General features: G+C 41.4%; 2 protein-coding genes across 3 annotated transcripts; both read right to left on the bottom strand.

The window, feature by feature from the left end:
- Positions 1 to 14,935: 14,935 nt before the first annotated feature.
- LOC138877487 (uncharacterized) lies at positions 14,936 to 15,607 on the bottom strand. The gene has a single exon (XM_070157098.1). The coding sequence runs from the start codon at positions 15,605 to 15,607 to the stop codon at positions 14,936 to 14,938; it is 672 nt and encodes a 223-aa protein (XP_070013199.1).
- A 12,126-nt stretch (positions 15,608 to 27,733) lies between these two features.
- Positions 27,734 to 37,716, bottom strand: LOC138877032 (uncharacterized). Of its 2 annotated transcripts, none has more exons than XM_070156435.1 (2): positions 37,168 to 37,716; positions 27,734 to 32,336 (listed from the first exon to the last, which is right to left on the bottom strand). In XM_070156435.1, exon 2 carries the CDS (start codon positions 30,394 to 30,396, stop codon positions 29,011 to 29,013), a length of 1,386 nt encoding a protein of 461 aa, XP_070012536.1. In that variant the 5' UTR covers positions 30,397 to 32,336; positions 37,168 to 37,716; the 3' UTR covers positions 27,734 to 29,010. The 2 variants fall into 2 exon arrangements, with proteins under 2 accessions (XP_070012536.1, XP_070012535.1); XM_070156434.1 differs by having other exon boundaries at positions 27,734 to 35,045.
- Between the last annotated feature and the right edge of the window lie 34,373 nt (positions 37,717 to 72,089).

The following is a 72,089-nucleotide window of genomic DNA, read 5'->3' on the forward strand; positions in this document are numbered from 1 at the left end:
CATGAGTGTATAGTATATTTGATGATTTTGCAACTCAAGTGCCTGCATTCAAAGAAAAATCATGAGTTTTGCAAAGAGAGGAGGTTAGTTCGTATTCCCGCTTGCTCTGCTTGACCTGCTCGGCTCCGTTCCGATGATATTGGGCGTATCATTGGGGTAGCGTTGCTAAATAATGCAACTTTGGTAACAGACATGCATGATTTAGTAAAGAAATGTAACAATAAATACATAATTAAGAATAGTTTTCTTTAGATGAACTGACGACTGCGACGTGGCCCAAGATACTGTAACTTCTCTGGCTCCGTAATTTTAAGGGTCTTCCTCAAAATTTTGCCCCAGTTTACTGGGCTACTGCTTCCGACAGCTGCTTGCGTCGAATGGCTAAAATCACTTCGGAATTATGAGGGTCCTCCTCAAAATTCTGCCCTAGTTTCCAATAGCGGGGGGAAATGAAAATTTTATTGAATTATGACTGAACTCATTGGGTTGCCTAAGTATCCCCTCTTAAACGTGAATCAGGTCAGGCGTAGTTCAAATTACATCATATGAGAAAAGCATAAAAGTTACACAAGTATCGCTTCACTGCATCTGAATTGATTGGCTTCGGCCAAACTTCACCGTCCATTTCTGCAAGTATGAGGGCTCCTTCGGTGAGGACCCGGTGAACCATGTATGGCCTCTGCCAGTCGGGAGAGAACTTCCCTTTGGCTTCCTCTTGATGTGGGAAAATCTTCTTTAATACCAGCTGCCCCGGTGTAAACTGTCTCGGCTTGACTCTTTTGTTGAAGGCTCTGGACATTCTATTCTGATAGAGCTGACCGTGGCAAACCGCATTCATTCTCTTTCCGTCTATAAGAGCTAGCTGCTCGTAGCGACTCTCTACCCATTCTGCATCGTCAAGTTCAGCTTCCTGTATGATTCTTAAGGAGGGGATTTCTACCTCGGCGGGAATGACTACTTTTGTACCATAAACCAACATATAGAGAGTTGCCCCGGTTGATTTGCAGACTGTGGTGCGGTATGCCAACAAGGCAAATGATAACTTCTCATGCCACTGCTTATGCTTTTCTATCATCTTCCTTAGTATCTTCTTGATATTCTTATTGGCAGCTTCTACAGCTCCATTCATCTGAGATCTGTAAGCTGTAGAATTTGTGTATTTGATCTTGAAGGTTTCACACATGGCTTTCATCAGGTCGCTATTGAGATTGGAACCATTATTAGTGATTATTGACTCTGGAATTCCGAACCAACAAACAATACGGTCGCGGACGAAATCCGCTACCACTTTCTTAGTCACTACTTTGTACGATGCTGCTTCAACCCATTTGGTGAAATAATCAATTGCCACTAGAATGAACCTGTGCTCGTTTGATGCGGCAGGCTCGATAGGTCCGATAATATCCATTCCCCAAGCGGTGAACAGCCATGGCGAGCTTGTTGCAGTAAGCTCTTTTGAAGGCACCTTTATCATGTCTGCATGTATCTGACAGCGATGGTATTTTCGGACATACTGGATGCAGTCCGTTTCCATAGTCATCCAAAAATAACCAGCTCGGAATATTTTCTTGGCTGAGACAAAGTCATTCATATGCGGACCGTAGGTCCCTGCATGAATTTCCTCTAATAGCCTGGATGCTTCCTTTGCATCGACACACCTTAGTAACCCCAAATCAGGAGTCCTCCTATACAGGATTCCTCCGCTATGAAAGAAGTTGTTAGATAGTCTCCGAAGTGTGTGTTTCTGAGTAGGATTTGCGAGTTCTGGATATTCTCCTTTCGTCAAATATTCTTTGATATCATGAAACCAAGGTTTTCTGTCCGCTTCTTCTTCTACATGGGTGCAGTAAGCTGGCTGATCACAGATCTTTACTGGAATAGGATCAATGAAGTTCTTGTCTGGGTGCTGTATCATGGACGATAGGGTAGCCAATACATCGGCAAACTCATTTTGAACTATGGGAACATGTTGGAACTCTGTCTTTGTGAACCTTTTCCTCAATTGATGTACATGATGCAGATAAGGGAGTATCTTGGAGTTCTTGTTTGCCCATTCTTCTCGGACCTGATGTATAAGCAGGTCTGAATCTCCGATCACTAGCAATTCCTAAATGTTCATGTCAATGGCCATCTTGAGCCCTAAGATGCAGGCTTCGTACTCGGCCATGTTGTTGGTGCACGGGAACCTGAGCTTGGCAGACACCGAATAATGCTGGCCGGTTTTTGATACTAGGACCGCTCCTATGCCAATTCCTTTGAAGTTTGCTGCTCCGTCAAAAAACATTCTCCAACCATCATAGGGTTCTATGATATCTTCCCCTATGAAAGATACCTCTTCATCAGGAAAATATGTCTTTAGAGGCTCGTATTCTGCATCCACGGTATTTTCAGCAAGATGATCGGTCAATGCTTGTCCTTTGATTGCCTTCTGAGTTACGTAAACAATGTCGAATTCACTCAGCAGGATCTTCCACTTGGCTATCTTGCCAGTGGGCATGGGCTTCTGAAAGAGGTACTTCAAAGGATCCATTCTTGATATGAGGTAAGTGGTATAGGCACAGAAATAATGTCTCAACTTCTGCGCTACCCAAGTCAGAGCACAACAGGTGCGTTCCAATAGAGAATATCGGGCCTCGTACGGGGTGAACTTCTTGCTGAGATAATAGATGGCCTGCTCCTTTCTTCCTGTTTTATCATACTTCCCCAGAACACAACCGAAAGCTCCATCCAATACTGCGAGGTAGAGTAATAGAGGTCTACCCAGCTCGGGCAGGACCAAAACTGGAAGCGTTAACATGTATTCCTTGATTCTGTCGAAGGCTTTCTGACAATCATCAGTCCATTTGGTAGCGGCGTCCTTCTTCAACATCTTAAAGATTGGCTCACAAATGATAGTGGATTGAGCTATGAACCGGCTGATGTAGTTAAGTCTTCCCAAGAAACTCATAACCTCTTTCTTGTTCTTCGGTGGTGGCAATTCTTGGATGGCTTTGACCTTTGACGGATCCAGTTCTATTCCTCGATGACTCACAATGAACCCAAGTAGTTTTCCGGCAGGAACCCCGAATGCATATTTGGCGGGATTCAGCTTCAAGTAGTACCTTCTTAGTCTGTTGAAGAACTTTTTCAAATCTTCCATGTGGTTATTGGCTCTCTTGGATTTGATGATGACGTCATCTATATATACCTCGATCTCTTTGTGTATCATGTCATGGAAAATAGCAGACATCGCCCACATGTAGGTGGCCCCAACATTCTTTAACCCGAATGGCATCATCTTGTAACAATACATCCCTCACGGCGTAATGAAAGACGTTTTCTCTTCGTCTTCCTCATCCATCCATATATGATGATACCCAGAAAAACAATCAACGAACTGCAATTTATGCTTAGCGCAGTTGTCAATTAGAATGTGTATGTTCGGCAAAGGGAAGTCATTTTTCGGACTGGCCCGGTTGAGATCCCGGTAGTCGACATAGACTCTAACCTTCCCGTCTTGCTTCGACACTGGCACGATATTGGGTAACCATGTTGGATACTGTACTACCTTGAGAACCTTGTCTTTGACTTGCTTGGTGACTTCTTCCTTGATTTTCAAACTCATGTCAGGTTTGAACTTCCTGAGCTTCTATTTTACTGGTGGACATGGCGGATCGGTTGGCAGTTTGTGAGCTAAAATAGATGTACTGAGACCAGTCATGTCATAATAAGACCAAGCAAATATGTCCTCATATTCTCTTAGAAATTCCGTGTACTCTTTCTTTTCTGATGGTGACAGATGAACGCTGATTTTTGTTTCTTTGACATTTTCTGCGTCTCCCAAGTTGACAATCTCAGTTTTGTCCAGGTTAGATTTAGGTCTGTTCTCAAAATCCTCAACCTCTTTAACAACCTCTTTTGGTATATCTTCTTCTTCTGAGTCTATATTCGTTTGTTGCGTTGTCTCGTTGCATGTCACAATCGTCGGTTCATCAAGATACGCAATAGTAATTCTGTGTAAATAAAGTAAACGATAAAAAGTAATAAGAGCGAGATTTATATGAAACTAAAATGCTTCGGTAACTTTCATAATTGTTTTGAACATTGGAGCTCTTATTTCAATATTAAAAATGCGGAGAGAAAGTCAATTAGCGAAAAATAAAGATAATGCATTGTGCTTTGTCCAGCCTTGCTACCCCGAAGCTTTCCTTGTGGAGTGTAATGACGATGCCAGAGTGCACGAACTAACCTTTGGGGAGGGGAATAAATAAAAGGTAAAACAAAAAGGTAGCAAGTTAGTGCGGATTATGAGAAGAAAACGTTGCAATATTTAAACACATAGTGCGAGAATATAAATCGTGTCCTAATTTGGGAGCCTCGTTGTGCCCGAGGTAGGCCTAGCGACAAGTTGATTTGGAGAACTTATAATGCTAAATGCCTCATTTTATTGATAAAAAATAAGACGAATCCCAAAATGACACTAAAATAGCAGAAAATAAAATGTCAATGGTTGTTGGCCTTATTACATTTTTAAAGAAAAAGAAAGACTCCTAACTACTTGGTCCCAGAAGGACCTTCCCCAGGTTAAAAGCTTGCGTTAATCATATCCTCCAACTCGCGCAGATTTTCTAGTAAAAATGCCTTCGCCAGGGGTTCTCCTTTGCCTTCCTCAGCGTTCTGATAGTCGGCGACTCTTTTCCTCACTTTCCCTTCCAACTCCAGCAGACTGTATTCTAGATATTCCAGCTTCTCACTAGCCCTGGCAATTCTCTCTTTCCATTCGTTGATTTGGTTACTTGATGGGAGGTTCCTCCACCAGGTCAGCAAGAGTGAGGATATGTTGATCATACCAAAGTCGGGAACTTTGTCATTCATTTCTGCAAAACAAAGTGTTAGACCCTTACCCCGCCGGACTCGACTATTAAATATCAATAATTGGCATAAGCAACATTTAGTTCTCCAAATAAATGCACAGAATATTGTAATGTCCATTTGGGTTCCCAGGAAACCTAGTGGACTTTGGATAAGGCTATCTTAAAGAGTAATTATATGGACAACATAACTGGCTCGGCTAGGTTTTGACAGTGATGCATGCACAATTAAACAGAGTAGGGTTTCTATAAGGTATTAGACCGGTACCCTAGAGCGGACAACTCAAGAGGGAAAGGCATGGAACCGTCGACTACACCGTTGATCGACTGATTTTACCGCAAATATGCCTTTGCCAAATTTAGGGGGTAATGATATCGGAAGGGCGCAACCACTCATTATAACCGTTGCTATGGTATTTTGTTTGGCACGAGTAGAATATGATGTTGAATATGCAGTTACAAGTTGTCATGTATTTGCACGTTCATAAAGTAATGATTACAATAATTGCTCATAATTACAATAGTATTGAAGGAAAGTAGTAAAAGAAAGCATTAAAGAAAAGAAACAAGGAGCCAAGTCAGTTTCGTAATAGAAGAGAAATAAAGACAATAAATAAAGGCAATAAAGAAGAAGTAAAGTCACAAATAACATGAGGTGGTAAAAGCCTAAAAGAAATATCCCCAGGAGAGTCGCCACGCTGTCGCGCCCCCTTTTTCTCGTGAAATCGGGCTTGTGACATTTGGGAGGACAACTCGTTCCCTTTTGGGAATTAGGTTTTGGAACTTGAATAGTCGCCACCTAATGATTAAGTACATTAGGACACTAAGAAGGGTTTGAGTTTGAAGAACCAGAGTTTGGGTAAGGGCTAGAAATTATCTCGAGGGGAAGGTGTTAGGCACCCCTCAAGATCCACTAGTGTGGTTCCCGGCCATGTTACAATTGTGACTTCACATAATCAAATAAACAATTAAGGGCTCAAGTAAGAAGGGGTTCACATATTATTGCAAGCAAATTGAAAGTTTGAAGAGAATAAAGAAAGCAGAAATTTTATGGAAATATTTCGGACAATAAAACAAGTTAAAAAGAAAGGGGCTCCTAGGTTTACAAACAATATGGATCACATCAATGCAATACCCGGTAATCACTCCTCAAAAGAGGGGTTACACGTGGTATTAGCGCATCGGTCATCATATCCATATCTACCATTTCCCACCCCGTTAAGGTATTAAGCGCAGAATAGTATCGTTACTTATTGAATGCTAGCACCCGCCCCAATCCTATTAGTCCCGGAGGCATTTGGGACTACTAGTCCTAAAGGGATGGGAGATTTGGCTTTTCAGAGTTTTAAAAGGATAAAATTCTAGGGAGACAATCAAAACATATAAGGCAGGTATGAGGAGAAGACATAACAGTTTAAAGGGCTCAAACGGGCCTCCTCATTTAAAGAAACAAATTATTTTGCATGACTTACAAATACTGGTTATGTTCTGAATTTAAAGCGTTATGGTAGGCTAATTCATCACATATTTCTCAGATGAGGAGTCCGAATTAGCCTTCCCTGGTTGTAATTTATCAAAGACTGATGCAGTTAATCAATTATCTACTGGCTTGCCTAGGTGAAACTTATAGGCATGATATCTAACGATGCTTACTCTGATTTTAAAGAAGGCTTACTGATTGTAAAAAAACATAAGATCTGCAGATATTAGACAACATTGCAACTGATTTTAAACTTGTAGATGAAATAAACAAATCAGATTCAACTGGTAACACCTATAGGCATGATTTCTAGGTGTTGTTGGTTTTAAGACGATTATGAAAGTGCAGGGAGTCCTATTGACATGGTATCTAGAAGGCAGCTGATTATTGTTTTAACCTATGACCGTTTGCTTAATGATAGATCAAAATGCAGAAGTGCAAGACACCTATAGTCATGATTTCTATATGCAGAAGTGTAGAAACTTATAGGCAGGATTTCTACATGATGTGCATAAGTGCAGAAACTATAGGCAGAATTTCTATATGACGTGCATGAGTGCAGAAAACTTATGGGCAGGATTTCTACATGATATGCGTAAGTGCAGAGCTTGTAAATAGTAACGCCTTTGAGCATGTTGTCTACCCTTTGCATACATAAATGACCCTCCCTTTTCACTAGAACCCCATAAGTTATTACAACATATTACAGACCAGAATGAATTAAGAAAAGTAAAATTACATCAGAAATTAAGCTAAAACCAAGGAGCCTAATTCAGATTCAAAGTCTAACAATATGAGATGAACCAACTTCCAGGATCAGGTTTCCAAAGCCTTTCTCTTATTTGGGATGTATAAAAGTTCCCAAAAGTCTCAAAGGGCTCCGGGCAATGCTTACATCCCAAACACATTGCAGAATTAAGAGCATAGTGCAGTGTGGAAATGGCAGCCCTCAGATGCCCAAGTTCAGAGGGAACTCAAGGTCCCAAGCAAGGCTCATAAGAGAGGGACAGAACTTAGAGTCTAAGAGAGATTTCAAGTGCATAGAGGGGCAATTAGGGAGAGTCGTGGCAGGTAGGTGGTTATGCCCATTAATTAGGAGAGCTGGCACACCCCTGGCCAGCCTGTTAGCCAAATTTTGAGAGTTGGGATCCATTGAGGATCAGGTTCAGACCTAAGCAGCAATTTGGATGTTGTCATGCCCTGAACCTTAACTCAAACACATAAAAGGGAGTGGGTTATAGGGAATTCACAACAAACATGTACAACAGATGCAAAGAGAGAGTAGCATATTCAGTACAGAACATGAACAACAAAGTAGACAGGAGTGGAGCAATTGTAAATTAAACACATAGGGATGGTGCTGAAATCAAAATTGAGACACACCAGTTTTAGGGAAACAAATAAGTGAAAGCTAAAGTCTTGTAAACCAAATTGCAAGCAAACAGTACAAAAGATCTCAGAAGAGAGTAGAGTATTGAAAGAGTATTGTAATTGAGAGGCGTGTGTGTAAAGTATTGAATTCGAAGTGTTGAACTGAAGGTTCAAGGTTAAGTTCTCTGGTCTTAAAATTGCAAAAGGGAAGCCCCTTTTATAGTGCAGAGAAGCAAGTAAGAAAGGCAAAGAAATATCATTGAAATCAGTCTCCCTTTGGTTAAGGGATTCTGATTCCAACTGGTAAAAATTAATTAAGGAAAGAAATTTATAATTAAAACCTTTCAAAGTAGACAAAAGGGGTAAATACATAGAAGTTATTTAAGGGAAAAGTTCAATAGTACACGGAGTGGAAAAATAAGGAAAGGGAATCAATCAAACAGCTAGGGAAATCAAAATTACAAGTTTAATTTGAATGAACCAAGTTAGGAAAAGGTAAAGGAGGTTTAATTAAAGAAAATCAATAACAATCAATCAAACCCCCGTTAGAGGGTTTTAGAATCAATCAATTAGTTGGTAAAAACCTTTTGAAAGCAGAGTCCTTATATATAAAGCACACAAATATGTAAATACCAGAAGGGATTGTCAAATTATTTAGAAGAGAGATTAATCAAAGAAAGGTTCAAAATTATAAGCAAAGGGATACATGTCTAGTTTGCAGGCTCACAATGATTCTGAGAGTCCAGGGTCCCAAAGTGGAACCCTAACTCGCACACAAAAGATCAAATTGCCAAGAAATCCCCAAATCTTAGGGTTTCGAATTGAGTCAGACGATAGAGATCAGAAGGCAAGCCACTCGATAGAGGCTCAGGAGTTTTTTCCAAAGACTTATGAGAAACAAACAGACGCGATACACAGTCAAGAGCATAGAGAACACGTTTTGAGAAAAAAACGCAGAACTTAAACAAATTCTTAGGTAAAAAAAGATGAATCATGCTTAGTAATAACATAAACATAGTCTAGTAAAGCAAACAACATCAAAGAACTCACAGTAAACACATATAGTAGAAGAGTAAGGAAAACATAACACGGATTAACATGTGAGTACAAGAGAAAAGAAAGTATAAGGATAGTACATGCGTAGTAAAAGAAGTCATACGAGCATAACACAGACGAACACACATAAAGAAAGAACAGAAAGAATCAGAAAGATATTTTGAAGAAACCTTTTAGAAACCCTAAATCGAGATTAAATGATTTTGAAAAGAAAATTTGGGGAAAAAGTTCAGTAGACCACAGACATATTCCAAATCTAAGAAAATAAGCAAGTAAAGAACCTCGGACAGCTTAGGGTTTCAGAGAAAAGCCTAGAAATGAGAAACGTCTTGAGGAAAGTCAGATTCTGAGTCGAAAAGACTCATATTGCTTGAACATGCTGGAATAATAGTCGGAGAAGCCATAGATCTACAGATGAAGGATATGAAGAGAGCCATCGGGGTCGGTCCTTAAAATATCGAACATCCAAGTTTGAGTGGTGGAGGGGAGTGAGTACCAACCATCCATGGCTTGAGAAGCCATGGATTCCGGTGAAAGGCGGTTGAAAAGGGGTAGGAGGAGGCTAGGGTTCCGTAGAGTTTTGAGAGAGTTTGAGAGACGAAGGGTTTCAAGGCGGTGGGTCAGGTGAGAATGAGGGAGATTAGGGTAGTCGTTTAGGAGTTAAAAAGGAAAGGGCTAGTTTTGGCCGTTGATCTTGAGTGATCAACAGTCCAGATTTAAGTGGTAGGTAGGGAACGGGTTGGGTTATTTAAAATCGGGTCGTGGGTTGGGTTAAAATTGGAATTGGGTTGGTTTTAATTTGGGCGGAATTGGGGTCAAATTGAGGTTAAAATTGAAAGTAAATGAGGCTGTAATTGAAATAGAAATAAGCTAAATATTAAATAGCTAGTTTTCCCTTTTATTTTATAAAAATAGTAAAATTGATTTTAAAAACAAATTAAAAGTACTGACCCAACTAATAATGCGTAAATATTAATTTAAAAATATTGAAACTAATTTTACAATTATAGAAATGCTATTAATCTTAAAAAAGGCTATAATTGCAATTATATGCAATTTAGTCTTTTAAATACCAAATAAATTTGTAAAAATATAAAAAATTATCTTAACTATATGTTGGTATACATATGGGAATAAAATAAATTATTCACCAAAATTGATGATTTTGGGAATAATTATGGATTTTGTACTGTTAAAATTGATAGTAAATAGATTTAAAAACTTTTCAAAAGATTTGAAAAATACTAAAATACTTGGGTATGCTTATGTATGCATATATATATATTATTTTGAAAGTATTTGTATATAAAAATACATAGGGAAAAAATTGGATATCAACACCGTCGTAGTTCGAACGAGGTCGAACTTATACTTTCGTCGATGGCCTTGGCCATTGGGATGTTGCTTCGAACTGTCGTCGAAGTATAATCCCATTGTAGTTCGAACGAGGTCGAACTCATACTTTCGTTGATGGACTTGGCCACTGGGATATTGCTTCGAACTATCTTCGAAGTAGAATCCTATCGTGGTTCGAACTAGGTCGAACTTGTACTTTTGATGTTGCTTCGAACTGTCGTCGAAGTAGAATCTCGTCATTGTTCAAACAAGGTCGAACTTATACTTTCATCGATGGCCTTGGCCATCAGGATGTTGCTTCGAACTGTCGTCAAAGTAGAATCTCGTCGTAGTTCGAACGATGTCGAACTTATACTTTTGTCGATGGCCTTGACCATTAGGATGTTGCTTCAAACTATAGTCAAAGTAGAATCCCGTCGTAGTTCGAATGAGGTCGAACTCATACTTTCGTCGATGGCCTTGGCCATCGGGATGTTTCTTCGAACTGTCGTCGAAGTAGAATCCCTCGTAGTTTGAACGAGGTCGAACTTATACTTTCTTCGATGGCCTTGGCCATTGGGATGTTGCTTTAAACTCTCGTCAAAGTAGAATCCCGTCGTAGTTCGAACGAGGTCCAACTCATACTTTCATCGATGGCCTTGGCCATTGAGATGTTGCTTCTAACAATCGTCGAAGTAGAATCCTGTCGTAGTTCGAACGAGGTCAAACTCATACTTTCGTCGATGGCCTTGGCCATTGGGATGTTTCTTCGAACTGTTGTCGAAGTAGAATCCCATCGTAGTTCGAACGAGGTCGAACTTATACTTTCGTCGATGGCCTTGGCCATTGGGATGTTGCTTCGAACTATCGTCGAAGTAGAATCCCGTCATAGTTCGAACAAAGTCGAACTCATACTTTCGTTGATGGCCTTGGCCATTGGGTTGTTGCTTCGAACTGTCGTCGAAGTAGAATCCTGTCGTAGTTCGAACAAGGTCGAACTCTTACTTTCGTCGATGGCCTTGGCCATTGGGATGTTGCTTCGAACTGTCGTCAAAGTAGAATCCCGTCGTAGTTCGAACGAGGTCCAACTCATACTTTCGTCGATGGCCTTGGCCATTGAGATGTTGCTTCTAACAATCGTCGAAGTAGAATCCTGTCGTAGTTCGAACGAGGTCGAACTTATACCTTTTGGAGATTTGATCATATTCCCGTAGGAAGACATCACATGTCGATAGTGGAGATCTGGTTCTGCACATATAATGGAGATTTGATTCCATTCATACAATGGACATTTGATTCCGTACACACAATGGAGATTCAATTATCTGTGTAGTCCCTTCATTACTTTGATCAGGAGGTCGTATCGACGGGTCGAGGTAATGAACAGCATGTCGATTCTTAAGGCTACCCCCTTGCTGCCTCGTTAAAAACCTCCCTGGGAAAACCCGATTGGGACAAAACTCGGGTAAGGGAAAAATTTTACGACTTAGGTGACGCCTTCTTTTGGAAGTGGAAATACTTGAGATGAGCGATGTTCCAGTTGTTTTGGAGTAGTTTTCCCCCCATTGTTTCTAGCTGGAACGCTCCTTTGTTTGCTGCTGCTACGATTTTGTATGGTCCATCCCAGTTCGTTCCCAATTTTCCTTCATTAGGGTCTTTTGACGCTTGTGTTTTGGCCTTGAGAACGTAGTCGCCAACTTTGAGTGGTTGCACCTTTGCTTTCTTGTTGTAGTATCTTTCTACTTGCTGCTTCTAGGATACCATTCTTATGTGAGCCATGTATCTTCGTTCTTCAACTTTATCCAGATCTTGTAGCCTACTTTCATCGTTGCCTGTTCCGCTCTTATTGGAGTATCTCAAACTGGGCTCCCGACCTCGATGGGTATAACTGCGTCGGTCCCGTAGACCAGTGAATATGACGTTTCTCCTATGATAGTTTTTGGCATAGTGTGGTATGCCCATAATACTTCTGGTAGTAGTTTAGGCCATAGCCCTTTAGCTTCCTCAAGCTTCTTCTTCAATATGTTCAATATTACTTTATTGGAGGATTCGGCTTGACCATTGGCGGCAGGGTGGTATGGCATGGAGAGTATTCGTTTGATGCGCCACTTTCCGAAAAACTCAGTCGTTCTTTTTCCGACGAACTGAGGTCCGTTGTCGCAGCTAATTTCTTTGGGGATGACAAAACGGCAGATAATATTTTTACATATGAAGGGGATGACCTCTTGCTCGCGTATCTGAGTGTATGCACCTGCTTCCATCCATTTAGAGAAGTAGTCAGTTAAAACCAGAAGGAAACGTACCTTACCTCGTCCTACTGGGAGGTGGCCAACTATGTCCATTCCCCACTTTATGAACGGCCATGGCGAAGTAACGGAATGAAGGAGCTCCCCTGCTTGGTGTATCATAGGGGCATACTTTTGACATTGTTCACATCTCCTGACATAGTCGGCAACTTCTTTTTTCATGGTGGGCTAGTAGTATTCGGTGAGGCATCGGACGAGGGAGGAGTTTCCCGTATGGGCGCCGCAGTGCGCTTCGTGTACTTCTTCTAGTACTCGCCTTGTTCGATGTGGCCCAAGGCATTTAGCTAAGGGGCCGCCGAACATTCTTTTGTAGAGATCGTCGTTTACTAGGTTGTACCAGGCTGCTTGTACCCGGAGTTTTTTTGCTTCTTTTTTGTCTTGCGGGAGCGTTCCATCCTGCAAATAGGCTACAAAGTGGTTACGCCAGTCCTAAGTTAAGTTTATAGAATGTACCTCGACGTGGTCTATTGCGGAATGAAGTAGGGTGACCACGTTTTCCTTGTTGATATTCTTGGTGGTCGCAGCCAGTTTAGCAAGGCCGTCTACTTCGATATTGTGCGCCCTGGGTATTTGGTCGAGCCGGCATTCGTCAAATTCTGGCAGTAGTTTGTGGATTTTTGACTGGTATCTTTGTAGCCTCTACTCCTTGATTTGGAAAGTCTCGGTGACCTGATTTACCACAAGTTGAGAGTCGCAGTGGAGGACGAGTCGTTGAGCGCCATATTTGAGAGCTAACTTCAAACCTGCAATCAAAGCTTCATACCCGGCCTCGTTGTTAGCCATCTCGGGGCATCGTATGGACTGGAGAATTACTTCACCTGTAGGGACTTCGAGGACAAGTCCCAGTCCCGATACCGAGGCATTAGAGGCCCCAGAGGTCGGTACGTGTAGAAGTGTGGAGTGTTTTCTGTTCTACCTCGGGCAATATTTCTGTGCTGAAATCAGCGACGAAGTCTGCGAGCACCTACTACTTGATGGCAGTTCACGGTTGGTATGTTATGTCGTGCTCGCTTAGTTCTATGGCCCATTTGGCTAATTTACCCGATAGTTCGGGTTTGTGTAGGATACCCCTTAGAGGGAAGGTTGTCACCACTATAATGGGGTGACATCGGAAGTACGGTCTAAGCTTCTGTGAAGCTACGACTAGTGCCGGAGCTAGTTTTTTGAGGTGAGGGTACCTCGTCTCGGCATCGATTAAAGTTTTGCTGATATAGTAAATCAGGGATTGTGTACCTTTATTTTCACGTACCAAGACCGTGCTTACCACGACTTCGAAAACTACTAGATACACCAGTAGGCATGCACCTGGGTCTGCTTTAACGAGCAGTGGTGGCAAAGATAGATATGTTTTCAGCTTTCTCAGGGCGTCGATACATTCATCATTCCATTGCAACCCATTATCTTTCCTTAGTACATTGAAGAATTTATGGCATCTATCTGAGGATCGTGAAATGAACCTTGATAGGGTAGTTGTCCGTCCTGTCAATTATTGCACCTGCTTTTTGTTGGTCAGTATTTCTGGTATTGCATTGATGGCCTTGATTTGGTCCGGGTTGACCTCAATTCCCCTTTGTGACACTAGGAAATCGAGGAACTTTCCAAAAGTCACGCCAAAGGCACATTTTTCGAGATTTAGTTTCATTCCGTACTGCCTTAGTATTTCGAAGGCTTCCTTCAGATGACTAATATGATCTTCTTTCTTTGCCGCCTTCACTAGCATGTCATCGATGTAAACCTACATTATCTTACCAAGCTGTTCTTTGAACATTTAGGTGACTAACCTTTGATAAGTGGCCCTTGCATTCTTTAGCCCGAATGACATCACCTTATAGCAGTATGTACCTCGGTGAGTGATGAAAGTCGTCTTTTCTTGATCTTCTTCAGCCATTAGAATTTGGTTATAGCCGGAGTATGCATCCAAGAAGTAGCAATTCGTGCCCTGCTGTTGCATCGATAAGTTGGTCGATGTGGGGTAACTGGAAAGAGTCCTTAGGGCATGCTTTGTTCAAATCGGTAAAGTCGACACACATTCGCCACTTCCCATTCTTCTTTTTGACCATGACCACATTGGCAACCCATTGGGGGTATTTCGATTCTCTGATGGAACCGTTGGCGAGTAATTTATCAACTTCTTCGCTGACCGCCTCATTGATTGCGGCATTGAACTTCCTCCTCATTTGTCATATTGGCGGATAAAGTGGATCGACATTTAGCTTGTGTGTGGCGATATCCCTTGGTATTCCTGGCATATATGAGTGGGAAAAAGCAAATAAATCGGCGTTGTTAGTTAAAAACTCACGATACTCACCTGGCTCCGAGAGGTTGTGTCCAACATAGGCCTTTTTTGTACAGTCGGTGTTATCTAACTAGACCGGATCAAGGTCCTCCATGGTTGCTCTGCAAGCTTCTACAATGTCAGGATCTTTGATGGCCTCTACTTGTATGTCAGGTTTGGTGCCCGACATGGCTGACTGTTATGCTTCCGCGCTTGCCCCTTTTAGCTGCTTGGTGTGTGTGCAATCTTGGGCGATCCGGTATCATTCTTGGGCAGTGCATGGCTCGCCTTGGACGTTGAATATCCCCCATGGTGTGGGAAATTTGATCACTTGATAGAAGCTTGAGGGGACGGCTCGCATGGCGTGTATCCATGGTCGCCCTATGATGGTGTTGTAGGCATTTTCCTGGTTCATGATGTGAAATGTTGTTTCCAGGGTGACCCCTCCTGCTAGGACAGGTAGCACTATTTCTCCGGATATCCACTCTACTGCATTATTAAAACCCATTAGTGTTATGCAAAGTGGTATTATTTTATTCTCGAGCCTCATTTGCATGAGAACTCGCGGGTGAACAATACACCTGCCGCTTCCGTCATCCACCATGATTCTTTTTACATCGGTGTCAGCGATGCGTAAAGTTATAACCAAAGCATTGTAATGAGGGAAAGACAAACCATTGGTATCTGACTTATCGAAGATGATACTATCATCGAGGTCATCATATCGTTCATGGGCGACTGTCTGTTTGAGTTTGTGAGTGCTAGTGAACTTCACATGGTTGATTACCGTATCATCGCCGCCACCAATGATCATTTGTATGGTACGCACTGGCGATGGTGGCTTTGGAGGTCCTTGAGATGGGTCGCGCCCTCGAGCGAAGTTGGCCCTTTCTTTATCGCTTAGCAGTTCTTTCAAGTACCCCTGGTTTAACATCCTAACTGCTTCTTGCCGCAGACCTATGCAATCTTCGGTCGTGTGTCCTCTTTCTTAGTAGAATTTACAAAGGACGTTCGACCTCCTGGTGCTTGGATACGATTTCATCTTTTGCAGCCACTGCACCTTTATGCCCAGTTTCTCCAGTGCGTACACTATTTCTGAAGGGGAAACACAAAAAGTATGAGCAGATAGTAGTGGAGGCATACCTCTTTTGTTTCGGAGGGGTGCCGTGTGTCGTGGCACGACGTCCGCGTGTCGCGGAGGGGCGGGTTGGATGTACGGATATAAGGCTGATGCCTTTCTCGATTGAAACATGGTGGTTGATCTCTTCGCCCATCGTTACGTCAATCTCTCCTTGTCTCGGTTTGGATCGATGTTAATCACTGAAGCGATCCGTTCAGGTCGTCCTCTTCTGCCCTTACCTCGGCGCAATAGGCATTGTGGATTTCTTCTCATGTGGCAGGAGGGGTACTTCATGAGTCTACTGAGCAGTTTTTTGGTCGCCTTTGTTCCATTCCTGTTAAACCCATTTTGAAAGGCTTCTACTGCCATCCCTTCTGACATGTTCGGTATACTCATTCTTACTTTGTTGAATCGGGCCAGGAAATCCCGACGTCCCTCGCCCGTCGTTTGCCTGACGATAAAGATATCGTTGAACCTAGCCTCGGCCTTCTTCGCTCCTGCATGGGCGGTGGCGAATTTATCCGCCATCTCTTCGAACGCCGATATCGATCGCGCTGGTAGTTGGGAGTACCATGTCAATGCTCCCCCTGTCAAAGTTTTGCCGAACTTTTTTAATAGCACAGACGGTACATGTTCTTTTGACAGATCATTGCCTTTTACTGCAGTAACATAATGGATTAGGTGATCCTCCGGGTCCGTGGTCCCGTCATATATTTTCAAATATGGCGGCATCTTGAAGGTCTTTGGAATAGGATGAGGAGTAGCCCCTTCACTGTATGGTTGTTCGACGAATCGGCCCACGTCGCGTTTTGGTAATAGCTTCGGAGTGCCCGGTATTTTATCGACCCTCTCCTGATGTTCCTTCATTTGGTCGCGGAGTGTTTTGTTCTCATTTTCCATCTCTTCCATTTTCTTTAAGATGGCCATGAGTGCATCGTCACCTGCATTAGTAACAGTGCGGGTGTTACCTGTTCATGTAGCACTTGGCTCGTCGGGGGTATCTGTGGTTTCCGTTGGTGGCACGTCTTCAACATCTCCTTGAGTGGGTTTCTCGAGCATGTTGCTCAAAGCACTCGTTAGCCATTCTTCTAGTAGCCTTTTGACTGCAGGTGAGGCTTCCCCCATCGTGGATGTTGAGGTTCCCCTTTTGCATAAGATCGTTAGATCTCCGTGTGGAAGAGGTGAGATCTCTCTCTCCGGTGTAGCGCTTGATGTTGCATTCTCATTGTCTTCTGTTCCGGTTTCGTTGAGGGACTTCAGGAGATTATTCGAGACATCTGCTACCGCATTTAGCCTCGCTTCCTTTCCCACCATTGTTGGTTTATACGAAGTTTGAAGAAAAGTAAATATCACCTTCAGGGATCTAGATGAGAACTATGGTTTAAGCTATAGAAATCCTCACAGACGGCGCCAAATTTTTTGACTCAAAAGAATTTAAAACTTTTTTAGACAAATCAATCAAAGATGAAGGGGTAAATCGTAGTTGAAGATAATAATCTCTAGAATAATAATAAGTAAAAAGAAGAGAGTTGCCAAGTTTTCGTTTTGTTCGAGGTGGATAAGTTTCCCAGAATTTCGCCCCCTTTACAAGGTCCTGTTTTTCCCCTTATATACTAGAGAGAAAACATTCGAAATTATAAGAAATAAAAATACAAGGAATATTCGACGGAATATTCTTAATGTCTCCTAATGGGCTTACATTTTTACAAGGGTCGTACAGTTTCAACTTTTGCCTTAAGGTCGCCTCCCTCGGGACGCCGATTCGAAGATACTCGGTCGTTGGTCGTACTCATCATAGGTTGAGGTTGGTCAAATTTGGACTCATACAGTTGATAAAAGTGTTATGCGATAGCAAAATACCCAAAAAATGAAAGAGAACATTAATCTACTAAATGGTGTAAGCGAACAACTTTACCAATGTCTTGAAAAAGGATAAATTATTGTAGATTTTAATTTAAGTAATCTCATCTTATATTCCTTAACAGATATTATTTGTATAACTTAGACATGCATGTCATCTCCTAGTTATGCGATGACAGCTTTTACCTTCGTGTTAGACTCCCCTTTTAAAGCCAATAATGTTATATGAACATGGTATATACATTTACATATATATTATATAAATATATTCGGGGTGTAACCGAAAAAGATTTGAGTGCCTAATGTCGAAAGTTGCTTTACAAAGAAATAATTGAATGTGTCATGGCTAAGATGCGTAGAAGCCGTCAGTCCTCCAAGGTCAACGGTTTATAGCCTGTTTAGCCAAGCTTCTCAAGGGAAAAAAGTGTTTTTTTTCCCAAAAGCACTTTTTTTTTTAATTTGAGGTGTTTGACCAAGCTTATTTGGGGAAAAAAAGTGTTTTTGGGAAGACGCAGAAGCAGTTTCAGAGAAGCAGAAAAAAGTAGTTTCTTTCCAAAAGCAGAAGCAGAAGCAGTTTTGGCTTTTCTTCTTACCTAAAATACCCTTAACAAAATATAGTATATACCAAAATAACCCTTAAACCTAATACTTAGGATATTAATTTATAAATATTTCTTCTTATTTTTAGGAAAACTTTCTAATATATAGTGACTTTAGGGGTGAATGCTTTTATATTTGTTGAAGGAATTTTAATATATTTAACTTATATTAAAAGAATTAAGTACTTTTAAATTTTATTTTCATATTTTACTTAAATAAAATGAATTTTTTTAATTATTGCATGTAATAACAAAATTTTGATATTATTTATTTACTTATAATATTAATTATTAAGTAAATATATTCATGTCCTTATTCGTAATTTGACACTTAAAAGCACTTTCTAAAAAGCTTGGCCAAACACCTTAGATTTTCAAATAAGTACTTTTTTTATTAACCAAAAAATAATTTTAGCCTCCTAAAAACTTAGTCAAACATGCTCTTAGAGTCTGTTTGGAAAGTCACCCTGTAATTGGAATTGATGCAATTACTAGGGTAGTAATTACACAGCCTAGTAATTACATAGTTGTGTAATTACGACGACTTATTTGTTTGTCATAGTGTAATTACAGTGTAATTACAAGTTTACTGTTTGGTTGCACAAGTGTAATTACACTGTTAGATTAAATTTTAAATTAAGTACTTATCAAAAATTAAAAGTTAATAATAAATATATGCCTATAAATTTTTATAAGTGTAATTGACATTATATTTGGTATTTAAGATGTATATTTTTTCGTGAATATACATTAATTAGTAATCATATATTTATAACTAATATTGTAAAAATAATATTATATATATATATATATATTAAATTAATAATATTTAGTTTAAATACTTGCAAAAACTAAAAATATATGTTTTGTAAGAACATCATGGAATTCATGTTTGATTAAATAAATTAATATTCATAAATATAGTGTCATAACATTATTCAAATGTTTAACAAAACTAATCTATCAATTCCAACTAAAAAATGAACAACATGCAATGTGAGCTAATACTGCTAAAATAAGTAAATTGGAACCATGAGTGTAACACAATTTCAAAATTCAAAAAAAAATAATTGTTTAACATATGTCAAATTCCAACATAATATTAGTAAGTCCCACTGCAACTTAAGATTAGGAAACATGACAAGTCTATAACCACATTCAACAACGAAATTTCACTTTAGTTTCATCACTCATTATATGTGTCACCCCTCCTTTTTACACACCCGAAGGTAGTACAAGGGAGTTTTTCCAATTAAAGTGACATTATTCGAAATGTGATTATTTATTCAATTCAGAGTCGCCACTTGGAATATTTTAATTGGTGTTCCAAGTAACCAGTTCAAATCCCGAATCGAGAAAAAGATTGACTCTGTATTATAATCCGCGAACACAGAAATCCGGGTAAGGAATTCTGTTAACCCGGGAGAAGGTGTTAGGCATTCCCGGATTCTGTGGTTCTAGCACGGTCGCTCAACTGTTATATTTGGCCTAGATACTTGATTTTAATATATGTTTTAGCCTATGGTTCAATTTTAACTTTAAAACCGCTTTTATTTATTATTTTTAGAAAAGATTCAACGTCATCTAAAACACGTCTTGAACCACGTCACATAAATGCACTCGTGGTTCACGACACATTCTGTTTAACCTTATTGAAAATTGGATTTGGGTCACATAAATGCACACCCGAATTTAGGAAGATAACTTTTAAAAATAACGCACTTAAAGCAAACTACGAAGTTCATTGTAAATGGTTTCCCTAGACACTGTTAAAATAGTGCCTATAACAAACAATTTCCTCCAGTTAACTCTGAACAACAAAACAACAATTATTAGCCGGAAGAATTTCCTCATCTTATTTAACAAAACTAACTCTCCTGCCTATACTATAAATATCCAACCATGTTAATGAAATGCTATGTACGTTAAAGTAAATCTGATTTTCAATCCAATTAGTACCTCTGTCTAGTTTCTTTGCATCGTCATGAAATATAAAGCCAATTGAGTCATTGTAATCCAGAAATTATGCACTACAAACTCATTCAAACAGGGATTTGCTAGGAAAAAAGACACAAAGGGAACATAACATAATACTAAACGACACAAAATTAAACAAAATTTCAGAAAAACGCTAACAACGCAAGCCAAACAAGAATATTAACCAAACGATTCATCAAACATGAAGAGTAGTACTTCTGAACATACTAGCCGGCGACAGAATCAGCACCGGAGACTCGACGCGACAACCTCGAAAGGGCTTCGGCCAAAAACCAATAGAAACGATCATCGATATTCAATCGGAAAACTCGGGACTCGCCGGAACCACGACGACACTCAACAACGGGCCTCATCGTGAATTCCAATCGCTCAACAAACTCCGTTCATGGAGAAATGAAAATCTGAAATTAGGGAGATGAAACAAAATGTTTTATGCGCTCTATTTTGTTGTTGTCTTGTGAGTTTTACATCAAGGAAATCTCAAAGTATGTAGGTTCTTGTGTGTGTGTAGAGATCCGCTGGATGGCTTTTGTTTAGCCGCTGTTAGTTCTCGATGGAGAAGATGAAGTCCAGGTCCAAAATGGCGGATCGTCTGCTTCAGGTTTTGGTCGTTGTTTGGGTGTAACGAGGAGTTCGCCGCTGGTGGGGAGCGGAGAGTCCGGCGCGAGCTATGGAGATGGAGCTAAGTTCTAGGGCTTTGTGGTGTTCTCCATGAAGAAGATCCAGAAGTTACGCTGGGGGGCGCTTGGAGAAGACGACGCGCGCGGGGGGGGGGGGGGGGGTCGTGAAAGCGGCGTTGTAGCTTTTGCAGAGTGTCTCCTTTCTTTAGATTTTTAGGTGTCCTCCTCTTTTAATTTAGGGATTAGGTACTATTATATAGAGGTAGGGATTAGGTTAGGGGTATGGGCCTAGGAATTATGGGCTATGTCCAAAATTAGGCATAAAAATAGGTTGCTCAAGCCCAAGTTTTATTCTTTCACTGCGAACAAGATTAAAAATGCGATCTCATTTATTAATTAATCCTACTTAAGTAAAATAAATTGTTAAAATAAGATTGACCGTTAAAATAAACTATTATTTTTTTTGGTATTTTTCAAGATTAAAAATGACTACAAAAATATTAATGAAACTATTTTTTTGTAATTTTTATTTTCCTGTAATAAAATAAAGTAAAAGAGTCAAATTAATTAAAATAGCTATATTAGGCCTAAATTAAATATTTACATTCTAAAATATAAAAAATCTTGGGGAGGGTCAAAAATCACATGTCTACAGTTGCCCCTCTTTGACTGGAAACACGAAGAGTTTTCAGACAAAGAATGACTAGACAGGTTTTTTGACCCGACCCTTATTTAAGGAGACCAAAAACTAAGAGAAATGAGAATGTGACCGAGCCCTGGTATCTGAGCTGCCTACATATCCTTGGCTATAAAGGAATCAAGCCACGTGTAGTTGAGAAGTGAATGAAGTGATAGAGTATACTGAGGTGGAGAGCCGGTCGAGGTGCCGTTCCTCTGAGGTTCCGGTCCGCGGTCCCGTTATTACATCATAATCAAAAAATGAAAAAGACTAACTAAGCCTATCAGCTACGAGTTACAAGATTCCTATCATGAGTCTTCTGAAGCTTGATCTTAAGTCTTGGTTGGTTCTTCATGCGGACCCTGATCTGAATCTTGATGCTTGTTAGCTGCAGGTGTTGGTTCAATCTTCTTCAGCTTTTCAAACCAAGACGGGACATGCAGAGCTTGTGACCTGAGCTCTGTCTTGAGCAGCTCACATCTTTCATCAACTTCTGCATTTGGATTCACTTGTTGTCTTTCTTTTTGTTTGTTTTTCATTCTGGATTGTGACTAACTTCTGTTGATCATCAAAGACTGCTGACTCGCATTCTTGACGCGAGCTTCTTTTGTTGCTGACCTGAATTGCATTCTAACATGAATTGTCTTCTTTTGAGACTTGAACTCCTTTACCTTGAAACTCAAACTGTTTTCCCTAACACCTTAAACCATTTTCCCTTGAAACTTGAACTGTCTTCCTTCAAAACTGTTTTCCCTTGAAACTTGAGTTGTCTTCCTTCAAAACTGCTTTCCTTTAAAACTTGAGTTGTCTTACCTTGTTCTCCAGGTGGGAGCCTAATTACAACAAAACAGACAAAACAAAAGAAATTTTCCTGCCTCGGTTTGATATTGGGAACATCTGTGAGTGTTAACAAAACTATAAATCACCCGCGCTGGTGATGAAGGATGCAATGATGAGAGTAAAATTAATGACTCGACTAGGATGTGCGTCCCCTAAACGTGATTGAGCTTGCGAAAAACTATAAACTAAGCTTGACTAAAGTAAAAACTGACCCTATTCTCCAGGCGGGGCCCCATGACTTCAAGAAAACTAAAAATTGACCCTTTTTTTTCAAATCCAGACTTCCCTTCTTCTTTTTTTCGAATTCAGACTTCCCTCTTTTTAATTATTATCCTAGGAGAAAATTCATCGGACTAGGTTTTCTATCTTAGGAGAAAGATTCATCAGACTAAGATTTTGATCCTAGGAGAAAGTTCATCAGACTAGGTCTTTTTTCGGTATCTTAGGAGAAAGATTCATCAAACTAAGATTTATATCCTAGGAGAAAGTTCATCAGACTAGGTCTTCTATCTTAGGAGAAAAATTCATCAGACTAAGATTTTGATCCTAGGAGAAAATTCATCAGACTAGGTCTCTTTTTTTTCCGGGATCTTAGGAGAAAGATTTATCAGACTAACATTTCTATCTTAGGAGAAAATTCATCAGACTATGCCCTTTTTTTTTGGTATCTTAGGAGAAAGATTCATCAGACTAAGATTTTGATCCTTTGAGAAAGTTCATAAGACTACGTTTTCTATCTTAGGAGAAAGATTCATCAGACTAAGATTTTGATCCTAGGAGAAAGTTCATCAGACTAGGTTTTCTTATCTTAGGAGAAAGATTCATCAGACTAAGACGTTTATCCTAGGAGAAAATTCATCAGACTAGGTTTTCTATCTTAGGAGAAAGATTCATCAGACTAAGATTTTTATTGGAAGGAAAATCCATCAGACTAGGACTTTTTATCCTAGGAGGAAAAATGTGAAGATCAATGGCAAGATTTTATGCACAATAGCAAGACAAATAAAGGCAAAGATTTGAGAAACTTCCTGTTGTCAGCTCTTTTTTTTTTTTTTCTTCTCTTTTTTTTGTTTGTTTTTTTTTCTTCTTTTTTTTTTCTTTTTTTTTTGAACCACTTTCCTTGCACTGCTTTGTTCCTGTTTCACACAAAGAAAAAATTGTCAGTTTTGAAAATGGTGGTCGGTTTGTGGCCTTGAGTCTTGGGCAGCTTGGCTTCTGCTCAATCAGCTTGAGTCGGTTTCAAGAGACTTTTGTTCTGCACCAACTCTGATTGTTTCACACCCAGTACCGTTTGTATTTGTAGCTCAAACAACCTTATCCCAACTGGAGATCTTTGCTTAGGTGACCTTTTTCGATATCTTGAATGACTTCCTGCTTTTGAGCAATTTGTCTGTCAGAGAGAATCACCAGTTATCTTTGCTTGCGCCAAGTAGGCTGACAAGAGTCTTTTTGGGGGAGCCTTTGCATGAATCCTCAAGGCATGTTGACAGTAACAACTGAGTGTGCTGGCCAAATTTACTTTATGCAACTGAAAAGCTGGTAGCAGATTTTGAAATCTTTTCTTGCTTGTTTTGACAAGGACTGACTCAGAGTGGAGGACACAATGGTGCAAGAAACAAGTATTAACAAGAAATGCCCCTGTCGGAAGGACAGAAGGTAGAATTTTTTTTCTTTTTCTTTTTAATAACTAGCCTTAATGATCATGACATGCATTTTGAATTCAACGACCTGATCTATCAAACTAATCCAATATTTCCTTTTACCATTCTTATGATCTTTGAAGTCGGGCCTATCCGTGCCAATCCTTTGCATCAGCTTCACGACTCACTTTCGACTAATGGTGCCCCGAGGAATTTTCACCAACAAGCCTCTCTCATTTATTCATCTCTACTTACCGTCGCCTTACTATGCCCGTGAGGGTTTTCACTAGTAAGACTCTTTCATTTTTCTTTTTCTTTTTCTTACTTTTTGTGAGTAACTTGACAGTGTTATATGTCATGTGACAATCGTTGCTCATTGCATGCTTCTCTTGGCATTCTTGAAGGCATATTGGGAGGTCTTTATTTGGAAGGTTTTTGGATAGGGTTGGACGAAAGGCCGACATGAGGCTCAAAACAGACTAAAGATGACGGAGTTGTATACTTACAACTTTTGGAATCGACTCTTTTAAAAATGAAATAAAATCTTTGCCCTAGTTTTAGATACTGAGGGTTTTTTGATTTTTCTATTTTTCTTTTTCTTTTTCTTCTAAACTCTTATTTGGTTGGACCGAACTGTGAGGCTGCCTACGTATCCTTTTTTTTAAGGAATCAGGTCGAACGTAGTTCAAACATCTGACCTAACTAATTTTCTCATTTTTCTTTATGTTTTTTCTTTTTTTTTTCTTTTCTTTTCTTTTTTCTATCTTTTTTTTTTCAAAACAAGTTGCCCCAGCTTCTATATTTTTTTAGGGCATGGACCTTTGACAATTCTTCTTCTTTTTTTCTATTTTTTTTACTTTCTAAGAGTTGCCCCAGTTTGTACTTTTGGGGAATGGACTTCTCTTTTTCATCATTTTTTTCATTTTTATTGGAATTTTAACTCTAAACTTGATTCCAAAAGAGGGTGGTAAAAGAAAATAACACGGGCTCAAAAGGGGTAACAAAGGGTATAAAGTGTTTGGATAACATAAAAAATGCCTTCGTCATTCCAATCTTCAAACTATGCCAAGTACAAACAAATACAATTTAACCAAAGAAAATCATACATAGTGTCTCTTGACTGCATCGGAATTGATGGCCATCTCTATACACTTGCCTTCTATATCTATTAAATACAAAGCACCATTTGACAACACTCTAGTTACGATGAACGGCCCCTGCCAGTTTGGAGTGAACTTGCCTTTGGCCTCAGCCTGATGTGGAAGGATACGTCTCAACACTTGCTGACCCACTTCAAACTTCCGTGGACGCACCTTCTTATTATATGCTCTTGCCATTCTCTGTTGATACAATTGGCCATGACATACAGCTGCTAATATCTTCTCATCGATCAAACTCAATTGTTCCAGGCGGGTTTTGACCCACTCATCATCATTGATTTCAGCCTTCGCGACAATTCGAAGGGATGGGATTTCCACTTCTGCGGGTATCACTGCTTCGGTGCCGTACACCAGCAAATACGGAGTTGCCCCTACTGAAGTACGAACATTAGTGCGATAACCCAGCAATGCAAAAGGCAGCTTTTCATGCCACTGTCTAGAACCCTTCATCATTTTCCGAAGTATCTTCTTTATATTCTTGTTGGCCTCTTCAACTGCTCCGTTTGCCTTGGGGCGGTAAGGGGTGGAATTACGATGTGTAATCTTGAACTGCTGACATACCTCTTTCATCTGATGACTATTGAGATTAGCCCCATTGTCTGCAGTGATCACCTTTGGTATCCCAAACCGACAAATGATATTTGAGTGCACAAAATCAACCACCGCTTTCTTATTTACAGACTTGAACGTTTTAGCCTCTACCTACTTGGTGAAATAGTCGATGGCCACTAGAATGAACCTTTGCCCATTTGATGCTGATGGCTCAATTGGCCCAATGACATTCATGCCCTACGCAACAAAAGGCCACGGTGCAGACATTGTGTGTAATTCAGATGGTGGAGAATGAATCAAATCTCCGTGCACTTGGCATTGATGACACTTGTGCACGAAATTAATACAATCTCGCTCCATAGTGAGCCAATAATAACTTACTCGGAGAATCTTCTTTGCCAGCACGTATCCACTCATATGCAGTCTACAGACTCCAGAATGTACCTTGGTCATGATAGCTGTGGCCTGTCTAGCATATATGCATCTCAATAATCAAAAGATCTGGAGTCCTTTTGTACAAAACCCCTCCGCTGAAGAAAAATCTGCTCGCCAACCGATGAATTATTCTCTTTTGATCACCTATGGCTTGTACCGGATACACCCCCATCCCGATATATTCCTTGATATCGTGAAACTAAGGCTCACCATCAAGTTCTTCTTCTACCACATTACAGTAAGCATGTTGATCATGGACCTGAATATGCAACGGGTAAACATAAGCCTTATCCGGGTGATGTAACATTGACGCCAAGGTAGCCAAAACATCAACAACCTTATTATGGATCCTTGGAATATGCCTAAACTCTACTGATTGAACCGTTGACAAATATCATGCAAACATTGTCGGTACGGTATGAGTTTCAAATCTCGTATTTCCCATTCCCCTTAAATCTGGTGCACCAGAAGGTACAAGTCCCCCAAGACTAAGACTTCCTGGACACCCATGTCTGCAGCCAACCTCAAACCCAAAATACATGCCTCGTACTCAACCATGTTGTTAGTGCAATAGAAACGAAGCTGAGCCATAACAGGGTAGTGATGCCTTGTTTCAGAAATGAGTACAACCCCTATCCCGATGCCTTTCATGTTAGCAGCTCCATCAAAGAAAAGTTTCCAACCTGGCTCTCCAACTGGTTTCAACTCATCAATGTGCATCACCTCTTCATCAGGGAAGTAGGTCTTCAACGACTCATATTCTTCATCCACCGGATTCTCGGCCAAATAGTCGGTCAATGCCTGGGCTTTCATTGCAGTTCGGGTCACATAGACAATGTCGAATTCTGTGAGCAAAATCTGCCACTTTGCGAGCCTTCCTGTGGGCATAGGCTTATAAAATATATACTTTAATGGATCCAAACGAGAGATGAGGTAAGTAGTGTAAGATGACAAATAATGCTTCAACTTTTGTGCCACCCAAGTTAGGGCGCAACATGTCCTTTCCAGGTGAGTGTACTTAACCTCGTAAGATGTGAACTTCTTGCTGAGATAATAGATGGCCTGCTCCTTCCTGCCAGTGATGTCATGCTGACCCATCACACAACGAAACAAATTGTCTAAAACCGTCAAATACAAAATCAAAGGTCTCCCTAGTTCTGGTGAGACCAACACAGGTGGGTTTGAAAAGTACCCCTTTATCTTATCAAATGTTTCTTGACACTTATTTGTCCATTTGACCGCATCATCCTTCTTCAACAGTTTGAAGATAGGCTCACAAGTTGTCGTAAGCTGAGCAATAAACCTGCTGATGTAATTCAACCTCCCTAATAGACTTATCACCTCAGTTTTGTTCCTTGGGGGTGGAAACTCTTGGATAGCTTTGATCTTTGATGGGTCCAATTCAATACCTCGACGGCTGACTATGAATCCTAACAATTTTCCAGATGGCACCCCAAATGGGCATTTTACAGGATTTAGCTTAAGATTGTACCTGCGAAACCTTTGGAAGAATTTTCTCAAATCTCTGACATGATCAGACTGCTTTCTAGACTTTATGATTACATAATCCACATAAATCTATATCTCCTTATGTATCATGTCGTGGAATATGGTTGTCATTGCCCTCATGTAAGTTTCCACAACATTTTTCAAACCGAAAGGCATTACCCTGTAGCAGCATGTTCCCCATGGCATGATGAATGCCGTCTTCTCTGCATCTTCCTCATCCATTAGGATCTGATGATAGCCTTCGTAGCAATCCACAAAAGACCCAATCTCATGTTTGGAGCAATTATCAATCAAAATGTGGATGTTTGGTAGTGGGAAGTTGTCTTTGGGACTCGCCTTGTTGAGATCACGGTAATCAACACACACCCTGGTCTTTCCATCCTTCTTTGGCACAGATACTACATTGGCTAACCAAGTGGGATACCGAGTGACCCGAATGACTTTTGCATCGAACTGCTTGGTGACCTCTTCTTTGATCTTCACACTCATATCAGTTTTAAATTTCCTCAACTTTTGCTTGATAGGAGGGAATGCCGGGTCAGTGGGCAATTTGTGAACCACCAAGTTAGTGCTTAAACCCAGCATGCCATCATATGACCATTCAAAGACGTCTTTGTACTCAAGTAACACTTTAATTATCTTCTCCCTAAGTTGAGGTTCAAGATGGACACTTATTTTAGTTTCTCTGATATTATCTAGGTCCCCTAAATTGATTGCTTCTGTATCACTCAGGTTAGGCTTAGGTTTTTCTTTAAAATGGCTTAATTCTTTACTAATCTCTTCAAAAGCCTCATCCTCATCATATTCTGATTCATCATCACACTCTATTTCTTGAATTACTATTTCATAATTAGATTGGCTTTTAGGACTAGGCCGAAGATTCCTCATGCATGTCATGTTATTGAAACCAGCATAAAAAGAACTGTACAAGGAAGAAAAGAAAACAAAAATAAAACTACCAGGAATGAAGAAAAAGGGAAATTGCATTTCATTGAAATTAAAAGATAACAAGGTTTATACATCCAAATAGCGGAACATAGAATCTGAATTACAACCCTGGAATAATCCAGATAAACTGAAAGAAAATCAAAGCAAACTACCAAAACTCCTTCCTGGTGAGGATAGGAGTAACTTCCCAATTGTTAATCTTTGCACTGGGCCCAACAAATTACACATATGCCTTGCTAGAACCCTCTCCAGCTTCCACCATGTTCACATCATTGAATAACTTCTCGAACCTTTCAATCAACTCTTTATCAGGACCAACCACATAACTGGGAACTGTTGTTACTGGGCGTTTCTTGGTGCCAGGCCTGACAAATGATCTAGAGAGCCGTGGGATGGGCTTTGGGAGGACCCAGGCTCTCTGTTTCAACTTTCTGGCTCTTTTCACGTACACAACTATGGGCTTGCGGAGATGCACCCAAACCCTTGTCTGGTACAAAACCATTTTTCAACATTTCAACGGCTACCATGACTGATGCAACAGCTACTCTTGGAGTTGGAACGCACTTCCCTTCTGGAATTTTTTCTACCAATACCGTGTCAAAAACCTGATAAACCCATGGCCCCTTGTCGTCTTCAAACTCTATGAACGGAACAATGGCGTCACTGGGAACACACAAATTATCTTCGCCGTGCACAACAATTTCATGTTTATCCCATTCAAACTTGACTATTTGATGCAGAGTAGATGGGACTGCTTTGGCCGCATGAATCCAGGGTCGAGCTAATAGCAGATTGTAAGAAACAGCCACATCGAGCACATAGAACTCCATGGTAAATTCAACTGGCCCTATTGTAAGCTCAAGTACTATGTTCCCGACTGAAGCTTTCCCTCCACTGTCGAATCCCCGAACGCAAATACTGTTCTTGTGAATTCTTTCATCATCCACCTTCAACTTGTTCAGCGTGGAGAGAGGGAAAATGTTCGCACTAGAAACATTGTCGACCAGTACCCGAGTAACCACGGAATCTTTGCATTTCACCGTAAGATAGAGGGCTCTATTGTGCTCAGTACCCTCCACGGGCAACTCATCATCAGAAAAAGTGACTCTATTTACCTCAAATATCTTGTTAGCTATCTTTTCCAAGTGGTTTACTGAGATTTTGTTAGGAACGTGGGCCTCATTCAGGATCTTCATCAAAGCCCGACGGTGCTCGTCTGAATAGATCAATAATGACAATAGTGAAATCTGAGTCGGTGTCTTCCTCAACTGCTCCACAATGGAATAGTCCTGCACTTTCATCTTTCTCAAGAATTCTTCTGCTTCTTCCTCGATCACAACTTTCTTCACTAGCACCGGGTTATCTTTGGATATCTTAGCTTTTCTCAACTCTTCGGGGGCAAAGCATCTCCCCGATCGAGTCAAACCATGGGTCTCACAAACTTCTTGTTTAACCTCTTTTCCCTTGTAAGTCACTGTCACTCGTTCATAATTCCACGGGACAGCCTTGCTGTTGACTATTGGTAATTGGGTGATAGGTTTGATAATTACAGGATCTGTGCGAGCACCCTCCATAATTATGACAGGCTTGTTCGCTACCCCTGGCACCACCACTTTTGCTTTATCCTGTTTCACTGCAACACCACTTGAAGACCCTTCCTTGACTACCGCAGATGGTTCACTTTTTGCCCCGCTCAACCTAATCACTGATTTATCAATTATTGGCATTTCAAACGGCCTGACTTCACTGGACCGAATCATCATGACGGTCTGTGAAGGCTTATTAGGCTCCCCCCCTTTACACTATCTCGATCATATTTGTCTCATGATGGGCCGACAACGGATTCTGGTTGATATTGGGCGCCTCCGGAGCTTGAACCTCAATCCGATTAGTATCAATGAGCCCTTAAATAGATGTTTTCAATTGCCAACATTTATCTGTGTCGTGCCCCGGAGCACCAGAACAATATTCGCAACTCACAGAGTGATCAAGATTCCTCGAGGGAGGATTTGGCAGTTTTGGCTCGATCGAACTCATCATACCCAATTGTTGCAACATGTGGAACAAACTGGTATAGGATTCTCCCAATGGAGTGAACGTTTTCTTCCTCTGCAACCTCTTGTTCTTAAATGCTTGGTTGGGCCGGAAACCTAATCCAGGAGGGTTTCAGTAGGCTCTTGGGGGTGGATAGGCATTTTGTGGGGCTGGGTATGTATTTTGTAGGACTGGCGCATGCCATTGTGTGTGGGCCGGAGGTTGGCTGTATGTTTGGGCATGATGGACAGAAAAATGGGGGTCTGGTGGTGGGTAGTAGTGTTGTGGTAGGCTATATGGGGTATGAGGGTAGGTTTGGTGGTGGGGTCGAGGCTGGTTATAGTAATGTGATGGGCCCCTGGGTCCGAACCAAACTCCTGACTCGATCGTTGCGACATCCTCTTTCTTCTTCTTTCCAATTGCTCCCCCAGTTCCACTTTGAATAGCCTGGGTGGTTGCCTTGATCGCCGAATAGCTCATGATTTTATTTGTCTTGAGCCCTTCTTCTACCATACCGCCTATTTTTACCACTTCATTGAAGGACTTGCCTATAACCGATACCAGATGTCCGTAATAAGTAGGTTCTAAGGCCTGCAGAAAATAATCCACCATTTCACTTTCTTTCTTTTGAGGGTCAACCCTCGCTGCCTGCTCTCTCCAACGAAAACCATATTCTCTGAATATTTCATTGTGCTTTTTCTCAAGTTTCGTCAAAGACAGACGATCCGGAATAATCTCGAGATTGTACTAGAAGTGACAAGCAAATGCTTGGGCCAGATCATCTCATGTGTACCATCTTCCGTTATCCTGCCAAGTATACCATTCCAGCGCTGAACCACTCAGACTCTGACTGAAATACGCCATTAGCAGCTCGTCTTTCCCGCCAAATCCCCTCATTTTGCTACAAAAACCTCTCAAATGCGCCACTAGATCACCGTGCCCATCATACAAATCAAACTTGGGCATCTTAAACCCTGCCGACAATTGCACATCTGGAAACAGACATAGGTCTTTGTAGGCCACACTTACTTGACCTCCCAACCCCCGCATGTCTCTGAATGACTGTTCTAGGCTTTTAACTTTCCTGAACATCTCCTCATATTCGGGATTTTTAGATTGTTTTTCGGTTTCCATAGAGAGGTCAAAATAAGAAATGTAGGAATAGGGTCCGGGAACCTTGAAAGTGGGCTCTGGGGGGTAATACTGGTTGTCGTTAGTCTGGAATAAAGGCTCACTGGAGGATCAGTGTAATGCAGCAGGTGGGGGTGCCACAAAAATATGAGTGACTGGTGGAGGAGGGTACAAGACTTGTTTGGGTGGTGGAGTTTGTGATGTATGGGAAATGGTGTCGTGGCATTATTGGTAGAGGGGAAAGGCCGGGGATGAGTTCACAGTGGGAGGTTCCTGGGGCTGAGCCAATGGCGGGATAAAAGCAGGGCTGGCGGGGTAAACTAGCGGTGGGTGCCCTTTTGCCCATGCTTGGTACATTTCAGCCATCTTCTGCTTCAACTTATACAACTCATCTTTCAGATTGACCTCCGATTCTTCCATCTCTTTTGACGGATCGACAATACATGCCTCAAGTTCCTGGTTGGCCATGTTCAACTTGTTTTTGGACCGGGTGTTGTAGGAGTGAGTTGCCAGAATGCCAATCAAACTAACCATCTGCCTGAATTTGAATTTCATCAATAACAAACTTGTTAGCGATTAGGGCTTTAACAGATAGGCAACCACATATTTGAGGAGTGAATGCACCTAAGCAGTTAACCGTTTCTATTATGCATTTGATCGGTTTCTTGCGTCATCCCAACTTTTCCTTATTTCCATCTACAACTTCTCTTTTCTCTCTTTTTTTCTCTTTTTATTCTGGATTTTCCTTGCTTGATCTCTCTTTGTTTTTATTCTCTCATGTCTTTTTCTTGTTTTGCCATTGTTCCCTCCCCATGGTTTCTTATTTTTCTCTCTTTTCTTTTCTTGTCTTTCTCTTGTTTTTCCTTTTTTTTTCTTCTTTTCTCTTTTTTCTTTTGGTTATGGTTGAATCCTATGAAGATTGCCTACGTATCATGACCCCACATGAATCAGACCAAGCGTAGTTCTGAGGGATAAGTGTAAAAGTAAATGATAAACACATTTTGGGATTTTCAAACAAACAGTTTTGATTACAACGACTCGTCCTAAAAACTAATAGACTCGATAAGGGAAATTGACAGACCCTGACTCAAAACAAGACCGATAGACTCTGACAGAAAGGTGAAAATAACAAATTTGAAAACCAACTAATAGACTCCAACAAAAGAAAGTACAGACTCGCAAACAGACTAACAGACTCCAATGAAAATCATGAATACATTAATGCCTCAAATGCTCCTAGGGCCCGTGGGACATCATTCGGTCTCGCCACGGACCTATATGCAAGATCCCTTTGAAGCCTTTCCAAGTCACTTATTATCTGTCGGACAAATGTCATCACTGCCACGAAGAAGGTGGTGCGAGTCATATCCTCACATGCTTGGCATTTTACAACAATGTAGTCGGCGATGGTTCTGATCCTCTCTTGGATTCTACCCTTTTCCTAAAGCAGACGCCCGACCTGCTAATTCCGGGCTTCTAACACCTAAGTGTCGTGGAGACGTTGATTTTGCAGTTGTTGTATTTCTTCCTCCATCTGAGCCATCAAATCATAACAGTGTTCCCTGTCAGCTTTAAAGTCCTTGGCCTGCTTGGCTGCCTCATTCTCGAGGGTAGTCATTTTTCTCTTCAGGCTGGCGATTGTCCCTTCATACTTTCTTTTCATTTATTGCACAAACTGTGCTCGCTCTTCCGCCTTCTTTGCCCATCGTGCCCAGACTTTTGCTAGGCTGGCCTCAGACTTTTCCAGGTCATCTTGACACTCAAAGACTTTCTTTTTCAGACTGCTTATAAGCCTTTCATCCGCTGGGCTTCTTTCCGGGTTTCTAGCAGCTATTCTCATTTTCTGAATTTGAACTTTGAGGGCTTCATTTTCCTGAGTTAACTTCTTCTTCTCACCTTCATCTGCGACGGCTTGCAACCCATTCTCAAACTGAAGGTCCATGACTTGCTTTTCCAGCCTTCTTATGGTGGCTCGGTACTCATTTTCTTTGGCCATCCAGTCCCCTTGCTCTTGTGACGTCTCGATAAATTCTTGAAGATGGGGCCTTTTGGCCGGCCTTCTAAACTCAACTTCCCTTTTATACCAAGAAAGGTATTCTGGTGCAACTTCACCTCTGGAAGATCACATACTCGAGTGTTTGTCGTCAAGTAATGACACTCGCTCCAAATCTGGCGAAGCACTGCTTCATGAAATTGACCATCGGGACCAATCTCGACCAAATGGCGACTAATGTCTTCATTCCTGGGAACTATTTGACATCTCCCTAACTGTCTCAAAACCTGATATGGGGCATAAGGCTGGATACTCCTGAGACCCATCAAAAGGAAGTGAGGCCCGGTAGCTGGCATGTATATGATCTCATCTACGAGAAGCCACCCAAACGTCCACTCTATTTGACTTGCACTGATGGAACGGAGATGTGATACCCATTCTGTGACCCCCTATGGTAAGCTAAACCCATCAACTCTTGTATGGAATTCCTCTATGCAGCTCTTCTCTGTCAACCCATAACTCATGAATTGAGGACGATGACATAGATGTTCAATCATCCACATTTGTAATAACAAGTTGCACCCTTCAAAGAAGTCTCCTCCGACTTTGTAAGTTGTAAGGGCGCGGAAGATCTCAGACACTATCATGGGTGCGAGGGTACCTTTAGCTTGAGTAAGCAAAGTGCTGACAACCCCAGCTATCCGTATATCGATAATCTCATCTTTCCGGGGAAACACCAATAGGCCCAAGAAAACTACCATAAATGCGAAACACCTGTATTTGAGGCGGCTTCCTTTGCTGCAGATTTTGTTTTTTGGATTGTTAAACCCCCTTATATGACCATATCTCTTGTATATAAACTGCAGAGTGCAAAAACCAGCTGCCAGATCTGGGTTGTGGACCCCCTGCTTATCTTTAAAGAATCTAGGAACCTGTGTACGGCTACGACCCTTGGAGCAATCAAGTACTGGTGTCTCAGAGGAACTTTGGGACCACCAATATATCTGGCTATTTTTTCCAAGGTTGGAGTAAGTTCAAAGTTTGAGAAATGAAATACATTGTGGGCCGGGTCCCAGAATGTAACCAATGCATTTACGATGTCTCCCCTAGAATTAATCTTCAGCAACCCGGTGAGGCCTTCCAAGTATAGATTGACCGTATCTTGCCCTGATTTATCGAGATCGTTCCACCACATGTGCAGCTCCAAAGGGATCTTGTTCATGAATTATTGACAAATTTTGATTCGTGCTCATTCTGCATATTTATTAGGGTGGTTAAGCAAAATCATAATTCATTTGACTCCAAAAACAAAGTTAACACTTTTTTTTCATGTCAAAAATAAAAATCCGGCTTTGCAAATATGGCCTTTCAGCACTTCCGTGAGAAGATTTTAAGGCCGTGTTTGATAACCGACCAAAAATTTGAAAAAGAGACCAAAGGCGGTTGTTCTTGAAAAAATAGTCTTCTGACATCCTTTTAGGGACATTCGGCTATTTTTGACAAGAATGGCGTCGCCTTGCTTGTTCACCACAAAAAACAATAAGATTTTTGGTTCTTTTGGGCTATTTTGCAAAAAAGGAAGTTGGACCCGATGAGGGTTGCCTACGTATCCCACATCCGGTGAGAATCAAACTGGCGTAGTTCGGGCAATTTCGATAAAACAAAAACCAACTCTTTTTTTAAAACAAAACAATTTTTTTTTTCAAAATTTCGGCAGAGTTTCAGTATATTTTGGGACATCGGTTTTTCAAAACAGGAAATTATCTCTCTTAGCTTTTCATTGACTTTCCCTAAGTTTTTCCCCTACGAGCCGGTCAACATGCAAATCTGAAGCAAATGAATGCACAAGTAGCAAGTAAGATGTATCAGGATGGTCTTTTCATTTCGGTACACCTGTCCTAGATAGACCCAATCCCTGTGTTGAGTCTCCAAAGTCAAATGCACATGATACAAACAAACGTTCTAGGGATCCGACATGAGGCTGAGTTATTCTAGGTTCAAAACCTGGGTATTTGTTCTAGACTTGTGTACCCGAGCGGACAACTCGAGCCGAGGAGGGGGCTACGTACCGGGAACCAAAAGGCCATCCGGCTTAGTACCTTGTCCGAGCCTCTTTCTTATTTCAAGGTATGACACTAATAGAATAGGGAGTCTCGACTAGCGAGCACATCCCCGAAGATGAGAAGAGAAGGGTTTCATAACATATAGTTCAGATAATATCAAAGTGGTAAAAGCAACATTTAGCACATTAGGCCCAAACATGCCATAAAATCAGATAACAAATAAAACCAAATATAACAATTCATCTTAGATCGAATTTTTGAAGCCTGAACCAGAGATTCTGGGTTCGATCCCTAGCAGAGTCGCCAGAGCTGTCACACCTCCTTTTTACACACCCGAAGGTAGACAATGGAGTTTTTCCAATTAAAGTGACATTATTCGAAATGGGATTATTTATTCAATTCAGAGTCGCCACATGGAATATTTTAATTGGTGTTCCAAGTCACTAGTTCAAATCCCAAATCGAGGAAAAGATTGACTCTGTATTACTGTCCGCGAACACAGAAATCCGGGTAAGGAATTCTGTTAATCCGGGAGAAGGTGTTAGGCATTCTCGGATTCCGTGGTTCTAGCACGGTCGCTCAACTGTTATGTTTGGCCTATTTACTTGATTTTAATATATGTTTTAGCCTATGGTTCAATTTTAATTTTAAAACCGCTTTTATTTATTATTTTTAGAAAAGATTCAACGTCATCTAAAACACGTCTTGAACCATGTCACATAAATGCACCCGTGGTTCACGACACATTCTGTTTAACCTTGTTGAAAATTGGATTTGGGTCACTTAAATGCACACCCAAGTTTAGGAAGGTAACTTTTAGAAATAACGCGCTTAAAGCAAACTACGAAGTTCATTTTAAGTGGTATCCCTAAACACTGTTAAAATAGTGCCTATAACAAACAATTTCCTCCAGTTAACTCTGAACAACAAAACAACAATTATTGGCCGGAAGAATTTCCTCATCTTATTTAACAAACTAACTCTCCTGCCTATACTACAAATATCCAACCATGTTAATGAAATGCTATGTACGTTGAAGTAAATCTGATTTTCAATCCAATTAGCACCTCCGTCTAGTTTCTTTGCATCGTCATGAAATATAAAGCCAATTGAGTCATTGTAATCCAGAAATTATGCACTCCAAACTCAGTCAAACAGGGATTTGCTAGGAAATAAGACACAAATGGAACATAACATAATACTAAACGACACAAAATTAAACAAAATTTCAGAAAAACGCTAACGACGCAAGCCAAACAAGAATATTAACCAAACGATTCATCAAACATGAAGTGTAGTACTTCTGAACATACCAGCTGCGATAGAATCAACACCGGAGACCTCGATGCGACAACCTCGAACGGGCTTCGGCCAAAACCAATAGAAACGATCATCGATATTCAATCGGAAAACTCGGGACTCGCCGGAACCATGACGACACTCAACAAAGGGCCTCGTCGTGAACTTCAATCGCTCAAGCAAACTCCGTTCATGGAGAAATGAAAATCTGAAACTAGGGAGATGAAACAGAATGTTTTATGCGCTCTATTTTGTTGTTGTCTTGTGAGTTTTACATCAAGGAAATCTCAAAGTATGTGTGTTCTTGTGTGTGTGTAGAGACCCACTGGATGGCTTTTGTTTAGCCGTTATTAGTTCTCGATGGAGAAGATGAAGTCCAGGTCCAAAACGGTGGATCATCTGCTTCAGGTTTTGGTCGTTGTTTGGGTGTAACAACGTGTTTGCCGCTGGTGGGGAGCGGAGAGTCCGGCGTGAGCTATGGAGATGGAGCTAAGTTCTAGGGTTTTGTGGTGTTCTCCATGAAGAAGATCCAGAAGTTACGCTGGAGGGTGTTTGGAGAAGACAACGCGGGGGGGGGGGGGGGGTCGTGAAAGCGGCGTTGTAGCTTTTGCAGAGTGTCTCCTTTCTTTAGATTTTTAGGCGTCCTCCTCTTTTAATTTAGGGATTAGGTACTATTATATAAGGGTAGGGAATAGGTTAGGGGTATGTGCCTAAGAATTTAGGGTTAGGTCCAAAATTAGGCCTAAAAATGGGTTGTTTGAGCCTAAGTTTTATTCTTTCCCTGCGAACGAGATTAAAAATGTGATCTCATTTATTAATTAATCCTACTTAAGTAAAATAAACTATTAAAATAAGACTGACCGTTAAAATAAACTATTATTTTTTTGGTATTTTTCAAGATTAAAAATGACTACAAAAATATTAATGAAACTATTTTTTTGTAATTTTCATTTTTCTTGTAATAAAATAAAGTAAAAGAGTCAAATTAATTAAAATAGCTATATTAGGCCTAAATTAAATATTTACATGCTAAAATATAAAAAATCCTGGGGAGAGTCAAAAATCACATGTCTACCATATGCCAAGTTTGTTAATGACTCATTATTTCTAATATTAGGAGGTGTAGTTTCAAATAATATAATAATAAAATAAATAAAAAATAAAATATAAGCAATTACATGGAATCACAAGAAGTAAAGATAGAGAAATAAAAAATAAATAATGTACAAATAAAAATATATTTTAAAATTTCAAAAGAAATTAAAAAGTAAAAATAAAATTTAAAAATTAAAATAACAGAAATAAAAAATTATAAAGAAAATAAATTAAAATAAAAACAAAAACAAAAACGAAAAAAACTAAAAAGCAACCTTGTAATTACACAGTGTAATTACCACCAATTCTCAACTCCCCTTTGAGAATTGAAGAGTGTAATTACCCCCTTCAATTATACCCAATTCCATGTTGACCAAGTAATTACTTGGCCAAACAAACATGTCAAACTGTGTAATTCCACCCAATTACACTCAAATCCATTTCTAAAGTGGTTTTCCAAATAGGCTCTTAATGTTTAACTCAATGAATCTCCCTAGAGTGGAGGACTTCATAATGTAATTTTGCCCCAAAAGTAGCACATGCCTAATATTTACTCGTTTAAATTGTTAGTTTAATTTCTTTTCCTGAGGATTAACTATCTATTTCTTCAATTGAAATATTAAGAGTAACTTTGATTTTTCTAATGAAAAGGATGAATGGTACATGGAAAGCTCTCTTTCAATATATCGATATGTGTTGTACATAGATTTATGTATATAGAGTATAATCAAGAGTTCTAGAGCTCCACATACGATAACAGAACCTACTCAAGCTACGCAGTGAGCTTCTAAACGTAATTGAACTCTACAGACTAAACATTATCCTTCATCATTCCCCCTCTAGTTGAGGAGGGTGTTGAACCACGGTCTGCAACAACCAATATATTGTTTTAAGTTCTAATGTTTCACCTTTTGATTTGAGATTTTCTATAAGTTCATATGGTATTTTAGAACTTGTGAGGGGGTTGGTTTCTAACCCCTTGGGACTTGAGAGAATTTCGACACCATTTGCAATGAAAGTTTAAGGAATTTTAATAGCAACCATACTCCTCCTTGCTAGTGTTTACGCTCCGTTTTATATTTTGAGGCTTTGAATGTGAGATGATCCATTGTGTTTTAGAATCAAATCGGGGTTTCAAGGCCTAAAAAACCTCATTTCCCTTCTCCTCGATTTATGTCAGTTTGTGCGTATTTCCGGAAAGCTTTTATGTAAAATTTAAGAAAAATATTGAAATTTGCTTTTAAAATTGATTAAAGTTGACTTCGGTCAATATTTTTGGTAAACGGACGCGGACCCGTAATTTGATGGTCCCGTAAGGTCCGTAGAAAAATATGGGACTTGGGTGTATGCCCGGAATCGAATTCCGAGGTCCCTAGCCCGAGAAATGAATTTTTGAGGAAAAGTGTTTGCTGGAAAATATAAGGATTTTTTAGAAATTGATTAATGTTTGAACTTGATGATATCGGGCCCGTATTTTGGTTCTGGAGGCCGGTACAGGTTTGATATAGTATTTAAGCCGTATCTATGAAATTTGGTAAAAAACGGAAGAGATTTGATATAAATCGGACCATTGGTTGAGAAAATAGAAATTTCAATGTTCTTAAGAATTTCATGAGTTTTGGTATTAAATTCGTTGTTTAAGATGTTATTTTGGCGATTTGATCGCACGAAAAAGTTTGTATAATATTTTTGGACTTGTGTGCATGTTTGGGTTGGAGCCCCGAGGGCTCGGGTGAGTTTTGAATCGGCCACAGAGTAAGTTTGGACTTAGAAAATTTCTGTTGCATCTGGTATTTTTGTTGCAGGCTCTGATCTCGCAATTGTGAGGTCAGACTTCGATTGCGAGCCTCACAGGCTTGGCAATTGCGAGGGCTTGATCGCAATTGCGAAGAAAGCCCTGGCCAGCACAGTTCACAATCGCAAACATTTCCTTCGCATTTGCGAAGTCAGCAGGGAGGGGTCAACCATCGCAATTGCGATGAATTGCTCGCAATTGCTAGAGGAGCAGACAAGCAGCAAGTTTGCAATTGCGAAGCCTGTCTCCCATTTGCGAGTTTCGCAATTGCGAAGCTCCTGTTGCAATTGTAACATCTGCACCTGATCAAAACATCACTTGGACGGGATTTTGAACTCATTTCACAAATTTTCAAACCCTAAGCTCCCATATGCGATTTTCGAAAGGAGAGTTCTTCCCCAATCATAGGTAAACGATTATTAACTTATTTTCTTCAATCTATTCCATCTTTTTACATGATTTTATCTCAAAATCTAGGGGTTTTCATGGGAAATTGGGTTTTTTAAGTAGAATTTAGGAATTTCGAATTATGGGAATTTAGATCTCAAATTGAGGTCGGATTTCAAAACCAATTGCATATTTGGGTTCATGGGTGAATGGATAATCGAATTTTGGTTCGAACTTCGAGTTTTGACCAAGCGGGTCTGGGGTTAATTTATGACTTTTTTGGGAAACCTATATTCATGCATTAGAATTGGTTTATTTAACATTTATTGATGTTACTAAGTAAATTATGACTAGATACAAGCGGATTGGAAGTGGACCGAGAGGTAAAGTGGTAATTGAGGCTTGATTTTGTCCGTGGAATCGAGGTAAGTGTTTGGCCAAACCTTAGCTTGAGGGAATAAGAGTTGTTGTCTTATTTGCTATATGTTAGTGTTGAGTACGACGTATAGGTGTGGTGACGAGTATCTATACATTGGTGTCGAGCATGCAAGTGAGTCTTAAACTGTGACCGTTGTGATTCTTATTATGTACTATTCATGCTTAAGTTGATGATTATCCATGTTGAACAAGACTTATGATATTTTTCTTGGTAATTGACCATTGTTGAGTATTGAATCAAGTTGAGATTTATTTTGTGAAGTTAACTATTGAAACGAGTTTGTTTATAGCTGATTCCCTTGCCGGGATGTTATTGTTTCTATTGTTTATTCCCTTACCGGGATGTTATTTTTTCTATTGTTTGGGTAAGGAAGAGTGTAAAGCACGAAGGGTGATGCCGTGTACAATATTGTGAGAGAGTGTTAAAGCACGAAGGGTGATGTCGTGCCATATTCAGTGAGTGTTAATGCACGAAGGGTGATGCCGTGCCATATTTCTGTGAGTGTTAACACGAAGGGTGATGTCGTGCCATGATTATGAGAGAGTAAAAGCACGAAGGGTGATATCATGCCGTCTTTGTTGATTTCTATGGTGAGGACGAGAGTAAAAACACGAAGGGTGATGTCGTGCACTTGTTACTGTGTTATCCGTTCTGTTGGTTCAAAGTTGATATTTACCTTGCTTCTTTACTTTATAACTGTTAGAATTTGATATTCCCCTCAGCATGTTCTCCTTTCCTGTCTTTATCTGTTCAATTCTATTATTACTGTTTCTCGTATATGATTTAACTGCACATTTATATGGTTGTCGTATCCTAGCCTCGTCACTACTTCGTCAAGGTTAGGCTCGACACTTACCAATACATGAGGTCGGTTGTACTGATACTGCACTCTGTACTTTTTGTGCAGATTTAGGTGATGGACCACGTGAGTAGTGTTGACGTTGCTGCTTTTAGTCCATGCGAAACCCTAGGTAAATCTGCCCGCGTTCGCAGACCCTAGAGTCCCCCTTCCCCCCTATTTTGGTTTATCTGTCTCTTTCCATTCCGAGAACAATTATAATTCCTTTAAACCAGTATTTGTAGAACTTCTTAGACGTTTGTGAATTGTGACACCAGATAGTTGGGGTAAATATGTATTGGAGTATTTTAAACTGTATAACTTCTGCACTTTATATTTGTTTAGCATTAATTACTCTTTATTTCTATTTGGGTTAATTTTTAATGTGTTAAAAATCGTAGTTATTGTCTTGCCTAGCATTCAATAATTAGGCGCTATCACGATCCCAACAGTAGGAAATGCAGGTTATGACAAGTTGGTATCAGAGCACTAGGTTGCTTAAGTCTCACAATTCACAAAAAAGCCAGGTAGAGTTCAAGGGATCGGTACGGAGACATCTGTGCTTATCCCCCAGAGGCTACAGAGTTTAGGAATGACTTCACATCTGTTCTTCTCTGTCGTGCGATTTGACTTCTCAATGCTAACTGAACTTCTACTCTATTTTTTCGCAGATGGCGAGAACACGTACTACTTCATCCGCTGATCAGCAGCCTGAGCCTCCAGTGGCAGCTCCTACGAGTGGTAGAGGACAAGGTCGAGGCCGTGTTAGAGGACAAGGTAGGGGCATGGCTCAGCCTAGAGCTCGAGCACCAACACCAACATCGGAGCCTCAAGTAGTGTTTGAGGATGAGGTTCCGGCCCAGACCATTCTAGCAGGGCCAACTCAGGTTCTAGAGGGGTTCATCGCTACCCCGGTACTTCAGGATGCTTTGGTCCATCTAGTGGGCCTTATGGAGAGTGTCACTCAGGCAGGCATACTTCCTGTAGCACCAGCCGTCTCTCAAGCTGGGGGGGGGGAGAACAGACTCTCGCTACTCGCACTCCAGAGAATATGGCTCCTCAATTCCAGACTCCAGTAGCTCAGCCAGTGGGAGTAGCACAACTAGTTGTTACAGCTCAGGTCGTTGGTGATTCATCTATGTCTTATGAGGCTTTGTTGAGGTTGGATAAGTTTACCAAGCTTTTCCTGGTTCATTTCAGTTGGGAAGCTTCTGAGGACCCCCAAGATTATCTTAACCGCTGCCATGAGGTGTTGCGGGACATGGGGATAGTATAGACCAATGGGGTCGACTTTGCTGTGTTCCAGATCATAGGGTCTGCCAAGAGTTGGTGGAATGATTTTGTGTTGACTAGACTAGCTGGTTCGCCTGCCTTGACTTGGGACCAGCTCTCTCAGCTATTTCTCGAGAAGTTTCTTCCTGTCACTCAAGCAGAGGACTACCGCAAGTAATTCGAGCATCTTCAGCAGGGTTCTATGACTATTACCCAGTACCAGACTAGGTTTGTTGACTTGACTCATCATGCTCTTCTTATACTCTCCACCGAGAGAGAGAGGGAGAGGGCGAGAGAGAGAGAGAGAGAGAGAGAGAGACTAATGAGGTTCATTGAGGGACTCGCTCAGCCTATCAGATTGCAGATGGCTAAGGAGACGGGTAACGAGATTTCCTTTCAGGTTGCAGCCAATGTGGCCTGGCGAGTTGAGGCAGTTCTAAATCAGGGGATTGGTTAGGGGCCTGACAAGAGGCCTCGTCATTCTGGTAGGTTTAGTGGTACCTCATCTAGAGGCAGAGATTCTTTTGGTAGGGTCCATCCTCCCAGGCCATTTCATTTATCACTTCAGGCTTCTCACGGTGCTCCAGGTGGCCGTGGTTCTCATATGTAGTATTCTGATCAGGTACCCTATAGTGCATCACCAGCTCCTATCAGTGCACGTCCGCTCTAGAGTTTTAAGGGTGGTTACTCAGGCCGTTAGGGTCAATTTCAGTGTCAGCAGTACCATCAGCCGAGGACTTGTTATACTTATGGCGATCAGAGGCACATTGCTAGATTTTGCCCTCGAGCATCGAGCAGTTCTCAGCATCAGGGTTCTCGTGCCTTGGTTCTGGCACCGGGTGTTCCACCGCCTGCTCAGCCAGCTGGAGGTAGGGGTTAGCCAGCTAGAGGTGGAGGTAGAGGTGCTAGAGGTGGAGGTCAGGCCGCTAGAGGTGGAGGCCAGCGGCAGGATGCCGCCCTAGGGATATGGTTCAGAGTAGTGGGGCCCAGCCTCGATGTTTTTCTTTCCCAGCCAATCCTGAGATTGAGGCATATGATGGCGTTATCACAGGTACGGTTGCAGTTTGCAGTAGAGATGCTTCAGTTCTATTTGATCCAGGGTCTACATACTCATATGTGTCATTTTATTTTGCTATATATTTGGTTGTGCCTCGTGATTCTTTGAGTGCTCCTATATATTTGTCCACACTAGTGGATGATTCTATTATTGTAGATCATGTCTATCACTCGTGTGTGGTTATTACTGGGGTGCGCCGATGTTGTTTGTTAAGAAAAAGGATGGGTCGATGAGGATGTGCATAGATTATCGGCAGTTGAACAAAGTCACCATCAAGAACAAGTATCCATTGCCAAGGATTAATGAATTATTTGATCAGCTTCAGGGTGCCAAAGTGTTTTCGAAGATTGATTTGAGATCTGGCTACAATTATTTGAAGATTAGGGCCTCCGATGTCCCTAAGACAACTTTTCACACTAGTTACGGGCAATATGAGTTTCTAGTGATGTCATTCGGGTTGACAAATGCCCCAACAACATTTATGGATTTGATGAACTGAGTGTTCAAGCCCTATCTGGATTCCTTTGTGATTGTTTTATTGATGATATGTTGATCTACTCCCGCAGCAGAGAGGAGCATGAGCAGCATCTTCAAGTCGTTCTTCAGACTCTGAGGGACAACCTGTTATATGCTAAGTTTTCGAAATGTGAATTTTGGTTGAGTTCAGTTGCATTCTTGGGTGATTTTGTATTAGCAGAGGGCATTCAGGTGGATCCTAAGAAGATTGAGGCAGTCAAGGACTGGCCTAGACCCACATCAGCTATAGAGATCTAGAGTTTCTTGGGTTTGGCAGGCTACTACCGTCGGTTTGTGGAGGGGTTTTCATCCATAGCAGCCCCGATGACCAGGTTGACCCAGAAGGGTGCCCAGTTCAGGTGGTCAGACGAGTGTGAGGCGAGCTTTCAGAAGCTCAAGATAGCTTTGACTATGGCACCAGTGTTGGTATTGCCCACAGGTTTAGGGCTATATGTAGTATATTGTGATGCATCTCGTATTGGACTTAGTGAGGTGTTAATGTAGAATGGCAAGTTATTACATATGCTTCGCGGTAGTTGAATATCCAAGAGAAGAATTATCCAGTTCAAGATTTGGAGCTAACAACCATTGTTCACGCGTTGAAGATTTGGAGGCATTATTTATATGGCGTGTCGTGTGAAGTGTTCACGGATCACAAGAGTTTGCAATACATGTTCAAGAAGAAGGGTTAAATTTGAGTCAGATGAGGTGATTGGAACTATTGAAAGACTATGATACACTATCTTGTATCATCTTGGGAAGGCCAATGTAGTGGCCGATGCTTTGAGTAGGAAGTCAGCCAGTATGGGCAGCCTTGCGTATATCCCAGTCGGTGAGAGACCACTTGCTTTGGATGTCCAGGATTTAGCCAATCAGTTCGTGAGATTGGATATTTCTGAGCCTAACCGTGTTCTAGCTTGCACAGTTGCTCGCTCTTCATTATTTGAGCGTATCAGAGATCGGCAGTATAATGATCCTCATTTGGTTTTCCTTAGAGACACAGTGCAACACGGAGGTGCCAAGCAGGTTACAGTTGGATATGATGGCGTTTTGAGGATATAGGGTCGAGTTTGTGTGCCTAATGTGGATGGAACTAGAGGATGCCCATAGTTCTCGGTATTCTATTCATTTGGGTGCCGCTAAGATGTATCAGGACTTGTGGCAATATTATTGGTGGAAGAGGATGAAGAAGGATATTGTTACATATGTAGCTCGGTGTTTGAATTGTCAGCAAGTTAAGTACAAGCATTAGAGACCTGGTGGTTTGTTTCAGAAGATTGAGTGGAAGTAGGAGCATATCACTATGGACTTCGTTGTTGGACTCCCACGGACTTAGAGGAAGTTTGACGTAGTATGGGTTATTGTGGATATGCTTACTAAGTCAGCGCATTTCATTCCTGTGGCAGTTTCCTATTCTTCGAAGCGGTTGGCGGAGGTTTATATCCGTGAGATCGTTCGTCTCTATGGTGTGCCCGTGTCTATCATTTCTGATCGAGGTACGCAGTTTACCTTGCATTTCTGGAAGGCATTACAAGGTGAGTTGGGTACGCGAGTTGAGTTGAGTACATCGTTTCATCCTCAAACGGATGGGCAGTCCAAGCGTACTATTTAGATTTTGGAGGATATGCTCCGAGCATGTGTTATTGACTTTGGAGGTTTGTGGGATCCGTTCTTGCCGTTAGCAGAGTTTGCTTACAACAACAATTATCAGTTGAGCATCCAAATGGATCCTTATGAGGCATTGTATGTTAAGCGGTATCGGTCACCGGTTGGATAGTTTGAACCGGGAGAGGCTTGATTGTTGGGTACAGATTTAGTACAGGATGCCTTGGACAAGGTTAAAATCATTCAGGATAGGCTTCATATAGCTTAGTCCAGGAAAAAGAGTTATGCCGACCGTAAGGTTCGTGATGTGGCATTCATGGTCAGAGAGCGAGTGTTGCTTCGGGTGTCGCCCGTGAAGGGCGTGATGAGATTTGGAAAGAAGGGCAAGCTAAGCCCTAGGTTCATTGGACCTTTTAAGATCCTCGATCGAGTGGGAGAGGTGGATTACAGACTTGCATTTCCGCCAAGTTTTATCAGATGTGCATCCGGTGTTTCATGTGTCCATACTTCGGAAGTATCACGAAGATCCATCCCATGTGTTAGACTTCAACACTGTCCAGTTGGACAAGGATTTGACCAACGAGGAGGAGCGGGTGGCCATTTTAGATCGACAGGTTCATCAGTTAAGATCGAAGAGTTATCCGTCGGTTCGTGTGCAGTGGAGAGGTCAACCTGTTGAGGTAGCTACCTGGGAGTCCGAGTCCGATATGCAGAGCCAATATCACCATCTTTTCTCCAATTTAGGTACTTTTCTATGTCCGTTCGAAGACGAACGGTTATTTTAAAGGTGGAGAATGTGATGACCCAAAGGGTCATCTTATGTTTTAGAATCTGAATCCGGGTTTCGAGGCCTTGAACACCTCATTTTCTTCCTTCTCGATTTACGTGCACAGTCCGGGCGCGTTTTCGGAAAGCTTTTATGTGAAATTTAAGAAAAATATTGAAATTTGCCTTTAAAATTGATTAAAGTTGACTTTGGTCAATATTTTTGGTAAACGGACACGGACACATGATTCGATGGTACCGTATGGTCCGTAGAAAAATTTGGGACTTAGGTGTATGCTCGGAATCGAATTCCAATGTCCCTAGTGTCACGACCCATTTTTTGAACAAGTCGGGACCGCCACCCCATCATTAAACATGACCGAGCGAACCATCTGCGCTTATCAATTCTATTATAACTTCAAAATTTACATGCCACAAGGCATTACTGTAACCAAATACTTTTAAATAATTTAAATATATAAAATAAGCCAACTTCAAAACTTTATTTGTAGTAACTAATGAAATGCTGCTAAGTTATTATCAAAAACATCTGAATCTTCACCCACCGACTGTGTCTATGAAGCCTCTACTGATAAACTAACGCACTGCTCAGGACATGAGATTTTCTGGACAGTTCTCTAAGTAAACAAAGAAATAGCTAAGTAAAGATGCCTCTAAGGAATACTCCACGAACAAAACCGGAGCTCACCAATAGCACTGGAAGAGAAGGAAGTCCTAACCCGTAGCCTGCTCGCCTGCAAAATCGGTTCCTACATTGTATCACAGACCAATGTAGGTTCCCAAAGGTGAACGTCAGTACCATCCATTGTACTCAGCGAGTCTTAACGATAGGGACGAAACTTTAATAACATATACATTACGAGCAAAGATTCTAAATGCATGTAAAACATAAAGCTTATAAGAACAATTCTACAATAATTTCATAATAGCAGTTTATGAATATTCTAAAAGAAATTCTTTTCTTTTTCTTTCTTATAATAAGAAAAATACTTCACTTTATACTTTGGGAGTTCCAACTACCCTGACTTAATTCTGTCTCAGTCACCGTGTGATCGGCATGAGTTCGATCCCAACCTGATCGAATAGGCCCAATCCACGAGGTGTCACTCACTTCATGGTTCTCAGCGCTCATGTATCATACCTTAGCATGACTAAGTAAGTTCTCAGCAACGAGAACCTCGGCTCGTGTGCTCCCTACTTTGGCACAACTAGTTTCAGAAAATCAATGCTTTGGTCAGGACCCTCGACCTGGACGATGACCCCTTCTCAGAATAAAGGATACTTCCAAAAATCTTTTCTTTCTAAAACTTCTTCTTGTGAATTTCAAGTCTAAATATTTTCTTTTTGGAACATCATGTACATGCTCATGCTGCTATCCTTATATGTAAAGCATGACATAAGAATGAAATAAACATCTAAAAGTATTTCTAAATATTCTTGCTTCTTCATAAATTTTCAACATGAAAATAACATATAAGAATAATACAAAAATCTGAAAATTTATGCACATATATCATAATAAATCATCTAAACTTTTGCTAGAACAATTCTAAGTTAATAGGTACTCACTCGCTCCAATTAAGTAAATATAAATTCTTTTAAGCAATTCATCAATCACCTTGTATGCGTGCTTTTATGAGTTAAACCACTTTAGTAATGGGTTGTATCAACTTACCTCAAAACTTCTCGAGCCAATACGTAGGCCCCAGTCCAATTGACACCAGTCAAACAATCGCTTCTACAATAACCAGTGCATTTTAATCAATTTTAAAGTTTCACACCTAAACATGAAATTTACTGTTGATATAGAAGAAGGGAATTAACTATTCAATTCTTGCCTATTACCACTGTAGGATAATTGACAATAGAAAAATTTACGTACCCGAGTTCAAGAATTAGTGATTGATAAAGAACCCTAGAATTTTATTTTATTATCTGCGTAACAGAACAGTGTTCTGTTTCTTGTGAGTATAACTTTGTCACATTCTTTCATTGGACCTTTTACGTCCAGCTAGACTTTAAGGCCTTAAGCCTTCCCTTTGTCTTCAACAGCCCTTTATGGGCTTTAGTCCCTTCTCCTTTTTTTTAACTTAACTAATAATTAATGATACTCACCTTTAATAATTAAAAATATTAATATTCTCCTAATTGTATATCCAATTATTTATAAATAGAAAAGTAACTCAAAAATCAATCACATGGGTTTAAATCCGTAATAAAGTATAATTTAATATAAAAAAAATTAAATTCTATATTTAGCGTATTTTGAAACTTTTATAAATTTGAGGAGTGTTACACCTAGCCCGAGAAATAAATTTTTGAAGAAAATTGTTTGCTGAAAAATATAAGGATTTTTTAGAAATTGATTAATGTTTGAACTTGATGGTATCGGGCCCGTATTTTGGTTTTGGAGCCCGTTACAGGTTTGATATAGTATTTAAGTAGTATTTGTGAAATTTGGTTAAAAACGGACGAGATTTGATATAAATCGGACCCTCGAGTGAGAAAATAGAAATTTTAATGTTCTTAAGAATTTTATGGGTTTTGGTATTAAATTCATTGTTTAAGATGTTATTTTTGAGATTTAATCTCATGAACAAGTCCGTATAATATTTTTACACTTGTGTGCATGTTTCGATTGGAGCCCCGAGGGCTCGGGTGAGTTTTGGATAGGCCACGGTGTGAGTTTGGACTTAGAAAATTTCTATTGCATCTGGCATTTTTGTTGCAGGCTCTGATCTCGCAATTTCAAGGTCAGACTTCGCAATTGCGAGGGCTTGATCGCAATTGCGAAGAAAGCCCTGGCCAGCACAGTTCGAAATTGTGATCATTTCCTTCGCATTTGCGAAGTCAGCAGGGAATGGGTCAACCATCGCAATTGCGACGAATTCCTTGCAATTGCGAGAGGAGCAGACATGCAGCAGGTTTGCAATTGCAAAGCCTGTCTCGCATTTGCGAGCTTCGTAATTGCGAAAATCTGCACCTGATCGAAATATCACTTGGATGGAATTTTGAACTCATTTCACAAATTTTCAAACCCTAAGCTCCCGTAGGTAATTTTCCAAAGGAGGGTTCTTCCCCAAATCATAGTTAAATGATTTTTAACTCTTTTTCTTCAATCTATTCCATCTTTTTACATGATTTCGTCTCAAAATCTAGGAGTTTTCATGGGAAATTGAGTGTTTTTGGGTAGAATTTAGGAATTTCGAAATTTGGGGATTTAGACCTCAAATTGAGGTCGGATTTCAAAACCAATTGCATATTTGGGTTCATGGACGAATGGGTAATCGGGTTTTGGTTGGAACTTCAAGTTTTAACCAAATGGGCCCGGGGTCGATTTTTGATTTTTGGGAAAAATATTGGGAAATCTATATTTATGCATTAGAATTGGTTTATTTAGTATTTATTGATGTTATTAAGTAAATTATGACTAGATGCAAGCGGATTGAAAGTGGAACCGAGAGGTAAAGCGGTAATTGAGGCTTGATTTTGTCCGTGGAATCGAGGTAAGTGTTTGGCCTAACCTTAGCTTGAGGGAATAGGAGTTGCTGTCTTATTTTCTCTGCGTTAGTGTTGATAATGACGTATAGGTGTGGTGACGAGTATCTATACGTTGGTGTCAAGCATGCAAGTGAGTCTTAAACTGTGACCATTGTGATTCTTATTATGTACTATTCATGCTTAAGTTGATGATTATCCATATTGAACAAGACTTATGATATTTTCTTGGTAATTGACCATTGTTGAGTATTGACTCAAGTTGAGATTTATTTTGTGAAGTTAACTGTTGAAACGAGTTTGGTTATGCTGATTCCCTTACCGGGATGTTAATACTTCTATTGTTGATTCCCTTTCCGAGATTTTATTATTTTTATTTTTTGGGTGAGGAAGAGTGTAAAGTACAAACGGTGATGCCATGCACGATATTGTGAGAGAGTATTAAAGCACGAAGGGTGATATCGTTCCATATTCAGTGAGTGTCAATGCGCGAAGGGTGATGTCGTGTCATATTTCTGTGAGTGTTAATGCACAAAGGGTGATGCCTTACCATCTTTGTTGATTTCTATGGTGAGGACGAGAGTAAAAGCACGAAGGGTGATGCCGTGCACTTGTTACTGTGTTATCCATTCTATTGGTTCAAAGTTGATATTTACCTTGCTTCTTTACTTTATAGCTGTCAAAATTTGATATTTCCCTCAGCATGTTCCCCTTTCCCGTCTTTATCTGTTCAATTCTGTTATTACTGTTTCTCATATATGATTTAACTGCACAAGTTTATATGGTTATCGTGTCCTAGCCTCGTCACTACTTCGCCGAGGTTAGGTTCGACACTTACCGGTATATGGGGTCGGTTGTACTGATACTACACTCTGCACTTTTTGTGCAGATTTCAGTGCTGGACCATGTGAGTAGTGTTGATGTTGCTGCCTTCAGTCTACGGGAGACCCAAGGTAGATCGGCCAACGTCTGCAAGCCTTGGAGTCCCCCTTCCCCCTATTTTGGTTTATCTATCTCTTTCCATTCCGAGAACAGTTGTAATGTCTTTAAACTAGTATTTGTAGAACTTCTTATACGTTTGTGAATTGTGACACCAGATCGTTGGGGTAGACATGTATTGGAGTATTTTAAACTGTATAACTTCCGCACTTTATATCTGTTTAACTTTAATTACTCTTTATTTCTATTTGGGTAAATTGTTAATGTGTTAAAAACGTAATTGTTGGCATGCCTAGCATTCAAGAGTTAGGCACCATCACGATTCCGACGGTGAAAAATTCGTTTCGTGACAGAATGGTTCATATAGTAATTTTGGACTTGTTGAGATAATTTAGATGGGCCCTAAAGTCTCCTAGTGAGTATCGAGTCAATCAGAGAGGAAGAGTAAAATTAAAAAAAAATTGCATGGTAAGGAATGGGCTCCCATCGCACATCTAAATCTTGCACACATTCTTTAATAAAATGGGTATATTTTTTATACAATATCTAAATGAAAAATAAGTTGAACCACTTAAAACTAGACTTAAAGTGCTATAATTTTGTTTTATAAGTCATCCCCAACTTCGCTATAAAGTGGGAGCTATTGTCTTGCAAGTCAGGCCAAAATTTCATGCCTGAGAGTACTTATGCATGCGATGCACACTCATAACCACAAGAAAAATTCCAAATTTCTATAAATAGCCTTTATTTTGTAACATTCTTTACCATGTTGTAGAACTGGGAGTTCGATTTTGAGTGTCTTAGAGTAAGATTAATATCTATAATGTTGAGCTAAATGATCTTAAATCGAATTTACGATTATATCATGGATCTATCATTGATTTTATATTGAGAAAATAGATTGAAAAGGTGAAATTGATGATTTTTTTGGAAAAAACCTAGAATCCCTTAAATATCAATATGAATGACTAAATGGGCTAAGAATGAAAACTTAAGTATAGATTTGGACTCGTAAGTTTATGTGTTAGTATGATTTGACTTTTGTTTTAAAGCTTAACTATGGGGGCTCAAGTTTGTATTTTTTAGTTGACTTTGACATCAAACTAGCATTAAATTATGGAGTTGATTCCTATGTATTGTTTAACCTCATTGAGTATACTTTTGGCTAGATCAAGGTCAATTGGAAGATTTTGAGGGGAGAAACGCGTTTCTTGAGACTTGCCTTTAATGAGGAATTTTTTCTCAAATCAGCTTATTTATCACGTGTTATGTGTTTGGTGATAATGTATATGTGAAGTGACAAGCTATATGCAGATGCCATGTATTTTTGTATTTGGGTAGAAAGATAAGCTTCATATACTTTATTTGTTTTGCTTGATTTAATAGCTTAAATGACTACTTGAGAATCTTATTCTTGCTAGTATTATATTATAAGCATTTCTCCACATGCTAATTTAACATGATCATGTTATCTATGTTGGATTACATAAGTTACTTTTCAATCATATACTAATCATTTCTAATCTTTGAGTCATGAATATTTATGCATTTTTAAATACTAGTATCATATTATAGGTACCTCTACACATGCTAGTTTAATATAATAGATTATAAGTGTATGCGAATACATGCTTTCTTGATAGTCATGTACTAAACATATGCATATCATTTGCATATGAGGTTCATACATAGATGTGGTTTTGGCATGTTGAGTTGTCCGTGCAAATTATATTATGCATGTTTGCCTGGCCATGTAGTTAGGGCATGCGGATTTATGTTCCTATTAAGATATCAGTTACGACATGTTATGCCATGCTTCTGCAAGGCGTGTGAACATACATTGCTATTTAAGTATTAGTTGGGCATGTTTCATCATGCTCTTCTAGGACATATAAGATTTCTGTTCCTATTTGCGCATGGATATGAATCGCCCCTCATAGGTCACTTGATCACCCGTATTACCTTGGGTCGTGTATGTGTAAGTTTGTAAGAAAATGATGACTTTTTAGTTTGGTGGACACTTTAAGGATACCATTTGAATTAAAGTTCGAGTGTTTATCAAACATATGCATTCATAGACTCTTATTTAAATGCTGATTAGTGCATATCATTAGATATATGCTCTTTCGATTTATTTCACACATGCGTTGAGTTATTTGTTAAGAAATCATGCATCATATTATATGCTTCTCTGAATTTTCTCTATTTTTGCGATATATATATATATATATATATATATATATATATATATATATATAAAACCCTCGCCAATAATTTATTTGGGGGAACAACTTTTCAATTGTAAGCTACTAGTTGTTCATGGTAGCCTAGAGACTGTGCTTCTGTTTATATATATTTAAACTAATGACGTATTTTCTTCATATCAACGTTGTATCTTATTCTTAGAAGTTTATTGTCATGACCCAAAATTCTATCAAAGATTGTGATGGCGTCTAACTGCTTGCTAAGCAAGCCAACACATAACAACAACAATAGAATCTAATTATTAAGCCACTTAATTATTTTTTATTATATATATATATATATATATATATATATATATATATATTCGGAATGGACTGGTCTTCGGCGGTTAAACAGTTATCAAATATTATTTTCTACTATAATTAGAAGTGTACCTTATTTAGGACTCCCCTATTATATAAATGGGGATCCCATTCATTTGTATGGATTCATAGTGATTGCTTCAGTGCTTATTCTGATAACACACGTTATTTTCACACTTTTTCGTGTCAAGTATTTTTCTCTCATGTTAAAGCATGTCAAACTCGCAAAACGCACCCGTACATGGTGATGATGGTCTTGGATTTCACAGGGAAAATGACAATGTAATTGCTCTAGGAGCTGGGGTGCCACCGGCTAATCTCAGGGGAGCACCGGTCGCCGATCCAGTCGATATCAGTTCGCATGTTGCTCTAAATAAGGACATAGGCGCAACCTCGAAGGAGTGTATGTAGGGAAGGCCAGTCTGGTGGCCAAGGTACACATGGTAGAGAAGACGAGGGAATTAGCCTCCAGATTATATTCGAGATGCTACAGTCTCAGCAGGCCGCTATTGCTCAATTGCAAAATCAGCATAGGACTCCAAGTGTGGTCGAGCCGGAAATCACTCGCCGTACCGAGCCAGTGCCAGAAAGATCGAATGGTAACAAATCAAGGATTGATCCTGCAATAATGAAAATGCTATAGGAGCTCACCAAAAGAATTGAGTCGGGAGATAAAAAAATCGAAGATAATGATAAAAATGTGGAAACATACAACTCCCGAGTTGATCAGATACCGGGGCACCCCCGATCCTGAAGGGTTTGGATTCGAAAATGTTCGTGCAGAAGACTTTTCCTCAGAGCGCGGCTCCGAAGCCCATTCCTAAGAAGTTCCGTATGCCAGATATACCTAAATACAATGGGAGAACCGATCCTAATGAACACATCACTTCGTACATGTGCGGAATAAAGGGAAATGACTTAGAAGATGATGATATCGAGTCCGTTTTGTTGAAAAAATTTGGGGAAACTTTGTCAAAGGGAGAAATGATTTGGTATCACAACCTTCCACAAAATTCCATCGACTCATTTGCCATGTTATCAGATTCTTAGGCCATAAAGGTCGCAACAAGAAAATCAAACGTTTTCAAGATAAGACAAAGGGATAAAAAAATGCTGAGGGAGTTCGTATCCCAATTTCAAATGGAACGCATGGAGTTGCCACCGGTCACAGATGATTGGGCCGTTCAAGCTTTAACCCAAGGGTGAACGAGCATAGTTCGATAGCATCACGACAGTTGAAATAAAATTTGGTTGAGTATCCAGCTGTAACTTGGGCAGATGTGCACAATCGATATTAATCAAATATCAGGTTCAAGGACGATCAATTAGGATCCCTTTTCGGTTTAGTACATCCAAATAGGTTGGTAGTTAAAACCCTAAGGGACATAGATAGGGAGCCAAGGTCAAAGGAACAATGGTTCAGGATGCAATCCCTCCCAGAATGATCGAAGAAGCGACCAAAGACAGAATTCTCGGGGACTTATGAGCAAAAATGGTTTTGATAAGAATGCCGATCCGGTAGAGGCACCTCGGTTATCGGAGTATAACTTTAGCATCGACACATCAGGCATCGTATCGATAATCGGAAGGATCAAAGATACTCGGTGGCCCAGACCCATACAAACCGATCCTTCCCAAAAAACCCAAATTTGATGTGCAAGTATCATGGCACCCATGGTCACAAAATAGAGGATTACAGGCAACTAAGGGAAGATTTAGCCCATCTATTTAATGTGGGCCTCCTTCGAGAGTTCCTCAGCGATCGAGCTAAGAATCATTTCAAAGAAAGGGACGCCAACAGGAAAAATGAACAGGAGGAACCCCAGCATGTCATTCATATGATCGTCGATGGGGTCGATGTTCCACATGGACCCATATTCAAATGCACTAAGGTGTCAATCACTAGGGAAAAACGAACCTAAGATTATGTGCCCGAAGGCTCCTTATCATTCAACAACGAAGAAGCAGAAGGCATTTCTCACCCACAAAACAACGCTCTGGTAATTTTTATCTTATTAAATAAAGTTTAAGTTAAGCGTGTTTTAGTGGATCCAGGTTGCTCAGCCAATATCATCCAATCGAGGGTCGTGGAGCAACTCGGCCTACAAGATCAAATCATGCCCGCAGCTCGGTTCCTAAACGTCTTCAACATGGACAGTGAAAAACTAAATGAGAGATTATTTTACCGGTGAATGTGGATGGAACCATTAAACATACCGAATTCCACTTTATCGAGGGTGACATGAGGTATAATTCCCTCCTCAGAAGGCCTTGGATCCACAAAATGAGGGCAGTCCCCTCGACTATCCACCAATTGATGAAATTTCCGACGACGAACGGTGTAAAAACAATACACGGGGAGCAGCATGCCGCAAAAGAAATATTTGCAGTCGATGAGGTAACACTAGTATCAACACTATCAACTTCGGAAAGGTCGAGCATAAAACGTAAATATGAAGCCAAATAGCAATCACAGCCACTAGCCTCGACCGAATCGGGAAAGCAGGAGATAGAAAAAGAAGAGGAGGATTTTCTAATCCCTTGAACCTTTATTATTCTGTAAGACTCCAATGCCTCCAAATCAATGGTCGAAGAGCTGGAACAAGTTATATTGATCGAGTACCTGCCCGAGCGAACGATATACCTAGGAACATGATTAACCCCCAAATTCAGGAAAAAACTTATTCAATTTCTTATTGATAGCATGGATTGTTTTGCTTGGTCCAATTTAGACATGACAGGGATCCCACCAGAGATAATAATGCATCGCCTAAGTCTTGACCCCAGGTTCAAATCATCGAAACATAAGAGAAGGCCTCACTTTGAGGTAAATCATGCATTCATAAAGGACGAGGACCATTTGGCTGATTTGCAAGAAATGTTCGAGATTAACATGAAGCTCAACCCGAGAAATGTGTTTTCGGTGTCGGTTTAAGCAAATTCCTGGGCTTTATGGTGTCGAATCGGGGATCGAGATCAACCCCGATAAAATCAAGGCCATTGAATACATCACCGTCGTGGACAGTGTAAAGGCCGTGTAGAGGCTAACTGAATGGATAGCTACTTTAGGCTGATTCATCTCGAGGTTGTCGAATCGAAGCCACTAATTTTTTTCTTTGCTCAAAGAAAGGAATGATTTCACCTGGACCCCGGAGTGCCAAAAAGCATTAGATGAATTACAGCGATACCTATCGAGCCCACCACTACTTCACACTCCAAAGGCAGATGAGAAACTTTACATGTACTTGGCAGTATCAGAAATCACGGTAAGTGGTGTCCTAGTTTGAGAAGAGCAAGGTATGCAATTTCCCGTTTATTATGTAAGCCGAACCTTAGGAAAAGCAAAAACTAGATATCCACACTTAGAGAAATTGGCACTTGCATTGATAAGCGCTTCTAGATAGTTAAAACCATACTTTCAATGTCACCCTATATGTGTATTAACCACTTACCCACTTCATAATATTTTGCACAAGCCCGAATTATCTGGCCGATTGGCCAAATGGGCTGCCGAACTCAGCGGGTACGATATCGAGTATCAACCTCAAACAACCATCAAGCCCCAAATTTTGGCGGACTTTGTGGCCGATTTCATGCCAACCCTTGTACCTGAAGTTGAAAAAGAAATTCTATTAAAATTAGGCACATCATCGGGGGTATGGACCCTTTTCACAGACGGTGCTTCGAATGTGAAGTGGTCCGGGTTAGGCATCATTTTGAAGCCGCCCACGAGTAGTACTATTAGGCAGTCTACCAAAACTTCTAGATTGACTAACAATGAGGCCGAGTACGAGGCCATGATTGTAGGTCTCGAGCTAGCTAAAAGCTTGGGAGCAGAAGTCATCGAAGCCAAGTGTGACTCTTTATTGGTGGTGAATCAAGTAAATAAAACCTTCAAAGTTTGAGAGGATAGAATGCAAAGGTATTTGGACAAGCTGCAGGTAACCTTGCACCATTTCAAGGAATGGACTTTACAGCATGTACCTCGAGAGCAAAATAGTGAGGCCGATGCACTTGCAAATTTGGGGTCATCGGTCGAGAAAGATGAGATCAGCTCGGGGAATATCGCTCAACTCTCGAGATCTGTGATCGAAGAAGGTCATGCCGATATAAACTCTACAAGCTTGACTTGGGATTTGAGGAATAAATATATTGAATACTTGAAGAACGAAAAGCTCCCATAGGACCCTAAAGAGTCGAGGGCCCTACGCACCAAAGCTGCTCGATTCACAATGGATAAATATAGAACATTATATAGAAGGACATTCGATGGACCATTGGCAGTATGTTTAGGACCAAGAGACCCCGATTATGTTTTACGAGAGATCCATGAAGGCACTTGTGGGAACCCTTCCGGCGCTAAATCATTGTTTCACAGAATCATTAGAGCAGGATACTACTGGGATAGCATGGAAAAAGACACTAAGGAGTTTTTTTGAAAATGTGATAAATGTCAAAGGTTTGCACCGATGATCCATCAACCCGGAGAGCAACTTCATTCAGTCCTATCCCTGTGGCCATTCATGAAATGGGGGATGGATATTGTCGGTCCTCTACCAACACCCCTAGGTAAAACTAAGTTAATTTTATTTATGACTGACTATTTCTCTAAATGGGTTGAAGCACAGGAGTTCGAGAAAGTAAGTGAGAAAGAGCTTATAGACTTCATCTGGAATCACATCATATGCCGATTTGGGATACCTGCCGAAATAGTGTGTGACAATGAAAAATAATTTATCGGCAGCAAGGTAACAAAATTCCTTGAGGAGCACAAAATAAAAAGGATATTATCAACACTGTAGCATCCTAGTGGGAACGGACAAGCCGAATCGACGAAGAAGACTATCATTCAAAACTTAAAGAAAAGGCTGAACGACTCTAAGGGGAGGTGGAGAGAAATATTACCCGAAGTCCGTTGGGCATATCGAACAACATCAAAGTCCAGTATGGGGGAGACCCTATTCTCTTTAGTATACGTCTCCGAGGTCTTGATTACGATCAAGATTGGGGAACCTAGCGCTAGATTTTGACATACGGTAGAAGAATCGAATCACAAGGACATGAATACTAGCCTCGAGCTATTGGATGAAAAATAAGAGATTGCGCTCGTTCGTATGGATGTGCAAAAGCAAAGAATTGAGAAATATTATCATAGAAGAACCAACTTTTGCCACTTGAGAATCGGGAACTTAGTTCTAAGGAAAGTCACCCTCAACACTCGAGACCCAAATGAAGGCAAACAAGGCCAAAATTGGGAAGGACCATATCGGGTCCTCGGTGTCATCGAAAAAGGATCTTACAAACTTGGTACAATGGAAGGTGAAAAATTGCCAAACAATTGGAATGTATCATTCCTCAAACGATATTATTGCTAAGGTATGATCTTCCCCCTTTTCTATTTGTATTAGATACTAACTTGTTTCAGGTGTTCGATCGAGGCGTCGAGAAACTTTTCAACACAAGGACCTTAGGTTTTAAAACATGCGTTGCACTCTTTTTCCCTTAGATAGATTTTTATCCCAAATGGGGTTTTCCGGTGAGGTTTTAACGAGGCAACAGTTATGTGCTACCTAAGGAAAATTTAATAGTATCCAAGGCTTCTTTTCAATCGACCTTGAATACTCAGGGTCATCATCCTCGGACGTTATATTTTCGAGGAAAATACTTCATGTCAAAGGGTCTCAATAGGAAAACTTTGTAATAGGCCAAAAGTTCGAATAAATAGTGTCCATATAGATTAGTCAAGCCCCGATAGCAAAACATGTACGCATGTATAAATTATTTCAAGAAGCATTCTTTCTATATCAAATATTTTGTGTCTCAAAGAAAACTTTCTACTATACGAGCTCCGTACTTATGATTTTGTGAGAAATGGATTAAGGGCCAAGCACAAATATACCTCGAACAATTGAGGACTGTCATCGACGATCAATATATTCGAGTTATCTAAACTCGAATTCATAAGACCTCAAAGAGGCACCCCTCGATCTATAGGCCAAGGTCATCATTCCCAGGGACTAACACCTCGAACAAGTTTGAAGTGTTATTGGAAAACAAGCCCATGGGGAATACCCAAAGGCTACGGTTAAATTCATGCGGCTCGGAGATGTCCGAATCTCGCAATAAAAATTAGGCCTTCCAATTGTTTGAAAAACCTGTTAAAAAAGGCTACCCTTAGCAAATAATCAAAAGGGCTTAGATAAAATGAGCCCTCGAAAAACCTTAAGAGGTATCATACTATCTTAACACAAACGTGCTAAGGCACAACAAGCAGAGGGGTTTTAATCGACATCCTCAAAAAACCCAATGGGTAAAAAATACATGCTAAGGCATAACAAAATTTTACTAAGTATTTTAAGCCGAAAGAGGGGAATAATAGCCATCTTTTAGAGGCCATATTGGCCCGATCTAAAAATCCTAAGGGCCAATACACTTAGAGTTAGAGATCTTGTTCGCACTCCATCCGAACCCAAGGGTTCGAATATCCCGAGCCCAAACAAAAAATAACTTGAATATGGCTCGGGGACTCACCTTTATCCGACACAAACCCTTAAGGGTCTATGCCTCAAGTTCGAACCTTTTTCGAATTCGACTATGGTGACTTCGAGAAAGCCACCCAAGACCAAAGTCTCGAACACACCATTCAAAGCATAAGATTGTGCTAAAAATTTTACAAGACAAAAAACATGTTTATAAAGACCGAGAAGGCATTTAAGAGAAAATTTCCTTTTTATGTTTGAAGAGGGATATGTACAAGAGACCGACAGAAGTCTTACAAAAAAAATAAGGAAAAGAAAAATAAAATCCTAACTATGCCCAAGGCTGGTTTCTCCCTCGGGGGGAGCTTATCCTTCGGGCCCCTCATCATTATTAGATCCACCTTGGTTGCCTTTGTCATCATCATTATCATAGGAGGAGACAAGTAGCCTGGCAGCAGCTTCAAGCGTCTTAGCTTGAGTTATCTCTTTAGAGAGGTCAAAACCTCGAGCATGGATTTCATCGAGGGTCTCCCTCCACAATTGGCACCTCGCCAAGTAATTTCTCTTTTCTCTCGATCGAAAGCCTCACTTAGCTATGCCTGAGCAGCGTCGACATCATCCAAATACACGGGTATGGACTTATCAACCGAGATCTTCATCTTCCCGACCACCCCCTTGGCCTCAGTAAGCTCGTCTTCGAATCCTCGATCCTTTTGGCATGGGCTAAAATTTTCTCTTTGATGCCTCGAAGTTGGACCTTGACCGACGACAATTTGGCCAAGGCAACCTCTTTATCTGCAGCAAGGTGGTCCATGTTCTCTTTCCATTGATCGCAGTCGGCTTTGACCTGATCGACTTCCCCTCGGAGCAGCTCGATACTTTCCATCTTTTGCTATAGCTGAGATATTGAAGTATTAGCTTCCACAGTTGATTCGAGACCAAACGCTTTCAAAGGATAGTTACCTACGTATCTAGCTCGGTCTTTTCCTTACGAGCCTGGGCCAAGTCTGCTCGGAGGTCCCTGATCTCCTCTTCTTTCTTCACATAGAGGCATTAGATGACATCTCTCTCCTCAGTAAGCTTCTTGAGTTCGTACTTACACCGGTTCAGCTCAGACTGGGACTTGGAGAATGCTTCTCGATGAAACACCGCAGCCTATGGAGAAAGGGAAAAAATCAACAAAAAGAAAATAAAAGCAAACATAATAACGGGGAATGAAGTTTACCTGGTTCTGGATACGCTGGGCCTCGTCAAAAACCATCTTCATATCTAGGTCGGAAACATTATCGACCCCCACGAGGAAACCACAAAATATGTGTTCCCAATCGTGGGGTGTTCCCACATCGGCAGTCCCCATATCCAACCTCCCAAAATTGCGCTTCAAAAAATTCAGGGCCAGGCGGCGAATCATCAATATGGATTTCTCCAAGCAAGTTACTTGGGGAATACATCCCCTTCTAAAGGGCCCTAGAATCAGACCCTTCAGGCACATTCACCGGTTGTTCATCATGGTAGGAAATATCTTGGGCCTCCGATGATGCAGGGACTTTGCTCGGAGTACCTTCTGAGATATCCTCAGTCCCCAGGTGAGTCTCCTCGACCATCACTGGCCCAATTGCCTTAGAAGCTTCGATGCTTCCCCTATTTCGAGGCATTAACTCATAACCGACGTCCTCTCCCTGCTCTTCCTCATCTCGTAGCTTGTGGGCTACACCGACAGACAAAGCAATAAAGTCATCCTTCGGCTTACGAGCCCTACTTTTCTTAGGCTCTGGGGTATTAGAAGTCGAGGCCCTTATCCTCTTCTTATCCTTGGCCGGTTTGGGAACAACCTCTTCCCCAAGCGAGGCCGGCCTCAATTCAGCAACATCCCCGAGGCATGCGAAAAAGGGAGTCAAGTATGAGCGAAAGGAAATGTTTCAGAAAACGACGTTGCAAGCATACATGATAAACTTACCATGATATTTAGCCTTCCATCTACCCCTGGGCAAGTCACGCCAGCAGTGCTCAACATGGGAGGAAGTTGAGACCAGCTTCCGAACCTAGTCTTCAAGGTCGGGGATCGCGTGAGGCATCCATGCAACCGCCACATATAGATGAAATTGTTACACAAAGCAAAAAATAAAGTACAAAGATTAATGGCTAATACTTACGATCGAGGTTCCACTTCTCGGGGAACGACAGTTTCTCCTCGGGGATGAGGTCGCAGGTCCTTACCCGCACGAAATAGCTCATTCAACCTCGGTCCTTGTCCTCATTGATACTTGAAAAAATGACTTCATTGATCGGCTTTGAAGCTTGATTAATCCTAGATAAAGTCAAGGTCGATACAGCCTTATGAGGTGGCTGATAGTGAGTTCCAACCCCTTGGCCTTACTAGTGAAGAAGCAGAGCATAATCACTATGCACCAGAACGAGGGATGCACCTGGCCAAGGGTAACCTGGTACATCTTGCAAAAACTGATGATATCTAGGTCATGAAGACCCAATGTGAAGGGGTAAGTGTAAACACATAGAAACTCCTCCACATGAGTTGTGATACTTTCTTCGAGGGCGGGGATCTGTACCACGACCTTGGGCCCCCAGTTAGTCTTCCTTCACGACTTCGAGCTATTTTGTTGTTATCGAGCAAATATACCTTGATACATGTTCACATCGGCCGGGTACTGACAGAGGATTCTCGACTTTGAAGTCGGTTTTTAGGACACAGGGGCCGGGAATGATCTCGTGAAGGAGCGATTCCACTGGTGTTTTATAGAAGAAACTTTCTCCTTTTGTGGGACGATTTTGGAGGGTTTTGCCATTAATTTAGATGAGATAAAGTGGAAAGAGGAGAAATTCGGTCTTGGTACTGAAGAAATTGACTCAACGGATGGTGAAAGAGAAGAGACAGAGAGAGGAAAAGACTTGGAAAAACTTGATGAAGATGGAAGTAAAGTTTTGATTCAACTAAAGAACCAGTATTTATAGATCCACGACGACGTTTTGGTGGTGCTAGTGGCTGACCACCCACTGACAGTCATTAATGATTTGGGGAACTGAACCGACAGGACATTTCTATATGCGGCGAAATCAGAGGGCCTAATTTCTTGCTATCAATCACTTTAGACGGATATCCCGAGACCCTGAGGACATGGAGTTGCGACCGAATCCCCTCCCTCGGGGCTCGTCGAGGCCCAACTCAAAGAAGACGAAGATCGAGGCTAGAGCAAAAATGGGAATTCCCAAGGCACGTGGCTAAGACTGATAGAGCCGGCCTACCCAAAGCCTGTGTCTAGGCGTCACATCTAGCCATCCCATATCCATGCTTTTATAAGTAGTATATGTTGTACTATAACTGAATTTCCCTCCTATATAAAGGGAATCCGCACCACTTTGTAAGAGGCTGTTGTTGCTTCAACCATTCTACATAAGATCAATAATATCTCTCTCTCTCTTTTCTCTCTAACTTACTTGCTCGAGGCTACTCTTTCCATTTCTTGCTTTCATACTTGTTCTTCATTTATTGTTCGATATTGGCCATTAAGAGCCTTGTTTAGTTATTTCTTAACTGTTATTCCCTTTCCCGTCTACCCTCGATAGCTCGAGCTCGAGCCGGATATAGACCCGAGGCCTTTCATCGACCAGTCCGAAGCTTGGGTAGCAAGCCATTCGGTTTGATCACTGCCTTGTTTTAACTCGTATTTCATCATTAAACTTCATATGCCCAGCATCAACTGCTCTAACAACTAGCATAAAAATAGATCACATATTTTTAGAGTCTCATTTACAAATTTAGATGTTGTTACCATTTTCACAGTAAACAGTTTGGCGCCCACCGTGTGGCTAAAAATAATAGCGATTATTTTTTTGCTTGTTTCATTACACGAACGCAAGTTATCTTTCACGAATTTTCTTGTTCGAGATCTTTTGATTTCCGGTCAAAATGTCTGGCTTGGTAAATAGAGTTGAGAATGACAACCTCGAAAATAACGGGGAAAGTTGTGTAGCTGTTCCGGCTGTCGGCGCTCCACCACAGAATCCCGATAGCGCGCCCGAACCGATTTTAGCGGACGCAGATTCATAGGACGCACAACAGGTCAACGAAACCTAACACACCGATAGGAGCATACGACATGTCGACCAATAGGAAGCCCAAAAACCCCAGCCCGGGAAGAATAGAAAGTTAGTCTTCATATTTTGCAGGCACAACAGTTGGCCATCGCTCAGTTACAAAGCCATCCGAAGACTCCTAGCACAGCAACACCGGAAACATCTCCCCCAGTCGAACAGGTACCTGAGAGATCGAGCAATAACGGATCGGTAGCCGACCCTGCCATACTAAAAATGCTTGAGGATCTCACCAAAAGGATCGAATCGGGTGAAAAAATGATAGTAGCCAACGGTAAGAAGGTCGATATCTACAACTCTAGTGTTGACCAAATCCCGGGTGCGCCCCCGGTCCTCAAGGGCATGGATTCAAAGAAGTCAATACAAAGGCTGTTCAACAAGGAAGCTGCCCTGAAACCCATCCCAAAGAAGTTCAGAATGCTAGAACTCCCTAAGTACAACAGGACCACCCACCCTAATGAACATGTTACTGCCTACACCTGTGCAGTAAAAGGAAACAACATAAAAGACGAGGAGATCGAGTCTGTCTTATTGAATAGGTTCGAAGAAGCGCTCTCGAACAGGGCCGGGAGGCAGCACCATAGCCTAACTCCCAACCCCATAAACTCACTTACGTACTGGAGTATTCCTCCATAAAGGCACAAGTCGGTACCATCGAAGCAATGGCGAGAAAGCCTGACATATCCAAGATCGAGCAAAATTCCCAGATGGAACGAACGGAGTTACCCCCAGTCTCGGATAACTGGGCGGTACAGGCCTTCACTCAAAGCCTAAACAAACAAAGCCCGATAATTTCAAGGTAGTTGAAGCAAAACTTGGTCGGGTATCCAGCCAAGACCTGGTCGGGCGTCCACATCCGGCACCAGTCGCAAATCGGGGTCGCAGATAACCAGCTGAGAGCCCCCTCGAACTCAGAATATCCAAGAAGGATCCTAGCAAAGAAACCGATGTCAAACAAGGAGAGACACCAGTCGTACACCGTAGATAGGATAATGCCCTAAGACATAACCTACCTCGCTATGATCGGAGAACTGATTAAGGACAATATCCTCAAAGAATCATCAGTAGAGCCAGATTCGACGGGGACACAAGGCCAGGAAGGGTGCCTCGCCCATCAAAATACAATTTCAACACCGCTATACCAAACGTTTTGTTCACCGCCGGCGAAACTAAGGACGTCAAATAGCCCAGACCAATTCAGTCGAATCCCTCTCAAAGTAACCATAACTTGGTGTGGGAACTATATAACAAGTACGGTTGCGGGGCCAAAGATGTCCACCAGCTCCGAAGGAAAAAGGCCAAGCCACTCAACAAAAATCACCGTTGAGAACTGCCGAGCAACCGGGCTCAAGCTCAGTCCCGAGTAGGGAAGGCGGCCAAGAAGAACGAAGCAAATGGGCCGCGACATATTATCACGATAGTGGAGAAGCGACGACACTCTCCAAGAACTCATAAAAAGGAGAGTAAAAATGCTCGTCACTAGAGAAAAGCGGGTCCGGGGATATATTCCCAAGGACGCCCTCACATTCGGCGAAGAGGACACTGAAACCCTGTCTCAACACAACAACGACACACTGGTAATCTCCTTCCTTGTAAATTCTTTTCAAATAAAACGTGTTCTCGTGGATCCAGGTAGCTTGGCTAATATTGTCAGGTCGAGGGTGATAGAGCAGCTCAGATTGCTCAACCAAATCGTGCCCGCCACTCGGTTCCTCAATGGATTCAACATGGCGAGCAAAACAATGAAAGGAGAAATCATCCTCCCAGTTACTGTGGCCGACACGACCCAAGACACCAAATTCCATGTCATCGAAGGAGACATGAGGTATAACGCCTTATTCGGATGGTCGTGGATACATTGCATGAGAGTAGTGCCATCCACCCTTCACCAGATGATACAATTTTTGACAAAGGACGGAATTAAAACCATCTACAGGAAGCAACACGCGGCAAGGGGAAAGTTCGCATCACATAACGTATCGCCGGTACCAGTATATCCACTCCTGAAAGAGTCAAAGGGTAAGCGAACCATATCTTCGGCCGAGCCCGATTAAACACAGCAGAGGGCTATACTAGAGCCCTCGCTCCAAAATAGTAGGGACATATCGGACCTCGGAACATCGCCCGTGCATCCCGCAGTAAGGTAAAACTACCTCCTTCCTTCGTTATTTTACGCTAACTTGTATGCAGACACCCGTCCAGGGCGTTCGGAAGTGTTAACTCTACTCGAAGATCCCAAGGCCTTAGCGGCACCCGTCGCACTCTTTTTCCTCAGCCAGACTTCCGCCCCGAAGAAGGTCTCGCTGGCAAGGTTCTTAGCGGAACGACATGCCTCCTAAGGAGGATCCGATAAGCTAGCAGGGCTTCTTTTGCAATCAACCCTGAACGATGGAGGGCAACCCCCTTGAAGGCGTCGCCCACTTGGAAGGGACGGGGAACAACAGACTAAGTTCCAATAGGAAATCATGTACCAGTCCAAATGGTCAAAGGAGCCGTGCCCGCGTAGATTGAGCTCACGGCAACGAAACAACATGTATTTACACCAAGCAATCAAAGAATATCTTTTAGCATCTCGTACTCCAAAAAAGAAAAATTTGGCATGCTCATGGCAAGGATTCCCCAAACGAGTACGTCCCGAAATACTCAGAGACTTAGTATCAACAATTTGGCACCCGCACGACCTCAGGGTCGGAACTCTGTGCTCATAAGGCCCAAGAAGGAAATTCCAAGCTCACAAGTAACGACCTTCGAGCCTAAGCAAACTCAATGACTCGGAGACTGTCGCCAATCACCATTTACTGGAAAACCGAGGCCGTAAGACCCCGAGCGGGCAGACTCAGTCTAGCCAGATCTAGTCTATGCAACAACAAAAACTATAAAACCTCAACAGGCATGAAAAAGCTGTAAGACCTCAACAGGCATGAAATTTTTTGTAAGACCTTACTATAGGTATAAAACTCAATCCCGAAGTTTAGGCTATACGCCGCATTTGTAAGACTCCCGAAAAGAGCATACCCTCGATGTAGACGCCTCAACTATCACTCGGGATCAAAAATGGCTCCGGCCAAACACATATGACTACAGTCAAAACGGCTGCACCAGCAAAATTAATGCAACTCGGGGATGCCCGACCATCGCTAACAAAATAACAGGCCAGTACTTCGAATCTACTTCGAAAAAACCCGGTTAAAACAGGCTACCCTCAACAGGCAAACGAGCTTCGACCATGTCAACGCCAAATCACAAGGCTTCGAGCTACTCAGCCTATGAGCTAAACCTTTCGAGGTGCTTGAACATCGCCGCTAACGACTTGAATTAGACGTTCTTCCCGAACCGACGATGGGTCAGGCAAAATTATTTCAAAAAGTCCTTAACGAGAGGAAAACAAAGCCAACATATGCCTATGGGCAAAAATGTAAGAGCCATTGTCGCCAGCTAAACGAGCCTCAGGGCCACATATTAAAAGGTTGCAATGACCAATAACATAAGAGCCACTATCGCCAGCTTAAAAATTGAAAACTTGAGGATTAAAATGAGCTCGAGTCGTAACCCGATTTGGAGATCGGATCCAAAATAGTTAACTGCACATGCCTAAGGGCAAAAGCATAAGAGCCATTGTCGCCAGCCAAATGAGCCTCAGGGCCACACACTTAAAAGGTCGCTTCGACCCAAAGCATAAGAGCAATATCATCTGCCCATGCAGGCACAATTGTTTTTAGGGTCAATTAAGCTCGACTCGCAACCCGACTCGGAGACTGAACCCAAAGTAGTTGAAATGCAAATGCCCAAGGGCAAGGCGTAAGATCCGTTGTCATCCGCCCGTATAGGCACATAAGATTAAAGGTCAAGTAAGCTCGAGTCAAAAACCTGAATCAGAGACTCAACCCAAAACAGTTGAGCAAAGCATAAGAGCTATAACGCCAGCTTGTACTAAAGGCCGCATCTACCAAGCGTATAAGAGCCTCCGGGCCTACCTGATGAGATCTGGAAGACTTATTACGAATCTAAGGGTTCCCACCAAACTCCGAAACCAGCCCGCCTGGTCAAAAGCAATGTACAAAGAGATACAAAAGAGATAAAGCTTCAAGTTTTTTTTATTTACATACACAAAAGATGCGTTCTCCATCTACAAATGTGCTCCGCAAATATCTAGTACAAAATGGAAAAATCTACGCTCCGCTCCAGAAGGCTACAGCCTGCCAGCCCCGTCTTCACTCTCCATGGCATCGGCAAGAAGTGATCGAGCATCACACTCGTCCGCCCTCTCTTGAGCCAACTCTTCGAGGAGAACAAAACCCCTGGCGCCAATCTCTTCAAGCATCTCTCTTCGGGATTTACAACGAACATATTCCTCAATCATCTTTTCACGATCGGGGGCCCGCTTTAACTCGGCTTGGCATCAGTAGCGTCCTTCAAATGAATCGCCATCTCCTGATCATCCTTGGTCCAACTCAATGCTACTTCATCCCGAGCATTGATTATTTCGGCCCTGACCTTCGAGAGATCGGATTCGGGTTTCGCGATCATATCCGCTTGAAATGAAGCGTTGTCATAAGCCAAGCGGAGTTGGGCCTCGAAGACGGGAATTTTAGCCAAGGCACCCTCCTCCTCTGAAGCTTGAGTCTACACCTAAGCTCTTAGTTCATCACAATCATTCCTAACTCGGACGGCTGCACCCCTAAGGTACTCCAGAGCCTCCGTCTTTTTCTACAACTGAGATAGGAAAAACAGATTAACCTTAAGGTTTAAAAAGGCGAAATGCATACTACAAGAGGTTACCTGCTTCATCAAATAACTTTCGTAATTCGAGCTCCAAAATGCCTCATATTACTAGTGCATTAACTCAACCTCTTTCTCCTCGCAGAGGAGCCTAAGGGACCTACCCTTATCCAGAGCTTTCCGAAGCCTAGCCCCACGATGGAGCAACTCAGATATGAGCCTATCAAAGGCTTGCAGAAGAAAAACTCGATAAGGAAGGGAAGACACGCGACGCGGAAAGACTGTGCTGAAACTCATCGCAAAGTGAAGTCGGTGGACTTCCTCGAAGTCCGAGCACACTCCTGTTGGTCCAGCCTCCTCCGCAATGGGAGAACCGACTCCTGTCGAAGCATGATCACTCGAAGGAACCACCACTCCAAAACCGGAGACTTCAGGAACAGTAGACTCGGGCGATGTTTTCTCCTTGGAGACATAGACCCGTTTAGCCCCGCTAAAAGCTCTATCGCACTGCGAGTGAAAATCTTGTTTATCGCCATCGTCCCTTGGTTCGGAGGCCGATGACTCCTCCCCCTCTCTGGAGGAACACAGCCTCGCCCCAAGGAACCACCTAATACCTATGACGGCAAATCTAGTACAAAATAAAGAGGAAAATGTCATCTCAAACCTACGAAGACCAAGGTAAAAGTAGCGTATGCACATACCTTGGTGTTTCGCTTCCCATCTTCCCCGGGACACAACTCACCACCTACGCTCGTCGCAAGTCGAATGGGTCGCCAACCTCCGAAACCAGCTACACAAATCGGGACCTTTGCCCGACGTCCATAAAGTTGCTGTAGAAAAGGAGGAAACACAATTACTCAACTGGTTTTCGCTATAAGCGAGTCTAAGAAAGCACGATACACTTCACTCACGCGCGTAATTCCATCCCTTGAGAAATGGCATGAGCTCCACGAGGATAATGTCAGCCATCCGAACTGGGATGAATCGACTGACCCACTCTTGATCCCCATCTTCCTCATCATCAACGACAAAGGGCATAGGAGAACAGCACCGCAGAGTTAGCAGGGCTCGATGGTGGAAGGGTCGATATAGCCTGATGAGGTGACTAATCATTAATTCAAGCCTGGCCTTCTCCGTAAAGAATCTCATCATCAGCACTACTCGCTAAAACAACGGATGTATCTATGCCAAAGTAACACGATACTTCAGGAAGAATTCAAGCACGACCCTATCAAGAGGTCCTAGTGCGAAAGGGTATAAGTATACATTCAAGAATCCATCAGCAGAGTCCGTAATACTCTCATCCGGGGAAAGTGCCTGTAATGCCACCCACTCACCCAATCCATAGTTTCTCCTCACCATCTCTAGATGTTCCACTCTTATCGAAGACATAGTCTTTAGAGTAAGCTCCCGCAGATCCTAAGCACTGGGAGTGGAATTCTCTCCTCCCTGGCAGGCAAACCCTGAAGTGGCAGTCATAACTATGGTGGAATTGACAAACTAAAGCAGGGACGTACGCCAACACTTTTGTGCTTGAGGTAACAAAGGACTCGATGCCGAGGCGAAAAGGTAGATATCTAAAATAGTGGGAGCTTCCAAAGAAGCAAAAGACGGCCCATGTATATGCGGGATACAACGACAATTCGCCCACCTAGGATAAGCCCCGGGAGGCCAACTACCTCAGAATGGATCCCGAGGTGGTGCCCGACCCCGGAGGTCTCCATCAAGAAGAAGTTAGACCACAGAGGGTTAGCAACATCGTCTCCAATTCTGAGGTGGTACCCGACCTCCATGTTTTGCCTCAAGAAGAAAAAATAAGCACTTCGAGCCCCGATCACGAGGGCTTGAGCGTAGAAAATCACCTAAATACGAATAGCCCCTTCCTCAGAAGCCTGCCTACAACAACTTAAAAGGTTATCTACATCAAGATCAAAGTAAAAGCTCCAAACGACCGAAGTCGACTTTAGCTTCGGTGCTCTATCTCTATGAGGCTCAAAGGGCCTGATGATCCAGGTTCACCGGATCACTTCAGGCTTGATTTTGGGAAAAACAATGAGCTCGGAAAGGAGCCATTTCTGTCGACTGAAGGTCGGAAAAATATTGACGATCGTCAACAGAGGCATACATACAAAATCTCCACAAACACACAAGAGTATACAAGAACGTGATAAAAATCAAAAGCAGAAGTAAAGGAAACATCTTCATATTTCATAAATATTAGCTACAACGACCCTCGAGGGGTCCTTACAAACAAATTACAAAAGCCCGCAAGGGGTCCTTATGCAGAAACAAAGAAGCAAAGGGATGCACACATGTGCTAAAAGCCTAGAGCCTAATCTACTCTCGAAGGTCCGCCTCCTGCAACAACGCCTCTGGGCACGCATCCTCAGAAGCCTTATCCCGGCCTTCCGCACTAATATCCCTAAAGGATAAGTCGAGAAACGGGGAGGGATGAAAAAATGCCATAGCCCGCCAAAGGTCGAGAACCCTCACTAGCCAAGAGAACCTCAAAGAGACAACAGACCTGGCAAACATCAGCCTCGCTTGCACGGCTACTTTGAATCCATTTCTTGGAACATTAAGTTGTGCAAGCGGCCACCCGGGACAGAGAGCCACGTCGAGCCGGGGTATAAAGGTGAGCAACAGTGTATAATCCGAGCCCCCTTTTGAGCAACAGTATATGATCCGAAGAACTTTTTACGAGCAAGGAAAGTTGAACCCCACATGTCATCATATCGAGCAAACAGGGACAGCGACAACAGATGTAACAACAACCACAACAGTGATAGAACAACATAGTCATGCTCGACAAAGGGAAGCTCAGGTAAGAGGCC

The sequence above is a fragment of the Nicotiana sylvestris genome, chromosome 9, assembly GCF_000393655.2.
Source record: "Nicotiana sylvestris chromosome 9, ASM39365v2, whole genome shotgun sequence".
NCBI classification, from domain to species: domain Eukaryota; kingdom Viridiplantae; phylum Streptophyta; class Magnoliopsida; order Solanales; family Solanaceae; genus Nicotiana; species Nicotiana sylvestris.

What these genes read in the sequence shown, in the direction of transcription:
- LOC138877487 (XM_070157098.1), bottom strand. Translation starts at nt 15,607, where the DNA reads ATGTTAAACCAGGGGTACTTGAAAGAACTGCTAAGCGATAAAGAAAGG.
- LOC138877032 (XM_070156435.1), bottom strand. Translation starts at nt 30,396, where the DNA reads ATGATGATTCGGTCCAGTGAAGTCAGGCCGTTTGAAATGCCAATAATT.